The sequence below is a fragment of the Coffea arabica genome, chromosome 6e (assembly GCF_036785885.1).
Source record: "Coffea arabica cultivar ET-39 chromosome 6e, Coffea Arabica ET-39 HiFi, whole genome shotgun sequence".
Lineage (NCBI taxonomy): Eukaryota > Viridiplantae > Streptophyta > Magnoliopsida > Gentianales > Rubiaceae > Coffea > Coffea arabica.
In genome coordinates, this window is record NC_092321.1 from 43,738,017 (window position 1) to 43,810,105 (window position 72,089).

General features: G+C 39.0%; 2 protein-coding genes across 4 annotated transcripts; one reads left to right on the top strand and one right to left on the bottom strand.

Annotated features, from left to right (window-relative positions):
- The first annotated feature begins 14,947 nt into the window (after positions 1 to 14,947).
- LOC140009891 (uncharacterized) lies at positions 14,948 to 17,646 on the top strand. The gene is made up of 2 exons (XM_072056226.1): positions 14,948 to 16,294; positions 16,828 to 17,646. The coding sequence occupies exons 1-2, from the start codon at positions 14,948 to 14,950 to the stop codon at positions 17,644 to 17,646; spliced, it is 2,166 nt and encodes a 721-aa protein (XP_071912327.1).
- A 4,278-nt stretch (positions 17,647 to 21,924) lies between these two features.
- Positions 21,925 to 27,682, bottom strand: LOC113691284 (chaperone protein dnaJ 72-like). Of its 3 annotated transcripts, XR_003448656.2 has the most exons (4): positions 27,073 to 27,682; positions 25,972 to 26,041; positions 22,231 to 22,562; positions 21,925 to 22,148 (listed from the first exon to the last, which is right to left on the bottom strand). XR_003448656.2 is itself a non-coding variant. In XM_027209375.2 (3 exons), the coding sequence occupies exons 1-3, from the start codon at positions 27,474 to 27,476 to the stop codon at positions 22,416 to 22,418; spliced, it is 537 nt and encodes a 178-aa protein (XP_027065176.2). In that variant the 5' UTR covers positions 27,477 to 27,682; the 3' UTR covers positions 21,925 to 22,415. The 3 variants fall into 3 exon arrangements, 2 of the variants coding, with proteins under 2 accessions (XP_027065176.2, XP_027065175.2); XM_027209375.2 differs by having other exon boundaries at positions 21,925 to 22,478; XM_027209374.2 differs by having other exon boundaries at positions 21,925 to 22,562.
- Positions 27,683 to 72,089: the final 44,407 nt, after the last annotated feature.

A 72,089-nucleotide genomic window follows, 5' to 3' on the forward strand; every position in this document is an offset into this window, starting at 1 on the left:
ACTTGCATAGCTATCAATTAACCAAGAATATGAGTTGTGTAGCAACTTAAGCAAGATTAAGGAAAATAAAGATGATGGACAGCCAATATACCTCACTAAGATGCTTGTAAGAGATATCCACCACCTCTCCTTGTAAAGTTTTAGCACACCAAGCTTCCCAAGTGCTCAAAGAAAGGATTAACCGGTTTAGTTTCTTGATTTTTCACTCAATAAGCTAAGCTACAAGATGAAAATGGAGTTTTCTTCCCTTGGTTTTTCTCTCTCAATGTCTCGGCCACCATGCTGAAAAATGGAGAAGAATGAAGGCTAAGGAAGGTTGGTCTTAGGTTGGGTCAAAGATGCATGGATTTCTTCCACTTGTCACCACCAATTTACATCTCAATTTTTTTTTCTTTTCTCTTGGTTTTTGAAGTCAAAATTTTCGGCCACCTTGATCAGATTTAGAGCTGATATTTAGGCTCTAATAACAATGAGATTAACTTGATAAAATGTTGGTCAAATGGTATGTTCAATCGATAGTGAACGGTACACGTCGGTTCACACGGTTTTTCCATAAATCACACGTACTAGGGTTTTTTACTTATTATTATTACTTCTAATCACATATTATTTTCTCATTTAAAACTCACTTTTAATCGCCAAATTTAGTACCCCCTCCGTACCGATTACTCACACTACGAAAAGACGTAAAAATCCTAATTTATCGTAACAATGAAAGTAAAAAGGAAACCCTTGTTTCTATGATTATTTGTAGCTATTGGGGAAGTGAATGTGTATTAAAGTTATTGTAAAGTAATAAATTTCAAATTAAAGGAAATTTTAAGAAAAATATAAGGAATTTTACGAGTTCTCACAGTCTTAATTACTCGTAAATCAAGACTCAAAAGTGGGATTTAATAAATCAAGGAAAAATTGATTTCCTTCATAAAATCAAGTGTAAAACAGTCAATCAATATCGAAGGGTAGTGAAGAGTTTCTAAATCTCATTTCCCAACAAGTTGGAAAAATTCAGTTTTTAAGTGTCAACTTTGAAAAATCATATCTTGCACTCAGTAGGTCCAAAATTGGAAAACTTTGTACCGTTGGAAACTAGTTTCAAAGTACTAAAAGTCCCTAGAAGACACTTTTCCAAGATTTTAAAGGGAAGACATTCAAATTTCAGCTTAAGGTGGCTGACTTGAACTCACAAGACAGTTTCAGTCTTAGTTTTCGGTAAACTTTGGAAATTCGGCGAAATTCACAGAACGTGAACTAGCCTCCAAAATTTGTAACACAATAAGAAGTCCAATCCAGGTTTCAAACACAATGAATGGAACAAAAATCAGAGTTTTGAGTGTCAAGATATAGCAACTCAAAATTGATAAAAAAATTAGGACTGTTCGGTCCATTTTCCAGATTTGGAAGAACAACTTTGGCATCTCATGTGTATAGCATCTCATGTGTCAAGATATAGCTTTAAGAGAAACCAGAATTTTTTGATCACTAAAACTCCAAGAAAACCGCCAAGATGAAGTCTTTCTTCTAGCTTAAGTGAATTTCCAAATGATTTTGAGGTTGGATGGTGATTTGTGAAGGATTTGGAGCAAGATTTGAAGTGAAGTGGTGAAGAGCTTTTCTTCTTCTTCTCCTTGAAGAGTTTCGGCCAGCTTGAGGGGAGAGGAGAGAGAGTGTGCTGATGAATGAAGCTTCTTGGAGAAGCTTGGGTGATTTGTGGTTAAAATTTGCACAAAAGTCAACTATGAATAGCACTCGCGCGCGAGGGTTTCGTGTCCGTTTTCTCTCGGGTTTGTTTCACTTGTGCACTAAACCTCTAATGTACTTCCCTTAACATTATAATTATTCACTCTTAGTAGTCTAGAATAAATTTCTTAAATCTCCATTGGGTTGATTTGACGCGAAAATGCGAACTTCTGATTCGCGCGCGATAAGGCGAAAATTAAAAAGAATTCATGTAACGATAATATAACTAACTAATATTAGGGTAATTAATCTTAAAAATAACTATTTTAAGAATAAAATATGAGTCCTCAAATCTTCAAGATCATTGCACTCTCGGATCGAATATTACCTCGAAAAACGTGAACTCGTTATTCCTTACCAAACGAACTTCCGAAAAATAAATTTTTCTAACGAAACGTCTGAAAAATATAAAAGAGACATAAATACATATAAATGGGTTTAAAATGGTTGAAATAAATAATTCGAAGAAAATGAGTGAATAAATATTTAAATACGCCAGTAAATAAGATAAAAATAACAAAATTTTTCGGGTCCTCACATCCTTCCCTCCTTAAAAGGAATTTTGTTCTCGAAATTCACACTTAGGATAATATCGTACCCCAAAATAGTCATGCTTATCAGATCAATCAATAACTTACACTCTCCAACCCATATCTCACAATTTCTATTCACCCAATTAGCAGTCAAACTTTGATTCTATCTCATGAATCTAGGGTTTTGCAAAAGAGTGTGTCGTACTAGGGTCACTTAGAACCTTAGATAAACAATGAAAAGCAAGAATTATACCTTCAATGACCTTAGCGGGGTCGGAAACCTATTGATAGCCTAATGTATAAATCCTAGCCGGCTGTGACGCCCCGAAAAAAAAGAGTTTGAGAACCCGGAAATTTTCTAATTTTCTAGGGTTTATTTTTTTTAAACGCCTGCCTTTTCTACATTTTCTTGATTAGAAAAATTCCCCAGATCAAGTTTATGAGCAAATATAGTTTTCAAATGATTTTTCTAGTATCGGTTAGTTTTTGAGAAATTAAAAGCGTATTTTGGACGTGGGACCCGCAAGTGCGGTAAATGCATTATATTTTTGACAACTTGTTGGAATTTTGTATTAAGTGATATTAGTTTACAATGTGTTAAGATATTTGTATTGGAGAGACAAAAAGATAAGTTTTAAACCTAAAGGTGACAAGTGTCACCATTATATTGGAAATAGCTTATGACTTACTATTCATTTTCTTGACTTTTGACCAATTGCTTAAATATCTCAAAAATCACACAAAATTCATTCTTGTCTTCAACTTCTTCTCTCTAGCAAAGAAGGAAGAAAAACCTCTTCAAAGTTTGGCAATTATCTAGCTCAAATCCTCCAAAACACTTGCTTGATCTAGTTTCTACTCCATAAAATCCCTCCATTTGGTGCTAGTGAGTGATTTGGTGAAGTTTTTTGGAAAAGCTAAGGTGTCCTACAACTCTCCCTCTCTTGTTTACTAGGTGAGTGGTATATGAACTTTCCCCTACACTTAATGAAGCTTGAGTTGTGCTTAGTGGAAGCTAAAGTGTTGAATTTTGTGATTTAATTCTTGTTTTTGGATGAAATGGTGAAGTTTACAATTTATTGGTGAATTTTCTGGTTTAATGTGATCATGATGTTGTGGCCTTGTATGATGATTGGAAATGTTATGTAATGAAGTTAGAAGGTGGAAAAAGTGGACAATTGCAACCAATTTTGGGTTTGGAAGAAATTCTGGAAAATTAGGGTTCTTGAAGCTACATTCTGTCCGAAATTTTAGGTCATAGATAGAGGCCGAATTGGCCTTAGCTCAAAACATGAAAGTTGTAGGAAATGACATTTTAGAGGTGCCTACAAAATTTCAGGTCATTTGGAGTAGTGTAGAGTGAGATATGTCGATTTTACTGTTGCTGTTCTGGGTTGATCAGAATGTGCGAACTGCGCTTGTAATCGTCTGTTTTGACTGGAATTTCTTTGGATTTGGATGTTGGTATCTTCTGATGAAATGTAGCTTGATGTCTTAGCTAACATATGCCTTTGGAATCAATGCATTTGGACCTGTATAGACTGAATTGGACTGATTACAGTTTTGTGTGATTTGGGAACCTGCAATTACGATTCTGGTTTGGTATTCTGCCTTTTTGACCTAGTTGTGCTAGGATTTGGACTGAGTGACCTTCTACATTGTTGTAGCCCTGGTTCTTGGCTTCGAAACGGTGGGTCTTGGACCTTTATCCGATACTCGTAATACCTTTGGTACCATTACCGCAAAAGGACGTCAAAACTGTTTTCTGGTTTTGAACAATTGTGGTTAATTGCTATGTGATTGGGTTTGATTGTAGGATGGAAAGGATGAATTTATGGGGAAATGCTGTCCGATTTTTAATAGCGTTGGTTACCTTAAGTTTCATGTGAAAGGCTTGGACGTGAATGATGGAATTGGCTATATTGGACGAGGATTGTGAGCCGTGGAGGTGAGTGACCTCAAACTACTTCTAAAGTTATTTATGAACCGTTTCGTACATTATTTACTTTTGAACTGTTTCCAACGTTACTTTTGAAATGTTTTCTTGCATATCATGCGTGCTGGCATGTGAGTGTGCCTTGTTTGCTATATTTCTTGACTTCATGACTTGTATTTTGAGTTGATAACGTGTTAAGCGCTTATAATGATTTCCAAAACGAGTTTTCGAGGCGAGTGTGTACTTTATCGCACTCGACCTCGATAAATGTGAAATGTTCGATTGAAATGTTACTTGCGCATGAATGTAAGCCCTTTTGGGCTGAACTGGCCATTGCCCCTTGTTACCGGTCGTCTTGAGCCAGAAGCGGACTCGGTCAGGCGATTAGGAACTTGGGTGAACGTTTGGTATACTCGAGTATTACCTATGTAGGTTGGTGGAGCCTGGCCAAAAGCCAGGGACGGGGTGAATGAAATGAAATGAAGGACCAAATGAGCGAGGAAATGTCAGGAGAATGAATGTATCCTTTCATGAATGTTACTATCGCTTTCCATTGTAAATGTTTCTTGAATTATTGATAATCCATATTTACTGTTTTGCAAATGATGTAGTTGTTTCCGGATTTACCATTTAATTTATGACATCATTGCTATATGACATCATTGAAATGAACTATGGTTAAACCGATTTGATTAATGATTTTCTGATTACTCGCTGAGCTTTTAGCTCACCCCAAAACATTTTTTTCCCCCTCCACAGGGCTCAAGGCGAACGAAGGACTTGTAGTGCTTATTCACGTGAATGGATGGCCTATATTTTGTACAATTTGGATTTGGAATCATTTTATGTATAGTTGGAAATTGTTTTAGCTTCGCTTTTGACATGTAATTATTGGAGACTTGGATGTTTATTTGTGGACCATGTGATGTATATTTGATTTTTATATTGTAATTTAATTGAGGACTGTAGTGAACGACTGAGTCCCGGCGAGAGCTGGGCAGGCGGCCCGCCGAACCCTCTGGTTCGCCTTAGGGGGAGGTGGGGCCGTCACACCGGCGCTTTAGGTCGATTGCCTCCAGCACTAGATTGTTTAGATACCGACTTGTCTGGCCGTTGGGTACTACCTCCTTCCTTCGGTATACTCGGACAGTTCGCGATCTGATGTTCAGTGCTGCCACAATACAAACACTTTCCCGATTTCTTTCAGCACTCATTCTCTGTATGGTTAGGCTTACGACAATAACCACAAATAACTTGAGGAGCTACAGCCTGACCACTTGGAGGTGTCTCTCTCGGTTGCCCTCGTCCATTGTGGCCTCCTCTTGATTGAGTCCTTTTTGGTGTACTAGATGTCTCTACTCCTCCCGTTCCTTTTTAGAAGGTGGGGCACCCTTATCTGCTTGTCCAGGAGGATGACTAGAGGTACCCCTTTTCTTGGCATGAAAATCCTTAACTTGCAGCCTTGCACTTTCGACTCTCTGCGCCTTCTCTAGGGCTTCGGTGAAAGTAGAGATTTGGGCTACTGCTAACCCCTCTTGAATCTTCACGTTAAGTCCCTGTATAAATCGCCTTATCTTTCTCCTCTTAGTGGCTACCAATTCTGGGGCGTACCTAGAAAGTTTAGTGAATTTTCCCTCATACTCAGCCACGCTAGACGCCTCCTACTTCACTTTTATGAATTCGCCCTCCCGTTTCTCTTGAACCAAGGGCAGGAGAAACTCTCTTAAAAGGTTTTCCTAGGTCCAAGGGGTTTGTGCTCTTTCCCATTTTCTCCTTATCACATCCCACCAAACACGTGCTGCACCCTCAAACTGAAAGACAGCAAAAGTCACTCGTCTCTTCTCTGTATAACTAGGGCGGCAAAAATGTTGACCATTCTCTCTAGCCAATTCTCTGCTAATTCGGGGTCAGGTCCTCCAATAAACTTATGCGGATTAAATTTCAAAAATCGCTCCAAGGCTCTATCTTTCCCTCTATCCTGGGCCCCGGGTTGGTTAAGTGGCCCTGGACCCTGTCTCTCAGCTAACCGTTCAAGGATATCAGTCATCCTATTAATGGCAGTAGCCACTTGGTTACCCTCTACATTTTCTTGTCCTTGGGTCGGTCCAGTTGCCGATCCTTGTTCATCCCCTTGAGGTTGGTTTTGCCTAGTCCCTTGCCCATGACCTCGACCACTCCTACGTTTGTCCATAATCCTAGTTATGCGTAGCGTAGGAAATAAAAGTAATTACGTGAGAAAATGCTTAAAATAAGAGCCAATCATGAAAACATTGGAAATAACAATAATTAACATATATTTACACTTCAAGATGGGGTATTACAAAAATATAGCACACAGGTGCCACAAAAGTGTAATCAGTCATGCACGTCAAAAGTAGAGCCAATCAGTCAGCTGTGATTTAGATGTACTAACGAGTGCCTATTAGACACATGTTAGAAAAATCTATTTTAAATTGATCTTTCTTTAATAAAAAAAGATGCCATAAAGCTTTTGACAGATTTTGTATTTATGTAGGAAAACAACAAACTGCTTAGTTAATTACACAAGATTGGTTTGTACACAAAAAATAGGAATTTTTTGTTTAATTTAGCTCAAAAAATTGGATTTCAATCACTTTTTTGGGTCATGGAGAGAAAACCTTTTGAGATCAATTTTAATCGATTTGATATGCCTTAGACTGTACAACCTAATGAATATATGGAATACCAACCCTTTCTTCCCTTATTTGAGCTTAAGTAGTTAGTAACTGAATTGACTCTATTATAGTAGATTTTGGCCAGTTACATGGCAAGTGAGAAGTGGAAAACAGACGCTAATTGGGACTCAAGATTTTCCTGTTGCTGAGCTCTACTTTAGGGAACTTGATAATGAGTAGTAGTTTTCAGCTTAAGTATTCCTGCCAATTTGGTAATTGAGATGAATCTTGAGCTAAAGTCAGAAAGGTAGAGTCTTGAGAGTTTTGGAAGGAGCTGTGCTTACTCTTGTCAATTTTGCTATGGACATCTAAAGAAATGATTTAGTCGTTGTGTAAAGCTACAGGTTCACTCACGGCTCAATTATTGTTGCCTGTTTCTGTTGATGTTATCATCCTGTAAGTTTTTAATACTCTTTTAGTTTCATCAAATGTGTCATGCCATTTTTTTTTTTGGATTGATGTCAGTATCATTTACCAAAAGTGGCACTAAAAACTTTCACCCATTTGCATTTCATGCGCTGAACAGAATCCACCAGGTTCTCATCTTTTTGTGGGGCCAAATGTTCATTTATCAAATACAGAGATTGGCTTGGCCTGGTGTGACGGATCCAAAGCCTCTGTAGTTGCAAATGCAGCCGTAGAGGGTTTTTCATGGCTCAGATGAGGCCAAGCCTTTGGGCTGTTGATATGAAATCCAGATGAGGCCAAGTCTACATGGCCTCGTCAAGGCCATGAAAAGCTTAGTGCAGTCAAATCAACGGGTCAGATAAGGCTAAGCCTACTTGACTATTTGGCCTCATCTGAACCATGAAAAGCCTGGTGTGGTTGATCTGTAACTGTACCAATCACTCACCTGTGCATGACTGTCATGTTAGACGCGAACAAGAGAAGTGCGAGACACTTTTCCCAAAAGAGTTTGGAAATATTTGTTAAATTTTTTTAGCAGCATTAAATGTCTAACCTACTTCTACTCTTATTCTATGGGGAGGGGGGGAGACTAAGGAGGTTTGTATGGGGATTGGGGGGGTGAATCAACAGACTTAACTATCTATTTCTGCATTTTCTAAAATTTTTAAGAATAAAAAGCAATAACTTCTTGTGAGATGAACTAACTTATTCTGAGATGCATTAGGTAGGATTTGAATCTCCGACCTAATGCACGGGAGAGTTTCAAGAGACTTTTGTTATCTATTGAATCAAAACCCAATGGTTTGGAAATATTTGTTAAACTTGGGTGCCACGTATCTTATCCCTACTCCATTCGTTTTAATGATCCAACACGCCATATGGATAAGAAGTTCAAGCAACAGGGGCAGACTCAAGACCCCATGAAAAATGGGGTCGAATTTTAATACAATAAACCTTAGAACCCATTTCAATTGTTATTTTCTGGAGTTTTTATAGAAAAATGTACTATAGTGATTTGACGTATTTAAGGTAAAATGATGATTGAAAAATATCTTAATGGAGAATGTACAATTTTTTTTTTGAAGAAAATCCAAATTTTTTTGGCAGTACATTAAAACTTTTATAAGGAAAAAATTAGAATATAAAATAAAAAAGTTAAAACTACTAGTATTATATACATATTATTTTTTTAATGGAAGCAAGTCTCATTAACGGATTGGTAGAAATCATCTAGCATGATTTGATTTACATTATTGTCCTAATAACAGATTAACTATACACTAGAAATAATAGATCTACAAAATATTTATAATTCTACCCTATGAGCACTCATTTTCTGAAAACGTTGCAAAATTAATTCATTATCAATTTTGTTAAATACATCATTTCCAATGTAAGTAATTGAACTGCTTGATTTTTTTCTTTTGAATGGTTTGCAAATGGACCATCAATTTGATCTTCTACGAGTTTCTTTTAAGAAATTTATCTATAGCCCGTTATAAATAAAAAATATAATAACTTAATTTTGTATTATAAATAAAAAATTTAGCATCCAATTGAAAAATTATTGTTTTTGGAAACTTTGAAATTTGAAAGAATTGGTTTTCCCATTCCACTCAAGAAAACTCATCTTTTGTTTTGGAAACTTTGGAAGAATTTATTCTTGAAATAACTTCCATAAATAACTTGATATAAATTCAAAATTCTTGTGATGGTAACAATTATGGATTTTCAATTGATTGGGGGTCAATATATACACAAAAGAGAATCTGTTAAAATTTAATTTTAAAATTTTTTAAATTTTTTAAACCTAAAAACTAATTTTTCCAAAGTTAAGAAGGGTCAATTAACCCCACTTGCTTTCTTGTAGCTCCGCTACTATCGAGCGGGATAGTATTCGAACATAGCATTTGAAATTTTTGCATTGTTGAACATAAGAAGTGGGACTCCCGAAGTGCGATGAAAATTTCGGGATGGAGGAATGATGCAAGAGGGCAAGCTGACCAAAGCATGGCAAGTGACGTTCGAACTGAGCTAAGTGGTCCGATGACTAGAGCGCGTGCCAAGAAGCTTAAAGAGACAATGCAAGCCCTAGTTTGTGCCACGTACGATGGAGACCATGCGAGCATGTCACGAGCTTGAGCAAGACAAAACAATTCGTTATACTCTAATTCAAGCTCTTGAGTCGAGTGAAGTGGAGTTGGAAGCTTCAACCGAAGTTAAAGTGTTCAATTTCTATTTTTGTTCGTTATTATTTGAGTCGTTCTGCTTAGTGTCATTTAAACAAGGGTTTAATGTTAAATTACCTTGCTTAATTTAGTTGTTAATTGCTTTCAATAAGTCGGCCAAGGTTAGGTTTCCAAAGGGGCCGAATTTGTCATTTAAATTGTGGGTAATTAGTGAGTCCAAATCACATTAGGCCTAGAGTCTATGTAAGGCTATAAATAGCCAAACACTTTCAACGTTTCCATTAGTTTTTTTGAATAAATCAGAATTTGAGTGTTTAAAAACTTTTCTCTTATCCAAGAGAGTCCATTTTGAATACTTGAGAATTGCTCGAAAGTATTCGTCGAACTTATCAATCAAGTATACACCTTGGTTGTGGCATTCTTCTACTCGTAACATTGATTCTCTTACTCGAACAATTATGGGTTGAGATTCGGTTCAAGGTTCACAGTCTAGGGCTATAGAAGTCAAGTGTTATTCCGCAACTCCAACTTGATGTTCTTTGTCTAGATCTGGGACGACGTGGGATACGAGTTCATACCTTCGGGCGGGTTCGTATCAGCTGGTAATCAGAGCTAGTTGACGTTATCCAGTATATCTTGTCGAGTCTTGTAAATTTTCCTTGTGTTTTCCAAATCTGATCGCTTGTTCTTGTTAGTTGTGTCACTTGATTGTCTTGTCACTTAGGCTTGATTAATCCACATCGTACTTGTGTCGTTTGTTGGTGGTTGTCCGAGTTCGTTTTTATTGTATCGTGTCTTTGGTCTTGTTGGGTCTCCTAGTCATTCTTGTTTCTTGTTCTTGTAGTTGTCTAAGAGTAAAAAAAAAACAAAAGAATCTAGTTGTCGTGTCTTGAAGGAACCGTGGGTAAACTATAGGGTTTCTTCTTGTCGAAAGGGGGCTAGGGTTTTGGTATCTTGCGCTAAAAAGGCTGAAGCTATTTTGCATTATTTTTCTTGAAGTTCTTGACATATTTACTTTGTTTCTTGGAAGTTCTTGATATATCAACCTTGTTTCTTGGAGTTCTTGATATATCTTGGGGTGTTGGGTTGGTAATTTAGGGTTTTCTTGAATTCTTGATAAACCCTAGTTCTTGGTAAAAAGGTTGAACTGTTTTGCATTATTTTTCTTGAAGTTCTTGACATATTTACCTTGTTTCTTGGAAGTTCTTGATATATCTACCTTGTTTCTTGGAGTTCTTGATATATCTTGGGGTGTTGGGTTGGTAATTTAGGGTTTTCTTGAATTCTTGATAAACCCTAGTTCTTATTCTTGATAAAAAAAAAAGCGGCTGCCTTTAGCACAAGTCCCAACTGTTTCTTGTTCTTGAATTCTTGATCTGAAGTTGACAAAAAAAAAGAGGAACCAATTTGTTTTGCGTTAAAGAAAGGAAAACAAAACAAAAAAAAAAGAGGAAGGAGAAATGCAAAAAAAAAAAAAGAAAGGCAAACAGATTCGGATCAAGAAGGTGTCTTGTTTTGGGAATCCTAGTTGGCTTGGGCTTGTAGAACAAATTCTAGTCACCATCAAATACTACCAATTCCAAACTTTCCAAAACTGTTTGCAACCGTTGGAAACTGCCCAAAACAACAACCAATCCTTGCCAAAAACAATTCCAAGGAAACTTCGTAAGCACTTCCCAGAAACAAAGTAGCCAAGTGCAAGTCGGGTAGAGTACTTCTAGGTGTCCAAAATTCTGCTACATTCTTGTCCTTTTGTGCAAGTTGTCCACCCACAAACTTGTGGGTTAAAAGTGCCTTTGAGTCTCTTTCCAGGATATATTCGTGTCTAAGAGGTCCCAAAGGAAAGTCAAATCTGTCTCGGTGTCACATTTAATCTTCCTAGTTTCCTAATTTGAATCCTAAGTTTCCAAATCTCGAGTCTAATTGTTCGACCAAGTCAAGTCAAATTTTTCCAGCCTGTTTTAAGTCCTTTTTGAGCCAGCCAAAGTCAGCTATTATCCTCCAAATTTCAGCCAATTAAACGCTACATCCTTGGTGTAACTTAGAGAGAAGTTTGATTGATACTCATTGAGGAATTCTACTTCTTCAAGAGGGATAATCCGGTGATTTGAGAGAAGTTGGTGAGAGCATTAGAGTGACTTATACACTTGAGAGATACACGAGCGCGAGAGAAAACACGCAAGGGAGGGAGGAGAGGCATTTACTACTAACGTTTGTTAAGTTTTGCAGGATTTGACATGGCTCACGAAAACGACCTTACCCTTGCGCAATTAGCATTAAAAATGGATACTATGTGGACGTGTGAGAACCCGTAATTTGCATTTTCTAGGTTTTCGCATTTTTCATGGCTTGCTTTCTGCACTTTCTGTATCCGGAAAATTTTCTAGATAAATTTTATGAGCAATTATAGTTTTTAGATAATTTTTCTAGTATTGGAGAGTTTTAGAAAATTAAGAATATATATTGGACGTGGGACCCGCTAGTGCGAAAAGTTCGGAAAAATTCGGCCAATAAGTTTAAGTTTCGGATACTGTGTAAAATTTATCGGGTGTTAAGAGATAAGTAGAGAGTGAGATTGATTGATGTGAGAGGAAAAAGAAAGATAAGATTGCATTAATGTAGGTGACAAGTGTCACCACTACATTGGTTTTGACTTAAGAGTTACTATTCACTATTTTGAGTTTTGACCAAAAATTGGTTAAATATCTCAAAAATGCACAAAAAATTACCATTTCTTACCTCTTGTTGGCCGAACCTCTTGTGCAAGGAAGGAATAAGAAACTCTTCAAGTTCTAGCTACTACTTGGTGCAAATCACCCAAAAACATTTGCTTACATCCATTTCTACTCCATAAAAATCTTTCTAGTTGGTGATAGAGGTTGTTTGGTGAAGTTTTCTTGAAGAGCTAGGGTGGTCTACAACTCCTCTTCTCTTATTTCTTAGGTAAGTGATGATTAAACATTCTACTACACTTATTGATGCTTATATGGTGCTTAATGGGACCTAAAGTGATGGATTATGTGACTTGTTTCTTGATTTGAAGTGTTTTGGTGGAGTTTTCAATTTTATGATGAATTTTCTGGTTTCATATGATCTTGATGGTGTGGTTGTTTTTGATGGTTGGTAATAAGGGGCTTTAGCTCTAGTAGGTGCATATGATAGGAAATTGCAATCAATTTTGAATTTGGAAGAATTTCTGGAAAATTAGGGTTCTTGGTTGAACATTCTGTCCGAAATTTTAGGTCATAGATAGAGGCCTAATTGGACTTTGCTCAAAACATGAAAGTTGTAGGTATTGATGAGTTTGAAGTGCCTACAAAATTTCAGGGCATTTGGAGTAGTGTAGTGTGAGTTATGCCGTTTTTACTGTTGCTGTTCTGGGTGAACAGAATGTACGAACTGCGATAGTAATTGTCTATTTTGACCGGCATTGGTTTGGATTTTAAAGTTGGTGTCTTCTGATGAAATGTAGCTGGATGTCTTAGCTAGTTTATGCCTTTGGAATTTCGGCATTTGGACTTGTACAGACTGAGTTGTGTTCATTACAGTTTTGTGTGTTTTGCAAACATGTTTTGGTAATTCTGGTTTAGTATTTGGCACATTTGACCTAGTTGTGCTAGGATTTGGACTGAGAGGCCTTCTACATTGTTGTAGCCCTGTCTTTTAGCTTCGAGATGGTGGGTCTTACGCCCTCATCCGATAAGCGTAGCGCATTTTGTGCCATTACCGCATACGGAGGCCAAACCTGTTTTTGTTGATTGATCAAATGAGTTATATTTTCTGATTTTCTGGTTTGCTATTATGCTTATATATGTATATGAAACCCTATTGGGGTTGTGATTGGCATGGCTTTATGATTCGTTATCGAGTCTCATTGTACTTGTTTGCATGTTTTAAGGCTTACTCTTATTCCGGTCATTTCCTAGCTAACTTTTGTACTTGTATTGCTTTGAGCCTAGTGAACGGCTTTTGGGAAATGAGATGACTTTTGTGTGAGGTTTTGGGACTGATTTGAGGAAATCATGAAGCCTTAATGGCTGGAAAAGTAAGAAATTTGGGGGAAATGCTGTCCGATTTTCTAGGCCGTTTGGTTCTTTAAGTTGGATTTGCCTTTTGATGGAAATGAAGGGCTTTTGGGTTGTTGACCCTAGGTCTTCATGTTATCTTTTGTTTCCAAGAAAATCATGTTTTTGCACCCTTGCATTAGTATTTTTGGGCAAGGCGTACGACGTGTAGTCGAGCCTCACTTGTGCATTCCGTTTACTCGATTTTGGATATGAAACCTTCAATTGGTTTATTTTGATTATTTTAGGGTTTCTTGGCGATTAAGGCCAATCTGAAGTAAAAACTTTTGAAGTTGAGCCGGTGAGTGTACCACTCCCCTCCATTGCTATTTAACTTGATTTCTGCTTTGCAATCTGTTTATTTGTTCGAGACGAGGGTGTACTTTATCACACTCGTTCTCTAGTCTGTTCATATGCCAATTTACTATGAAAAATTTGAATCTGTTATCTGTGTCTGCATCTGTTCGGATTTCTATGACCTATGAGCTCAATCCTGTGGCTAAGTTATTCGAGTCGGGCCGGCAAGGGCCTGGACGATTAGATAACGAACCACGGTAGTCTGTTCGGGGATTTTGGGTATTGAGACCCTTGATTCCGGGTATACTCGAGTATTACCATTTTGTTCGTTTGAGGTGAGCGGGCCCGGTAAAGGGGTGTTTGGTGGACGGAATTCGGTGATAAGAGGGGTCTACGGACGCATTGGTTCTATATACGTTGACGGAAAGTCAACCGGTTTGGATCAAGTATTGCGCTGGAAATTTGGCTCATGAGAGCCACCCGTATCCTTCTGATTTGAATCATTGGTTCCTTTGCTTTACATCTGACATGTGTATCTGATTTGTTAAATGTGAAATGCCATGATTTTAATGCTATCTGTTTGGTACCTCATTGAGCGCAAGCTCACCCCTTTCCGTTCCTTTTGTTTTCCTTACAGGAAAATAAACCCTTTTGGTCTGGATTTGACAAATGGCTGCCAAATTGAGCTAGTTGTACATATCTTTTGTATAGCTCATGTATTAAAACCCTAAGTGTACTTTTGGGGCGTTTTCTCTTTTGATTTGGCAAACCGTGTGTATATATTAACTTTTGAAAACTTTTGTATGTCATTTTGATTTGTAAACGCTAAAGTTCAGATGTGAATGTTGTTGGCTATTTCGGTTGGGTTCTGACGGGTCGGTCACTATTCATGGCCGACTTCGGATTTCATTTTATTTAAATTTTGGGTTATTTTACCATTTTGACTCGTTTACGCTCGTTCGTAAGTTCCGGATCGCTATAGATAGTTCTAGTCTGCATCGTGAGTCCTGGCGAGAGCTGGGCAGGCAGTCCGCTCACCCCTTTGGTTCGCCTTAGGGGAAAGTGGGGCTGTTACAGGACGGAAATGAAAAGAAGATTCGATCGCAAACTCGAGTCCATGCAAGAGCAGATTGAACAACTGGAATCATCAAGGAAGTCCTCTAAAAAAACTAGAGGAAAACTTCCCTTGAACGAACTAAGTGACTCCAATTCGGAGGGAGAGTTTGAGGACGAAGAGCAAGGGCCGAGGGAAGAGGTACATCGATCCAAACATGGGGATGATCAACTAAAGGGAATAAAGCTGAAAATTCCAACATTCCAAGGTAAATCGGATCCTGAAACATATTTGGATTGGGAAAGGAAGATTGAGTTGATTTTCGATTGTAACCACTACACGGAGCCCCAAAAGGTGAAGTTGGCAGCCATAGAGTTCACGGACTACGCAGCTATTTGGTGGGATCAACTTCGCATCAAACAAAGGAGGAATGAGGAGCCAACCATCCGAACTTGGGAGGAGTTAAAAAGGATCATGAGGAAGCGCTTCATACCTGGTTACTGCCACAGGGATTTGCACCATAAATTGCAAACCCTCACTCAAGGTAATATGACAGTCGAAGACTACTTCAAAGAGATGGAAATGGCAATGATGAGGGCTGATGTTCGTGAAGATGAGGAGGCAACTATGGCTCGTTTCATATGGGGATTAAGGGCCGAAATTGCAGATGTTGTGGAGCTTCAACACTACCTTGACATGGGGGAACTATTGGACAAAACTGTCAAGGTGGAAAGGAGACTCAAGAGGAGGGGTGCAACCCGCCAAAACTCCAACTTCCAAACCAAAAATTGGAGAAACTTGACCATAAAGAGTGAGATCAGCCCCTCGGTTGCACAAAATTCATCAAAACCAAGTGTTGGAGTGTCGAGAGGAGCTTTGAAGCCGAATGCTTCATTTTCCAAGCCGACTCCTAGGGAAGGATTTAAGGCCAATCAAGAAGTCTTTAAGCCAAGAAATCGCGACACTAAATGTTTTAAGTGTCAAGGGTTTGGACACATTGCTTCCCAATGTCCAAACCAACAGGCCATGCTTATGTTGTCCAATGGAGAAGTGCTAACGGATGGAGAGGATGAATATGATGAAATGCCACCTTTGGTTGAGGATGACGGAGAAGAGATTGAAGAGGAGCAGCCCACAATAGAACGCGTTGGCCTAGTAGCTCGCCGAGCTCTAGCTACTCAAATTAGCATGGAGGATCTACAACGCGAAAATATATTCTACACTCGTTGTCACATCAAGGACAAGGTTTGCAGCTTGGTGGTAGACCCTGGAAGCTGTACCAATGTAGCAAGTGCACACATGATGGAGAAATTAAACTTAGCTACTACTAACCACCCCAAGCCCTACAAGCTGCAGTGGCTTAACAATAGCGGAGAGGTACGCATACTTAAACAAGTCTTAGTATATTTTCACATTGGTAGGTACATTGATGAGGTTTTATGCGATGTTGTGCCTATGCAAGCTGCTCATATCATCTTAGGCCGGCCCTGGCAATTCGATAAGAAAGTTAGTTGGGATGGATACACTAACAAATATTCATTTTCCCATTGTAATAAAAAGATTATGCTTGTGCCTCTTACACCTCAACTAGTGCATGAGGATCAAGCTACTCTTCAAAGGGAGTTTGAGTTAGAACTTGAGAAAAAGAAAAGGCAAGAAAGTGAGGGAAAAATCGATAGAATGGAGAGAAAGGGGAGTTAGCCCGAGGTAAAATTGAAGGGAAAAAGGGGGAAGGAAGCTCGGCCAAAGAGGGGAAAAAGGAGAAAAAACAAGTATTGCTAGCGAAAGCCAAGGATGTGCAAAAGGCTTTATTTTCTGACCATAGTCTATTCCTTTTGGTTTGTAAAGAAGTACATGTGACTAACACACTTGATGTTTCCTTGCCTAGTTTTATTGCTAACCTTTTGCAGGAATATCAAGATGTCTTCCCGGAGGATGTGCCTAGTGGGTTACCTCCATTGAGGGGAATTGAGCACCAAATTGATCTCATTCCTGGGGCAACCTTGCCTAACAGACCACCTTATAGGAGCAACCCTGAGGAGACTAAAGAGATGGAACATCAAGTAGGTGAGCCTCTAAACAAAGGGTGGGTACGTGAAAGCTTGAGCCCATGCGTCGTTCCCGTTCTACTTGTGCCCAAGAAGGATAGAACTTGGAGGATGTGCACCGATTGTCACGTCATAAATGCTATAACGGTAAAGTATCGCCATCCTATTTCTAGACTAGATGACATGCTAGATGAACTACATGGAGCTATAATTTTTACTAAAATTGATCCAAAAAGTGGCTATCATCAAATAAGAATGAAAGAAGGAGATGAATGGAAGACTGCCTTTAAAACTAAGCATGGTTTATATGAATGGTTGGTTATGCCGTTTGGGTTAACTAACGCACCTAGCACCTTTATGAGATTAATGAACCATGTTTTACGTGCATTTTTAGCCAAGTTTGTGGTAGTCTATTTTGATGACATTCTTATCTATAGCAAGAGTATGGATGAACATATCATGCATGTCAAAGCTGTCTTGGAGGTTTTTCGAAAGGAACACTTGTATGCCAACATTAAAAAGTGTACTTTTTGCACTGATCAAATCGTGTTCCTAGGGTATGTTGTGAGTGCACAGGGCATACATGTTGATCAAGACAAGGTGAAAGCAATAGTGGAATGGCCGACGACTACATCTCTTAGTGAAGTAAGAAGCTTCCACGAGTTGGCTAGCTTTTATTGACATTTTGTCATAGACTTTAGCACCATTGCAGCCCCACTTACTTCTATCATCAAGAAGAACCAAGCATTTCAATAAGGAGAGGAACAACCTAAGTCTTTCCAATTACTCAAGCACCAACTCACACATGCACCTGTACTTAGATTACCTAATTTTGATCAGATGTTTGAAATTAAATGTGATGCATCCGGTATAGGTGTCGGGGCTGTGTTATTGCAAGAAGGGAAGCCGGTCGCTTATTTTAGTGAAAAACTAAATGAAGCATCATTGAACTACTCTACATATGACAAAGAGCTCTACGCTCTGGTAAGGGCCTTACAAACATGGCAGCACTATCTAAGGCCTAAGGAGTTTGTTTTACACATGGATCACGAGTCGCTTAAGCACCTCAAGTCACAAAATAAATTGAGCAAGCGACACACGCCCAGCTTTCATTGATAGTTTTCCATTCATGATCAAGTATAAGGCCGGAAAGAGCAATGTGGTCGCGGATGCACTGTCTAGAAGGTACACTCTTATTACCACCCTTGATGCAAATTTACTTGGTTTCGAATTGATTAAGGATGCTTACACTAACGATCTCGATTTTTGAGCTATCTTTACTGACCTTCCACGGTTTGACCGTGAGAATTACTATCTCTCCCAAGGGTACTTGTTTTTCAAAGACAAATTGTGCATACCCTATTGCTCTATGCGAGAGCTACTTGTCAGGGAAGCGCATGGTGGAGGCCTTCTGGGACATTTTGAAGTTGCTAAGACATTGTCTATCCTCTAAGAGCACTTTTATTGGCCAAAAATAAGGCGTGATGTGGAACGTATTGCTCAACAATGTGTGACTTGCCACCATGCCAAATCAAAGGTAAACCCCTATGGACTTTACACCCTATTACCTATTCCTACTGTTCCATGGGTTTACCTTTCTATGGACTTTGTACTTGGATTACCTAGAACTAGGTATGGCCATGACTCTGTTTATGTGATTGTTGATCGATTCTCTAAGATGGCACATTTCATCCCATGCCATAAAACTGACGATGCTAAGCATATAGCTGATTTGTTCTTTAGGAAAATTGTCAAGTTGCATGGAATGCCACGCACCATTGTTAGTGATAGAGATGTCAAATTCCTTAGTTATTTTTGGAAATCCTTGTGGAGTAAATTAGGAACTAAGTTCTTGTTTTCTACTTCCAGTCACCCCCAAACTGATGGTCAAGCTGAAGTGGTTAATAGGACACTCTCTACCTTATTGCGTGTTATTATCAAAAAGAATCTTAAATCATGGGAAGATTGTTTGCCACATGTTGAATTTGCTTATAAGCGCACAGTCCATAGCACCACACACTACTCACCATTTGAAGTTGTTTATGATTTTAACCCTCTCACACCTTTGGACTTATCACCTTTACCTATGTCTAAGAGAGTTAATATGGATGGATTGAAACGAACTGAGCAAGTGCATGCCCTGCACCAAAAGGTAAGAGATAACATTGACAAAAGAACGTTTCAATTTATTCGTCATGCTAATAAGGGTCGTCGCAAGATGATATTTGAGCCAGGTGATTGGGTGTGGATTCACATGTGCAAAGAGAGGTTCTCGGTGCAACGCCGCAACAAACTCTTGCCTAGAGGAGATGGACCTTTCCAAGTGGTGGAGCGCATCAATGATAATGCTTACAAGTTGGGCCTACCAGGTGAGTACGATTTCCACGCTACCTTCAATGTGGCTGACTTAAGCCCTTATCTTGCAGATGATGAGCTTGATTTGAGGACAAATCGCCTTCAAGAGGAGGGGAATGATGCAAGAGGGCAAGCTGACCAAAGCATGGCAAGTGACGTTCGAACTGAGCTAAGTGGTTCGATAACTAGAACGCATGCCAAGAAGCTTAAAGAGACAATGCAAGCCCTAGTTTGTGCCACGTACGATGGAGTTGACCATGCGAGCATTAGTCACGAGCTTGAGCAGGACAAAACAATTCGTTATACTCTAATTCAAGCTCTTGAGTCAAGTGAAGTGGAGTTGGAAGCTTCAACCGAAGTTTAAGTGCTCAATTTCTATTTTTGTTCATTATTATTTGAGTCGTTCTACTTAGTGTCATTTAAGCAAGGGTTTAATGTTAAATTACCTTGCTTAATTTAGTTGTTAATTTCTTTCAATAAGTTGGCCAAGGTTAGGTTTCCAAAGGGGCCGAATTTGTCATTTAAATTGTGGGTAATTAGTGAGTCCAAATCACGTTAGGCCTAGAGTCTATGTAAGGCTATAAATAGCCAAACACTTCCAACGTTTCCATTAGTTTTTTTGAATAAATCAGAATTTGAGTGTCTAAACACTTTTCTCTTATCCAAGAGAGTCCCTTTTGAATACTTGAGAATTGCTCGAAAGTATTCGTCGAACTTATCAATCAAGTATACACTTTGGTTGTGGCGTTCTTCTACTGGTAACATTGATTCTCTTACTCGAACGATTGTGGGTTGAGATTCAGTTCAAGGTTCGTAGTCTAGGGCTATAGGAGTCAAGTGTTATTCTACAACTCCAACTTGATGTTCTTCGTCTAGATCCGGGACTATGTGAGATATGAGTTCATACCTTAGGGCGGGTTCGTATCAAGGAAGTTTTTGTTTGCCTTTACCATGTCAACAACACTAGATCAAGTTATTTTTCTAGGGCTTCATTATTATTAGCTTTACCAGATCTTTTCTTTTTGCACTAGATCAGGTTTATTGGAGTTTGCCCCGTTGAAATGCACAAAGAGAGCAGAGTTAGTAATAACATGCATCTAATGCATGAAACAAATGAGAAAATGAAAGCAATTCTAATTGATTGGCTGATTAAAATGCACCAAAAGTTTGAACTTAATCCAAAGACTCTGTACCTTAATAATAGCTGACAGAGTACCACGCTGCCGGCCAAAACAGAGGAAGGAAGTAGAATTATAAATAAAGTAGAAAATAAAATTTAAGGCCAAGGTAGTCTTGATCAACGTTGTAATTTAAGGCCAAAGTGATCTGATGAACATTGTGATGAATAAAGTAACTTGATTTCTTGGATCCAAAATAAGGGTAATAGTAAGATTTCTATCTTTTTTTTCTTTTTTTTTTTTTCCTTCAGTAGATCTCTGCGTCATATATTTATTATGTTAAGCATTAAGAAAAAATATCACCATGCCATTTTTTGAATACACGATGCATCAAATATCATATAATTTTCTTTCCAATACACTCTGATTTCTATTCAATTCTTCAAGCTTTACACAAATTTTACCAAAGAACCTACTTATTCATACAAACATAACATTGCATAAATTGATCCAACTGGGCAGTACACCCTTGCCAGAATATAGAACTAAAATAATTTGTAATTGTGAATTTAGGTACTTTATCAACTTGCTTTGATATTTTTGACAAGAAGCAATGGTGAGGTTCTGAACCTAAAATCTCCATCAATGTTTAAAAAAAAAACGTAAAATCACTCAATTACATTTAAGTTGAATCTTTCCGGAGGAAGAATGGGTTGGATGACACTAGTAAAGAGAGTGTAAATGAGCGGTTTTGAATTCGAAACTTCCCACTTATAGTAAAAACAAATGGTACAAACTTCCCTTACTTACCCAATTAAAAAAAAAGAAATACATAGAAACTTCACTCATCATTTTCTTTTCGACGAAATTCATGAAAAATGAAACAATTAGAAGAAACAGATCAAACATATTTTTGAAATAAACAGCTTTTCTATGTACCTGCGTTATTATTATTTTTTCTAAGAACTATATGATATGATACCCGAAGTTGAGATTGAGCAGGCAGGAATTGTCCCCATCACTAATCTAAAACATGAGCAACATAACCACTAGTTTATTAACCCTTAGAATTTTATCACTTTCCAACGCTTCATCCCTCGTTTTTTAGCTATTATGATAAGATATTTGCAAGGTTTTCATTCATCTACTCAACTGCAATTTGCTCAAAGGGGTAGAATATCCAAGCTATCTAATCATTTTGTTCTGCAAAAATGCGACAATTATTACACATAGCCTTTACCGAAAACGAAGGGATAACGAAAAGGAATGTTAAAAGTACATCCCAAATAGAGAACTGAAGATAAAAAAATATTAGGGTAATCAAGCCAGAATAATCATATTCACCTACCATATCGGAGCAATGCATAGTAAACAACAGCGTTATCTGAATTCTAGTAAATTTTCACATAAATCCTTTTGTCGGACCAGAACAACGTCTTAATATTGTTAGCCAATGCAATCATCGACTATAAGATTGGAGACACAGTGCATTGTAAATATCTCGTATTGACCTTTCCCATGCAAGATACGTTGTTCCACTAACTGAATTTTGTCAACAAGAAAAGGGCAATAGGTAGAAAAATTGGCTCTATTACAAGTACATTTTAGTCTAGCAAAATATTCTGCAATGTAGAACTGAAACCAGAAACTCAAGAGTAATCTGAGAGGACACCTTTTCTGGGCTTCCTCAGCATCCAAGGATGCTCAAAGCTACACAAATCACATGCAATACTTACTATTACAGAATTATACCACAAATTAGACGAGAATATGAACGCTGAAGCATCTCTACCTGTACATACAGCAGCTCCGACCCATTTGACAAAAAGGCAAAGAGTATACTTGAAGCAAATAAGCTTGGAGGAACATTCCCAGATCTTAACTTGTTTGCTTCAATCTATGCTCGACTATCTTTGGGAGCTCGAGCTTTTCCAAGCAATGGAGTTCCAGACAGACGAATGCAATAGATGAAGTTCTCTAACTTTTATCTTTAACTGCTTTGGCTTCCTTTATGGATTCCAGAGCATCTTCCAAAGATTTCTGGGGGTTCATTAAATTAACGAAAGCAAAGGGCACGTTAGAATGAATATTTCCTTCAGGCGCTACAAATCCCATCCCATTTACCTAAAAGCCTTGTGTGAGAAAAACCAACTTCAAAATTTTCAGAAAACTTTATGCAACCAAAAAATCAACAAGAATTTAATGAGAAAAATTACAAAAAGGATGACTTCAATTCAATTTAAAAAAACCTGGTGCACAAGCTTTACAGCAACATATCTATTATCTGTAGTTAGCAGCTGGATTTTGCCCAAATGAATCACTGAACAATAGCAGCTACTATAGTTCTATATTCTCACATTAAGCTAGCCCTTAATTTCATTAATGTGAACATTTGAAGTAAAAGAGTATATCAAGGGATACACTCGCAAGTCATATACTAAACCAACAGTAGAATTACCTGTATTTTTCTGCTTAGCATGCCAAAAAAGCCAAAGGAACAATATGCTTAAAAGTCCAAATATCTATTATTGTTGTTTTAAGCTGGATATTGCCCAAGTGCATCGTAGAGTAAAAGCAGCATTTATACTTCTATACTATCACATCAAGCTAGCATTTACAGTCATTGATATGGAATCCTATTGTGTAACATTATAACAAGTTACAAATCATATGCTAAATCCAGTAGCAGAGTTACGTAAGGCATCTACACTAATATGTTTAAAAGGCTTCTGAACCCTTTTCTTTCAGTTGCTTGTATTACAAAATAATTAACAAGGTTCCTTGGTAGGCAAGGAGCCAGAGAAGGTGCAAGTATTCTAAACTAGTACTATATCATTAATATTTTCTGCACATATCCTTCATTTGTTCTTTGTCTGATAAGCAAATAAAATTGGAGGTCATGAAAACCAAAAGATGGGGAAATGGTACAAAAACTTTATTACTTAAATCAGTGAAAACTAAAAACATTTATCCACTTCGATGTTATTATGAAGCTATTAACAACAAACTACGCTATTTTGGATAAAAGTTGATTGAAGTGTTAGGTAAATTCATTGACCTGGTTTGAATGTAATAAGAAATGCAAATGCAAGGAAGATATCAACACTGACTGAGAGCATTTCTGGCTTCAAATAAAAAAAGGTGAAAATTTATGATATATTTCTACCCCACATCCCTAAAGATTAAACTATGGTTGACTTCCAATGATTGTGGATACCATCCTACTTTTTGAAAGAAGAAAAAATACTCATCAGAATCAAGTAAAGTCATAACTAGACAAAAAATGTATTTAGTAGTGATGGAAGATGCAAAGACATCAATTGAAATTCATCCAGATCCTATAAAACAGTACCTGGAAATTTGGGAAGATATGAAGAATGTTCGACAAAGATATCTGTAGTACTTGCTGGAGGATAACAACAAAGTTGTTGACTATATTCCCAAAAAGAAGACTTATTGCTTGGGTGTGGACTGCGCTAGCAAGTAGTATATGGTGGTCCTCGGTTTTCTTTCATATGTACAAAAAAATGACAATATATGCAGAACAATTTGAAAGATATAAGAAAAGTTTCCACAAAAAAATGTGGCGATACTGGACAACATTACAGCAAATCAGAACAATTTTAAATTTATCCTTGAGCTAAATATCCGGAGAAACTAAAATTGTTCACTTGCATGATAGACTTAGGTGGTATTTCAAAACAGAAAAAGAGGTTTAAGTGTTAAAGTACTTTCAGATGACTATATAACTCTAAAAAGTGAAGTTCACTAGTCAACAAAATTATTAAGCTAAGCAATGCTTTAGGTCTCGCATGAGAAAGAATATTCTACAAAAGAAGAGGCTACACTTGTTTTAGAGATTATAATACATCAAATTAGGTCTAACAAGATGGATGTCTAGCCGATCAAAAACAGATCATGCGAATGACATCAATCTAACAGGAACGGATACCATTTATGAGAAAGAAACATAGGAAGCCATTGTGGTATAGGGTATGAATAACATAAATTAGAATAAGATTATCCATGCTGAGGAAGACAAAGAATTGTACTCAACTGATGCAGTTAATATATGTGGAATCACTGGGAAATCAAGACTAAAGGATTGCTTGTAACACACCTGTCAGGAAACTATTACTTCTGTAGCCTGAAATATCTTTAATTTGACAGAAGAAATGAAATGATTTGAACCAAACACAAATTGTGCATTTAGTTGAACAGAATTACAAGCTCTAGAAGATGAATAGTAGCTTTTTCGAGTGAGTTAACATGGTTTAAAACTTGCTAAGAATATTAATGTAGACACAAAAATTAAAGGGAAACTAATTGCACCAAAAAATATTTGTCATATGTTACAAAATTTCATGTCAAATATAACAACATTTCATGTCAAACATAACAACCTTTTCAGGCCAACACAACCACATACTTTTTCCTCTAATATTAGTTTATGCTTCCAAACTAATCAGAGCCAAAGGAACATTTGAAGAAGCAGCATTGTACAAGATTCAATTCATAGTAACAATAATAGAGTTTCCATTCACAAAAAACAGAACATAATGAATGAAAGCAGATAAGACAAGGGAAGGGAGGTTGACCAAACAAAACTCAAGTTTCTCAATTTCTCTATTTAGTATGAGATTTTCTATGGTGCCTTACATTTCAAATTAGCTCAAACTGAAACTTGTGCTATGCATGGTCTATTAACAACTTGTTCGGCATGATTGAACACTCAGATTAATCAGCAATGAATTCAAACAACAATTGCTCAAACACAATAGAGTTGTGAAGTTTTTGCACTACATTGTGCCTTCCTGTAGAATTTACCTTTCAATGAAAAACTACACTTGAAGTCATTGCAACTGAATAAAACTCTTAGGTTGATTGACTAAAAATTTTTTAATAGTTTAACAACTTGATTCTTTTCGTTACAGGAACTTAAGGACTGGAATAAGTTATTAATATCAAGTTCAACTGTTTCATATCAGCATAGCTCTCTGTCTTTTGTCGTCCCTGATCTGTCATTCCTACGAGCACTTTTGGCTCATTAAACTTGCTCAACCAAATGGCTTTTCAGAAAGAGACTTCTGCAGTTCAATTTTTGTGCAAGGTATCTAAAATTTTTTAATAGTTTAACAACTTCATTCTTTTCATTACAGGAACTTAAGGACTTGAATAAGTTACTAATATCAAGTTCAACTGTTTCGTATCAGCATATCCTTTAGTCTTTTGTTGTCCCTGATCTGTCATTCTTATGAGCACATTTGGCTAATTGAACTTGCTCAACCAAATGGCTTTTCAGAAAGGGGCTTCTTCAGTTCAATTTTTGTATAAGGTATCTAACTGCACTTCTTATAATCATTTATTTCCATTTTTGAACTATAGTCTTGAGACCCCACCCATGGTTGTACACTTCAAAGTGCATCCCTTTATGCTATCTCAAGATATATCATAATTGCATTTCCTTTTATTCACTTTTTCACAGTCAGAACAGCACTGTACAAGTAAACAAGGATAGTTGTAAACAACATACCCCAGAATTTTTTGTGTTCCACAGGGCATCTACACCATCATCAATGAGATATATCGCACCTATTAAAACACTGCAAAATATTTCCGTCACATCGCAAAGCAAAGATAGAAAATAATTAACAGAAGAGATCATGTATTGGCAGAATTAAATCATTTGGTAACTAAAATAGACAGCATATAGATGTCAAATCATTTTGGTTCAGTGGATCCAAAACAAAAACAAAAAACTTAAGAATTCTCCTTTGCCTAGCCAAAGAGAATTGACTTTCCCACAGATGCACAGGATGTGGTAGCTACAATTTTGACTACTGAACTCACTAGAACCTGATATTAACTTTTTAAATTACAAGAAATGCCACATCCAAACAATGGGTAAGAACCACAGCAGCCAATCGCAGGAACAAATCAATGGGCTTAGGCTTGCATAAAATCCCACGGGACCATAGCAGCAGGACAACAGACCATCAGAAATGCTCACTGGTTACTAAACTACAGTTACGGTCTATCCCCTGGAAAATTTCATACTGACTTGAGTAACTAAAACATATATCTTCTTAATCTGCATTATTGGAAACCTGATTGAAAATCAAAAGCAAATCATAGGGTACCTCCCTTCCTCCCTCCCCCCTGTACCATCAAGTTCTTCATTCCAAACTAGTACTTCATTGCATCTAGGATGCCTTATAACCAGCTTTTCCAGCCAAACACCAAACCTAATTTGTCAATTAAACTACACTACTTCTGTCCTGGATATCAATCCGCTTTATTCAATTTGACAATGGCAAATTTATAAAATCCACCAACAACTATCTAAAAAGAAATAAAATCTAAGGAAGCAATAGCAGATTTTAGTGTAGGATAAGCAAAATTTACATAATAAAAAACTATTTCAATCCTAGATGCAAAAACCTTCCTTTTTCAATTCCCTTTTACAATGCGGCAAATACGAAACCATCCGCAATTATCAAATATCATACGAAAATATTGTCTAATCTCACATAGATTGACAAAATTAGCCTATTCAGCATCAACATAACACCAGATTATCAATAAAAATAACTGATTCATAATTGGAAAAAGAAAATAAAAAAGAAAAGATTACCCAGCTATAGTCGCAGTTCGAACAAAAGTCCGCGCATTGAGAAACCGAAAAAGCAACTCAAACTGGAGACTCGGACCAGCCCTTTTGCCCCTACTAGCCATATAATCATGGGTATAATTTCCTCCATACCCGTACCCATAATTCTTGGCGTACCCATGATTCTGATTACAACCAGTATTCCAGGAGGAGGCGGAGATATTGTAGTCGGCACGCTTGCGATCATCGGTGAGTATCTCGTAGGCTTCGGAAAGCTGCTTGAATTTGGCGGTGGCTGTGTCCCTAAGATGTTTGGGGGAATCGGCATGCTTATCTGGGTGAAATTGCATTGCCAAGCTTCGAAAGGCTTGCTTGATTTCTTCTTTGCTCGCGTTCCTCTGGACTCCCAGAATCTTGTAGTGATCCATTATCCACCAGTATAGTATGTGTTCTTCCTATATATATATATGATGATGATGATGATGATGAATTGAAGAATGTGATTTTGGGATTTGGGGGGATTTTTGGTCGTTTGCAGGTTGGAGGTGAATTCTTCGCTGGGCGACTTTCCGGGGAGGGAAACACCGAGCGACCGTGGCGCTACAGGAGCCTCTTTTTTTTTTTTTTTTTTTAATTTAGGGGGAACTGCACAAATAACCCCTCACATATTGCAAATAATTTAATCCCTCAAAACGAAAATGATCATTTTTAATTCTTAACAAATAAAAAAAAATCAATTTAAGTCCCTTTGCACTTTTCCGAGCGATTTTTGATTGGAATGTGTCACGCGCATATCATGTGCCCAACTTTTAAAGGGTAAAAAAGACAAACCACTTATGTGTTGATCAAAATGTAAGGGACAAATGGTCCCCAAAATTCTCCTTCTCTCTTTCATCTCAAGTAAACCCTAAATGTGAGTTTCATCTCCATGGCAGAACCACCGATTTGTAATTGTGGTGTACCAGTGAGAGTGAAGACATTGTGGACAGCTGAAAACCCAGGAAAGAGGTACTATGACTGTGCTTACTACGAAGTAAGTGTCTGCTAATTTCTATTCCTTTTTTATTTCAAAAAATGTAAAATTTGAAGAGGTAATAATTGAGCTTCAACAGCATAATGGCGGCTATGGCTATGGCTATTTCAAGTGGTACGATACAAGTAGTTGTGAGAGGTGCAATAAATTAGTCAGGCACAGAAGAAGATTGATGAAGAGGATAAGAGAATTGGAGGCAAAGGTAGAAGAAACAAGCCCCAAGGAGAAAATGATGAAAATGTTGCTGCTTGTGGCCTTTGTATACATAGTGCAGAAATTGTTGTGGAAAGATTGAGTTATAACTACCATTTGTTGGTGCAGGTGGTGAACTAGGTGGCTCTTATTTGCTGTATTTCAGTTGGGTTACGGTTTAGTGGCACTATTGATTGTACAAATGGGATTTGGAATACACTTCTCATGCTGAAGTCCTATCTGCTATTGTGCAATTCTTCTTGAATATGAGCTTACAGCATAATATGGAATAAAAGTCTGTAAAGGCGCAAAGCAATCGAAGAGGGGGGGGGGAATTAGGTTGATTAAAAAAACTTAACTTAGTTTATAACAAATAAGGCACAATTTAAATTTACCAAAATTTTCTAGGTGATCACCGCTTGTGTGAATGAAAAACAATAAGGAGTAAGTAAAAAATAATAACATAAGGTCAAGTAAAGTAAAGAAAATTAAGCAAGAGTAAGCAAACCGAATAGACTACCAGATTGCACCTGATTTGAAGTCCAATCCTTCAATATAATACTTCTTCAATTTGATGGAGTGATACGAACATCGCCAACTTGTGACGAAACCCGTAAGAGATAAGCCTCAAGATCTAAGGAAGCAAATAGCACGCTTGGATGGATGAACCTTGACCCGTTAATCACGTGGCTAACGAACCTTGGTATGAGATAGTTGACGCCACAATCTAGTGTGTTTCTAGATTGATAAGTCTAGTTGAAGATCCTAGAGATTAATTTAAGATATTCAAGGAAAGCTCGCAAGAAGCCAAAGAGAGAACTCTCAAATTCTTAATATTGAATAATAATCTGCTTTAACAAAAGAGTATCCTATTTATACTACTACTAAACACGTAATCAATTATTTACATGGCTTCAAGATTGATTTCCTTCCTCGAGCATGGCTTGTAGCACGGTAATTTGCCTTTCATTCTCCGAGGCAAGGCCGTCTATTAGCTTGGGTCTTCCCACTTGTTCTTGCACCGTTTTGACCAATAGTTGGAGAGCATCCTTCATCCTCTTGGCGCGTGCTCAGGTGACTGGGCCTAGGGGCACTTTCACTTGCTTTGTGAGGACCCATAAAATTTTCCTTATTTTATATCGTTTAATTCTATTCCTTTTCATGGATTTTTTTTATTTTATTTTACTACCTTAATTTTCTAGACATTTTATAAGTGAATATAGTTTTCAAAATGTTTTTCTAGTATAAGTTAGTTCGGGTTAATTTGGAAGTAGAGCTGTTAATCGAATCGGGCAGCTCGCGAGCCGAGCTCGACCCGGCTCGATAAGAGCTCGGCTCGGCTCGTTTAGAGAGACAAACGATCCGAGCTCGAGCTCTATTCAGTACTCGTTTAATACATGAGCCGAGCATCGTTTAAGCTCGTTAGGCTCGAAGGGTAGGGGCATTTTCATCATTTCAATGTATATGTGGTACTCTAACCTAAGTCATCTCCCGTCTCCGTCTGTAGCCCTAATTTTCTTTCCTCTTTTGGTCTTACGTTTTCCCGTCCCACAGCCGTCACCCTCCAGCCGCACCCCGCACCCCGTAGCCTCCATTCTCACGCCGCACCCCCGCAGCCTCCATTCTCACCGCCAGGCGCCATCCTGAATTTTTTCTTTCCTCTTTCTGTCATGGTGGGTCGGTGTGGAACTACCTCAGAACGGTGTTCGGGTTTGGAATTGGGTGCAGCGTTGGATTTGGTGTTGGGTATGGACAAGGGATTGGATTTGGCCGCACACTGCAATCGCTAAGATCTCAGTTTTTCCAGCCTAAGAGGAAGTCCAAGAGACCAATCCTTGTTCAGATTTGATTTCCTATATTCTCGCCTTGATTCTGTTTGTTTCTTGTTTCCTGTCAAGACAAGTAGAATTTGAATTTCTGCTGTTCTTTTGTTTGACAAAACATCAGTGTAGACGAACCCGGATGGTGTGATTTTGGCTAATAGCATTTTCTTTTTCCCTTTGCAATCTTCGGCATTTGTAGGCAGTTTTACTACCGAAGTCTTCACTGGTGGTGGACGCACTTAACACATCCTTTTATGACTATGAATTTACAGCTGAATCTGGATTGTAGACTACAACCCTTTCATGATAAAGTTACGTGAACACTCGAGCACGAGTTCGAGTTTCGAGCTCGATGAGCTCGGCTCGATTTCAAACTCGAGTTCGAGCCCGAGCTCGAGTTTTCTACTAGTGCATCGAGTCGATCTCGAACGCCTTGTGAAGCTCGAATTACTAATCGAGCGAGCTCGATCTAGCTCGATTAGAGATTCAAGTCGAGCTCGAATGTCCTATGCTCGAGCGCGACTTGGCTCGTTTAACAGCACTATTTGGAAGTGTATTAAGGACGTGGGACCCGCTACTGCGGTAAGTGCGATAAAATTTTGACTACTAGGTTAAGTTTCGTTTTGAGGGATATTATTTTACAAGGTGTTAGGAGACAATTAGAGGTTAGCTAGATAGCTTAACCATTGGAAGATAAGAGGATTAAATCAAACCCTAATAGGGCCAAGTGTCATGAAACCAATGGAGGGTATACTTTGACTTACTATTCATCACCTTTACCAAATACCAAAATTGACTAAAATCATCTCCATTTCTTTTGCATGTTGGCCGCCCATTGTGAGAAGAAAAACCAAGAGAGAGCCTTCACTTTGTCCTTCCATTTCTTGACAAAATTTGGAGTTTCAACCGATAAAATCGCAAACCCTTCCATAAGAGTGTTATCTAAGGAGGAACAAAGGTCTTGGTGGAGTGATTCTTGTAGAAGAAACCCTAAGCTATCATCTTTCCTCTAGTTTCAAGGTAAATTCCCTAGAACTTTCCTTTTTATTCTTAATAATTGTTAATTAGTGGTTTGGAGAGATTAAATATGCTATTTTGTGGATGATTTCATGGTTTAGGGTAAAGCTTAGCCAATTTTGAATTTTATTGGTGATTTTTCTGATTTTATATGATAATTATTGCTTGGCCATGAATGATGGCTTGATATGGTCTAAAGTGGAGCTTTTGTGTGTTAGTTGTAGTTGTTTGCGGAAATTTCAGAATTTGTGCGAAAATTGCAGTTTTAGGGTTTCTTGGCGATTAAAGCCACTATGGGTGAAAACTTTTGAAGTATTTGTACTTGAACTGGTGAGTGTACCACCCCCCTGAATTATTGCTAAACTGGTTATCTGTCCTTGCAAATTGCTATTTGAATGTCTTTACCGACTGTTTATTTTGTACGAGACGAGTGTGTACTTTATCACACTCGTTCTCTGGCCTGTGTGACTTGTTTCCTATATATACTTGAATCTGTTACTTGTGCCTGATATGATGTCGTTTGGAAGTGTATCCAATGACCTTCCTGTTAAATTTGAGCTCAACCTCATGGGGAGTCAATTGAATCGAGCCAGCAAGGACTTGGTCGAGGAAAATTGACAATCCATGGGTGCCTGTTCTTGGGAAATCTTTGGGTATTGGAGACTCCGGATTTTCGGTATAATCGAGTATTACCATTCCTGTTCTTGTTTGGCGTTCGGGCTCGGTAAGGGGTATGTTTGGTGATCGGGATTTTGGCGTACGAGGGGTCTACGGACATGTATATTTCCTTAAACGTTGACGGAGGGTCAACGAGGTTGGATCAAATATTGCAACAGGGATTTGACTCCTGAGCGCCACCTGTATCCTTTAAATTGTGGTGTTCCTTCATTTCTCTTAGTTGATGTGTATATGTGCCCTAAAAGTGATTTCTCATGATTTCTACTGTTTATACGTTTGGGTACCTCATTGAGTTTCTAGCTCACCCCGTTCTGTTATTCTTGTTTTCCTTATAGGGAACAATCTTTTGGAACTTCGATGTTTTGAAGAATGAGTTGAGCTAGTTAGAAATTCTTTTGTTCTTTTGGTATAGCTCCTCGACAATTTGGAAACCCTAAATGTATCTTAATACAATGTTTCCTTTTGGTATGTAAACTTACTAATATGTATATTGTAAAGTGTTTTCTCATGGTTATGTGGCATATGTCTTTGGGAATGTACATTCTCTCATATTAAACAAAGTTTACTTGTACTTGGTTGGATTGTGGACGAGTGCAGAAGTTGAACAACGAAGCCAAAAAATTTTGGAGGTTACTGTTCACGGAATTCGGCCAAGTATCTGGCCGGATATGTAGGGAAAATTTTAAAATTTTGGGTTGAGCTACTGCCTCCAATCCGGCCAGAAATCGATCAGATTGTGACGTGGCGGTCACTGTTCATCCGCGGCTTGTTTTCGTTCTTCGTTTCATTTTTTTTTATTAGTCGTTGTAGCGCTCGAGCACTGTATTATCTTTCGGAACAAGTATTTCAGGGTGTGATTAGTTTATTGTATCTTTTAGTTCGGCTCAATTGGGTTTTGAATATTATCTTCTCGAAATTCTTTTGAGCGTTTGGTAGGGTTTCCGTTTGTTCCGGATCCGTAGTCCCGGCGAGAGTTGGGCAGGTGACCCGCCGAACCCTGGGGTACGCCCTAAGGGGAGATGGGGCCGTCACAGTTGGTATCAGAGCTGCTTCGCGTGGTCTCTGCGCGGAGTGAGCTTGGGGCCAAGTGGTGTTGTGGTCTCGCTCATGTGAATGAGTGTAAGGGACTAAGTACTCTTTTGAGCATAAGCTATGAATCACGGTGTATTATAGGTTTCAAAACATTATTCTGGTACTTGGAGACTATAAATACGTATGTCAGGTAGGAATTACAAATGTAGATGATTTACTCTTGGGACTGGCCAGCTCGAGTGGTGAATTATCTTATTTTGGATTCTTGTACCCGAATACGAAAAGGGATGAAAGCCTAGGTTAGAAATAACTTGGGCGAATTAGAAATCTGATTCTACGGAACTTTATATGATGTGTGGATGATTAACCCTGCCTAGGAGATAAATTGTGATTTCTTGTAGATTACGGATGGAACCCTAGGGGGGGGAAAAGCTTTTCGTTAGTTACTTTTGTACTCTTGGTCTAGTTCGTAGTATGTACTATTGAATGACCCCCTTACTTTCATAGGATTTCCTTTGCTTGTATCTGACTGACTGTTACTGTGTGATTTGTTTGATATAGTCGTGTTATGTGTATATTTGCTTTTGAATTGATGTGGACGTATTATATATTTCTGACTGACTGACCTCGCTAGTTTGTATATTGTATTCATACTTCGAGTCTAGATTAGTTAATCCAATGGAAGGAACTCGTAGTGGACGAGGCCGGGGCTGTGGACGTAGGCAACCCTTGAATGAAGGGGAAAATCGGGAACCAATGCCTGAACCCAATCTTGAACCAGAAGTGGATCCTAATGTTCAGGTAGTTGCGGCTATCCAGCGCATGACTGATCGTTTAGCTCACGTAGTAGAGCATCAGGGCCAAAACCGTATTCCTCAACCTGGAAACCCTGGTAACCATATAGAGGGGGAGGATAAGGCCCTCGAACGATTTCAGAAGTTCTCCCCACCGAAATTCCTTGGAGGACCAGACCCTGATGTGGCCGAGCGGTAGCTAGAGAAGATGATTGATTTTTTGCGGCGTTGCACTATACTGAGGAGAGACAGGTGACATTTGCTGTCTTTTAACTAGAGGGAGCAGCCCGTTCTTGGTGGAATGTAATAAGATTGAAATGGGAAAGAGCACAAACACCGAGGACGTGTGCGAGCTTCATGATAGAGTTCAACGCGAAGTATTTCCCACCCCTAATTCAAGAAAAGAAAGAAGACGTGTTCATTAGGTTTCGCCAGGGAGCTCAGACTGTTGCCGAACATGAGAGCCAGTTCACTAGGTTGTCTAAGTTCGCTCCCGAGCTAATTGTGACTGAGCAAAGGAGGATAAGGCGTTTTGTCCAGGGCTTAAATGTTGAAATTCAGAAGGATCTGGCTGTAGCCAAATGAATGCCTTTAGTGACGCAGTGGAAAAAGCTCAACGAGTTGAAAGCGCAAGATTACAAGTTAGAACCTTTCAGGCGAGAAAAAGAGCTATTCCTGAAAGTAGCATGGGACAAGAAGATACGAGTACACCTCCCAAGCTCAGAAAGGGAACTGGAGGGTTAAGATTTCCTAGAATGTCAAGTGATACTTCACAGAGAGGCTCGGGCTCTGCTTCCCATGGTCCTTGCGGGTACTGTGGAAAGCCAAATCACACGGAGGATGTCTGCTGGAAGAAAGGAAGAAAATATCTACGTTGCGGGAGTGCAGATCATGAAATCGCTAATTGCCCAGGCCTATCTCGAGAAGGAAGTGGAAATCGACAATCAACCAAGATTAACTCTTACCAGTCAAGGGGGAAGGGACTGGACCGAAGGTGTCAACTCGGGTGTATTCCCTAGAGTCACATCAAGCCCCTGACTCATCTGAGGACGTAGAAGGTACGATCTGCCGTTTACGTTAGATTTTATAGATCCTGGTTGTGAGGACCCGTAATTTTCTTAATTTCTAGGTTTTAATTTCTTTTAATTATACGGTTTTCCACCTTTTCTTTATTCGAAAAATTGTGCAAATAAATTTTATGAGTAAATATAGCTTTTAAATGATTTTTCTAGTATCGGTTAGTTTTTGAGAAACTAAGAGTATATAATGGACGTGAGACCCACTAGTGCGAAAAGTTCGGGAAAATTCGGTCAATTAGGTTAAATTCCGGATACTGTGTGAAATTTATCGGGTGTTAAGAGATAAGTAGAGGATGTGAAGTGATTGATGTGAGAGGAAAAAGAAAAGATAGGATTGCATTAATGGAGGTGACAAGTGTCACCATTGTATTGGAAATAGCTTATGACTTATTATTCATTTTCTTGACTTTTGACCAATTGCTTAAATATCTCAAAAAAAGTCACACAAAATTCATTCTTGTCTTCAACCTCTTGGCCGATTCTCTCTCTAGCAAAGAAGGAAGAAAAACCTCTTCAAAGTTTGGCAATTATCTAGCTCAAATCCTCCAAAACACTTGCTTGATCTAGTTTCTACTCCATAAAATCCCTCCATTTGGTGCTAGTGAGTGATTTGGTGAAGTTTTTTGGAAAAGCTAAGGTGTCCTACAACTCTCCCTCTCTTGTTTACTAGGTGAGTGGTATATGAACTTTCCCCTACACTTAATGAAGCTAGAGTTGTGCTTAGTGGAAGCTAAAATGTTGAATTTTGTGATTTAATTCTTGTTTTTGGATGAAATGGTGAAGTTTACAATTTATTGGTGATTTTTCTGGTTTAATATGATCATGATGTTGTGGCCTTGTATGATGATTGGCAATGGCCTATAATGACTCTAGTAGGTGTGAATTATTGATAATTGCAACCAATTTTGGGTTTGGAAGGAATTTGAGGAAGTTAGGGTTTCATAACCCCCTTTTCTGTCCGGTTTTGTATCATATGGTTAGAGGCCGAATTGGCCTTTGCTTAAAACATGAAAGTTTTAGGTATTGATGTGTTTGAGGTGCCTGTAAAATTTCTGGTCATTTTGAGTAGTGTAGAGTGAGATATCTCGATTTTACTATTGCTGTTCTGGGTTGATCAGAATGTGCGAACTGCGTCTGAAATGGGTTGTTTTGGCTGGGATTTTTTTGGATTTTGTTGTTGGTATCTTCTGATGAAATGTAGCTTGATCTCCTATCTATCATATGCCTTTGGAATTTCTGCATTTGGACCTGTATAGACTGAGTTGTACTGATTACAGCATAGTGTGATTTGTAAACCTGCAATTACGGTTCTGGTTTGGTATTCTGCATATTTGACCTAGTTGTGCTAGGATTTGGACTGAGTGGCCTTCTACATTGTTGTAGCCCTGTCTTTTACGTTCGAGATGGTGGGTCTTACACCCTCATCCGATAAGCATAGTGCAATTTGTGCCATTACCGCATAATGAAGGTAAAACTGTTTTTGTTGTTATGGCCAAGATGGCTACATTTCCTGATTTTCTGGCTTGCTATAATGCTTATATATGCATATGAAACCTTATTGGGGTTGTGGTTGGCATGGCTTTATGACGCGTTATCGAGTCTCATTGTACTTGTTTGTGTGTTTGAAGGCTTACTTTTATTCCGGTCATTTCCTAGTTAACTTTTACTTTGGGCCTAGTGAATGGCTTTTGGAAATGAGGTGAATTTTGTGTGAGATGTTGGGACTGATTCGAGGGAATAATGAAGCCTTAATGGCTGGAAAAGTAAGAAATTTAGGGGAAGTGCTGCCCGATTTTCTAGGCCGTTTGGTTCTTTTAAGTTGGATTTGCCTTTTGGTAGAAATAAAAGGGCTTTTGGGTTATTGAACCTAGGTCTTTATGCTATCTTTTTGTTCCCAAAAATCATGTTTTGTACCCTTGCATTAGTAATTATTTGGCGAGGCATACGACTAGTAGTCGAGCCTCATGTGCATTGTGTTTACTCGATTACGGATGTGAAACCTTCAATTGGTTTATTTTGGTTATTTTAGGGTTTCTTGGCGATTAAGGCCAATCTGAAGTAAAAACTTTTGAAGTTGAGCCGGTGAGTGTACCACTCCCCTCCATTGCTGTCTAACTTGATTTCTGCTCTGCAATCTGTTAAATTTGTTTGAGACGAGGGTGTACTTTATCACACTCGTTCTTCTATCTGTTCATATGCCAATTTTGAGTGCCTATCTGAATCTGCCGTCTGAATCTGCTATCTGAATCTGCTATTTTGTATCTGTATCTGAATCCGTTATCTGTGTCTGCATCTGTTCGGATTTCTATGACCTATGAGCTCAATCCTGTGGCTAAGTTATTCGAGTCGGGCCGGCAAGGGCCTGGACGATTAGATAACGAACCACGGTAGTCTGTTCGGGGATTTTTGGGTATTGAGACCCTTGATTCCGGTATACTCGAGTATTACCATTTCTGTTCGGTTACGGTGAGCGGGCCCGGTAAAGGGGTGTTTGGTGGACGGAATTCGGTGTAAAGAGGGGTCTACGGACGTTTTGGTTCTATATACGTTGACGGAGAGTCAACCGGTTTGGATCAAGTACTGCGCTGGAAATTTGGCTCCTGAGAGCTACCCGTATCCTTCTGATTTGAATCATTGGTTCCTTTGCTTTACATCTGGCATGTGTATCTGATTTGTTAAATGTGAAATGCCATGATTTTTCTGCTATATGTTTGGTACCTCATTGAGCGCAAGCTCACCCCTTTCTGTTCCTTTTTGTTTTCCTTACAGGAAAATAAACCCTTTTGGTCTGGATTTGACAAATGGCTGCCAAATTGAGCTAGTTGAACATATCTTTTGTATAGCTCGCTAACCCCTTTGGTTTGCCTTAGGGGAAAGTGGGGCTGTTACAAGTGGTATCAGAGCCACTTCGCGTGGTCTCTGCGCGGAGTGAGACTGGGCCAAGTGGTGTTGTGGTCCTAATTTCATGAATATGTCTAAGTGCTCGTTTGAGCATAAGTTATGAACCGGGCATGTGATAAGTGTATGAATCATTATCATGGGACTCGAGGAAGCTAGGTATGTATGTCGGGTAGGAATCTTTAATAAGGATGGTTTGCTCTTGGGATCGGCCGGCTCGAGTTGTGAATTATCTTAGATGGGATTCTTGCGCCCGGATACGAAAGATATGAGGTCCTAGGTTAGAAAGGATTTGGTGAACTAGAAAGGCCATTCCTCGGTGGATCGTTTATGTTTGTACTTGACTTAACTGGCTGTATATATGATAAGGAATTTCGAGGACGAAATTCTTTTAAGGGGGAGAGAGTGTGAGGACCCGTAATTTTCTTAATTTCTAGGTTTTAATTTCTTTTAATTATACGTTTTTCCACCTTTTCTTTATTCAAAAAATTGTGCAAATAAATTTTATGAGTAAATATAGCTTTTAAATGATTTTTCTAGTATCGGTTAGTTTTTGAGAAACTAAGAGTATATAATGGACGTGGGACCCACTAGTGCGAAAAGTTCGGGAAAATTCGGTCAATTAGGTTAAATTCCGGATACTGTGTGAAATTTATCGGGTGTTAAGAGATAAGTAGAGGATGTGAAGTGATTGATGTGAGAGGAAAAAGAAAAGATAGGATTGCATTAATGGAGGTGACAAGTGTCACCATTGTATTGGAAATAGCTTATGACTTATTATTCATTTTCTTGACTTTTGACCAATTGCTTAAATATCTCAAAAAAAATCACACAAAATTCATTCTTGTCTTCAACCTCTTGGCCGATTCTCTCTCTAGCAAAGAAGGAAGAAAAACCTCTTCAAAGTTTGGCAATTATCTAGCTCAAATCCTCCAAAACACTTGCTTGATCTAGTTTCTACTGTGACGCCCCACATCTCCCTAAGGCGGACCAAAGGGTATCCGCGGACGCCTGCCCAGCTCACGCCAGGACTCAAGCAATTCCATTCAATTTCAAACCGAACTAAACACTTCGAAGAGAGCAACATAAATACAATAATACGGAAGCGTTCAAGCTTAACAAGTCACTTAACGCGTAACCAGTACATCGGGTAATCATAAAACGACTTAAATTCAAAATACGGGTCAGGGCCCAAACTTTCAAGATTACAATTTCCAAACATACAACCCAAACCAGGGCCTAGTAAAAATATATCACAGGAGTCTTAACAAAAGTACAACGGATGGTTTCTCCATATTTCTCCAAGATTCGGTCCTGTTAAGGAAAACAAAACTATAGGGTGAGCTAAACGCTCGTGAGGCCAAGAACACACATGCAAGCACTTAGTCAAATAACAATCCCAAATTTAATAAATAAAGCCATGTCTTTTCAATACTCAATCAATCAAACATGAAAGGTAATCAGAAACAATTCAAGGATATAGTAGCTCTCAGGAGCTAAGTTCCACTCGATCTGCCGTTGTCATTCGTATACCTTCCCGCATTGACCCTCCTGTCAACCGGGTCGGTATTTCCATTTCCGTAGATCACCACTTACTTCCCTCCGTCCACCGTACACCCCAAGGGCCCACAAGTCTATTATTGGGCGATACTCTACGAGTATGCCAAGCAAGACCTCTTATTAGGTCGAGCTTATGTGTATCTCATGGCTCGCCCCAGTCCCCGACCAAGCCCATTACCGGCTCGAGTCTAAGGTTGGCCTATGAGTTTGGGCGTCCCCCATTCATTTGAAGGTCGAGGAGGTTCACTCCAACGACACAAGCATTCATGACATAACATTGCATTTCATTCATTCATTCAATACATTCCATTCATTCATTCGAAATTAGAACGAGTGCGATAAAGTACGCACCCGCCCTTATCTTTAAAACTTTCAACAAATATCACAATTAAACAAGTATCAAAATTCACACACTTGACACTCACCGAGCAATTCAATAAGAATTATTTTCTGGGAGTTCAAGTTTCCGCGGTGAGATCCTCTTGAAGGTCTCCTTGCGCGCCTGGCAATTTAATAGCGAATAATCATACAATTAACCCACTTATCAAGAAGATTGTACATTAGTACAATCTAAGGATTATTTCGCAAAAAAAAAAAGGAACCTCAATTACACGTAAATCGAGGTTCAACTTGCCTTTTATTATGTACAATAATATTTGAGTTTTTATCTTGAAAATCGTAAGCAAAACGTTTAAGAATATCAAAAGAACAAAGAGTTTTTGAAAAACTCTATTTCTTTGGAATTGGAAAATTTTTGAGTTTTATGATGAATCTTTGAAAAATCATAACTCGCTCGGTATAAGTCGAGAATTGGAAAACTTTATACCGTTGGAAACCTCTTAGAGAGTACTATAAGTTCCTAGAAGACACTTTTCCATGAATCGAAGTGAAAAGTGGTCAAAAATGAGCTTGAAGACGCAGGGTCGGTTTTCATGGCAGAATTAAGTTGGATTTCGGCCAACTTTGAAAATTCGACACGATTCACACGTTGCAAACCGGCCTCTGAAATTTTCAGCTCAATTAGGGTTGCAAGTGAGGTGTATGACAAAATAAGCGGATCAAGAATCGGAGTTTCGAGCACCGAGATACGGTAGCTCAAAGTTGGGCAAATTCAAGACTGGAGAAAAATTTCCATATTTGAACCTCTAACTTTAGTAATTCAATTGGGTATTGAAACGAACTTGAATTGGCACCAAAATTGGCAGTATTTCAATACTATATGGAAAGTATCTCTCTATCGAATTTCGAGGAAAAATACCTTCGGCAAGGTAGTTAATTAGCCCACCAAAGTTCAAGAAAAATCCTAAGGCAATCTGCCTTTGACTTGCATTTCCCAATTTCCAATCGTCTAACCAAGAAAGTTATCCAACCATGGTTCATTTGTGAAATAAGGGTCTAAGATACACCCATAATATCTTTGGTAAGTGTTTAATATCAAAAACATCAACTAACAAGTTCACTCCAAGATTTGGTTCCAAACCAGTCCAAACATTAGGGTTTTCCAAAACAGAGCAGTCCACTTGTTTCAGTCACAAATCAGTCAATATAGCTCGAAATCGAGCATGGCTTATGCCGTTGGAAAATACATTCATAGGACTAAAATATCACAGAAGAAATCATTTCCAAATTCGGCACCCAACTGGTTCAAAATCGGGCATCAAGTTGCTGCCTGACCACTTCATTCCAGACGAACAGAGCAACAGGACAGCGAACTTAAAACATTTGGTTCGGCTTGCTCACAAAGAATCAGAACGTAAATTTTATACCAAATTAAAGCTAGGAATGTCTAGTTTCAAACGCCACCAACGGCACATGATTTCGACATCCGAGGACAGAGTTATAGCCAAAATACTACTGCTGGTCGGAGTCATACGCGAATCAGTTTCCAGATTTGCTGGTTTCTAAAAAAAATTCATTTGCCCATTCAAACCTCGTTATTTTTCAATGAAATTTTCCACACCTCTAATACATCATATAGGCATCCAGTTCAAGCCATTAGTTCATTAAAAACTGGCCTTAAAATGGCCGAATAAAACAGGGGTAGAATCGGAAGTTTTTGCTTCTCACACCCAATGAAGTTTCTACTAATTACCCACCACTAATGCATCATTATAATCACTAAACCAACAATATAATCACCATTAATTATCACATCAGCAACAACAACCCAAGTGTGGGAATTCCAAGAGCCCACAATCACATTTTTACACCATAATCAAGTAACTAAGTGCATGCATGAGCTTAATCTTGCCATATAATCTCCAAAAGATAAGAATCCATGGGTTGATCATTACCTACTCCTTTGGTTTGCAAGGTCAGAATTTTCGGCCCTCTTGAAGCTCCAAGAAACCGTGAAAGCTCCCCTCTTCCTTAGCTAGATATAGTCTCCAAGTGGTTTGCTAAGTGGTCTCCAAGTTTGGTGTGATTTGGATGAATTTTGGTGCATGAATTGAAGATGAAAAATGAAGAACAATGGAGAGCTCTTCTCCTTTCTTGTTGCACGGCCAATTGAAGTGAGGAGAGAGAAGGTGTTGGTTCAATTGTGGCTTCCTAAGTAAGATTCATTGTGTGGTGCAAAACCCATCTCAAAGTCAACTTGAAATAGTGCAATTAGGATGCGTTTGGACTCGATTTTTCTCGCGCGTTTGGTTCGCTAGTGCACTAAACCTCCAATGCATATATATTCATGTAAATATTATTCACTCTTAATTGTCTCGAAATAAGGGTCTAAAGTCCCTCAAATGAAGTCGCGCGTGTGAAAACGCGTACCGTCAATTTTACCGCTATAACGCGAAACTTTCGAAAATTCTTATAACGATTGCACTACTAACTATCACTTGAATATTTATTCATAAAATTACCTATTTTAGGACCATAGTACAAGTCTCCAATATTCCAAGCTTATTGTGCTACTACGCGGATAAAATCTCCAAGCACTATTCACTATTTTTACGAAACGCGCTCTAGGAAATTAATTTTTGAAACGAATCATTTTAAAAATATAACGAAGTTACATTACCATGTATTTAGGTCTAATAAGACTAGAAAATATTCCTTGGAAATAAAATCCAATTAAATAATTTATTAAGCCATAAATTGGGTATAAAATAATAGTTTTTGCGAGTCCTCACATCCTCTCCCCCTTAAGAAAATTTCGTCCTCGAAATTTACCTTGGTTGATGAACAAGTCTGGGTACTTCTCTCTGATTGTCTCTTCAACTTCCCATGTTGCTTCCTCTACTCCATGGTTCTTCCATAGAACTTTCACTAGTGATAGCTGCTTGTTCCTCAGTTCCTTCACCTTTCGATCCAAAACTTTTACCGGTCTCTCCTCATAGGTCAGGGTTTCATCGATCTCAATATTCTCCGGTTGTAAAACATGAGAGGGGTCTGTATGATATTTCTTAAGCATGGACACGTGAAACACGTTATGAATACGAGATAAGCTCGGTGGTAATTCCAGCTTATAGGCTACATTCCCAACTCGCTGAATAATCTTATAAGGCCCTACAAACCTTGGTTGTAGTTTCTTCCCTTTTCCGGACATCAAACTTGCTTTTAAAGGCGTAATCTTGAGAAATACCATATTTCCAACAGTGAACTCCAAATCCTTCCTCCGATTGTCGGCATAACTCTTTTGTCTACTCTGAGCGGTTTGAATTCTTTGCCGTACCAATTTCACCTTTTCATTAGCCTCCTCAATCCATGATACAGTAGTCGTGTCTAAGATTTTCCGTTCATCTACTTCATCCCAACAAATTGGGGATCTACACTTCCGACCATAAAGTGCTTCGTATGGAGCCATTTGAATAGAAGAGTGAAAACTATTATTGTAGGCAAATTCCACTAACGTCAAAAACTTACTCCAATTCTCTCCAAAATCCAGTACACAAGTCCTCAACATGTCCTCAAGAGTTTGAATTGTTCTTTCAGATTGTCCATCAGTCTGGGGATGATAGGTGGTACTAAAGTTCAACTTAGTCCCCAACACTTCTTGCATCTTTTGCCAAAACCTCGAAACAAATCTTGGATCCCTATCCGACACAATACTCACAGGTATACCATGTAGTCTAATAATCTCATCTAAGTACAACTTGGCCAGCTTTTCTAACGGGTATTTCATGTTAATCGGTAGGAAATGAGCCGATTTAGTCAATCTATCCACTATCACCCAAATAGCATCATGGCCTCTCTGTGTCCTTGGTAAGCCTGATACAAAATCCATGGTAATATTTTCCCATTTCCACTCAGGTATTTCTAGAGGTTGCAAAAGTCCTGAGGATTTTTGATGCTCGGCTTTAACCTGTTGACAAACCAAGCATGTCTGAACAAATTGGGCAATTTCTTTCTTCATATTTTTCCACCAATATAGACTTTTCAAGTCTTGGTACATTTTATTCCCTCCTGGATGTACTGTAAACTTTGATCGGTGTGCCTCTTCCAAAATTTCTTTTCTAAGCCCTTCATCCTTTGGCATAACCACCCGATTTCGAAATCTCAATATTCCATCTGATCCGAAATTGAAATCCGTCTGGTCTCCCATCTTAGCTTTCTCCACCAACTTTTTCACTTCAGGATCCTTTTCCTAAGATTCCTTAATGCGTTCCATTAAAGTGGAGGTTATCACAATATTCCCCAAAATTACTTTCCTTGGTTCTAATCGAGGATTCCAATAGCTAACTTCCTCCAACAACTGAAATTCCTTAACCATCAATCCAGCCATTTGTACCTGACGGCTCAAAGCATCGGCCACTACATTGGCCTTTCCAGGATGGTACTTAATCGTACAATCATAATCTTCTAGAAATTCCATCCATCTGCGTTGCCTTAAATTCAGCTCTTTCTGAGAAAATAAGTACTTAAGGCTTTTGTGATCGGTAAAAACCTCAAATGTTACTCCGTACAAATAATGTCTCCATTTCTTCAAAGCAAAGACCACAGCCGCTAACTCCAAATCATGGGTCGGATAATTTCCTTCATGCGGTTTCAATTTTCTAGAGGCATAAGCTATCACTTTATCATTTTGCATCAAAACACATCCCAAACCTTCCTTAGAAGCATCTGTGTAAACCACAAAACTATCCTTTCCATTTGGTAGAGTTAGAACAGGCGCTCTAGTCAACCGTCTTTTCAACTCCTGAAAACTTCCTTCACACTTAGGACTCCAAATAAATTTTCCATTTTTCTTGGTCAACTCAGTCATAGGTCCAGCAATTTTAGAAAAATCTTGGATGAATCTCCGGTAATACCCTGCCAATCCTATAAAACTCCGAACTTCCGTTGGGTTTTCCGGTCGTTTTCATTTCGAAACAGCTTCCACTTTAGCTGGATCCACTTTAATCCCATCCTTAGAAATTATATGCCCTAGGAAAGTCACCTCCTTTAGCCAGAATTCACACTTGCTAAACTTAGCATATAACTGATGTTCGCTCAAGATTTGTAAAACAATTCTCAAATGTTTCTCATGATCTTTCACATTCTTGGAATACACCAAAATGTCATCAATGAAGATCACCACAAATTGATCCAAGTAAGGCTTAAAAACCCTATGCATTAAATCCATGAAAGCGGCAGGTGCATTGGTTAACCCAAAAGGCATTACTGCAAACTCGAAGTGCCCATACCTCGAGTTAAAAGCAGTCTTAGGTATGTCCTTCTCTAAAATCCTCAATTGATAGTAACCTTGCCTTAGATCCAACTTTGAAAACACTACTGCCCCTTGCAGTTGGTCAAACAGTTCATCAATATGGGGTAGTGGGTATTTATTCTTAATCGTAACATCATTTAAGCCTCGATAATCTATACATAACCTCAAACTCCCATCTTTCTTCTTTACAAACAAAACTGGGGCTCCCCACGGGGAATCACTCTCTCGAATAAAACCCCGTTCCAACAAATCCTGTAATTGTAACTTCAACTCCTTCAACTCAGCTGGAGCCATCCTGTATGGTGTCCTTGATATAGGTGCTGTTCCCGGAGCTAAATCAATTTTAAAAGCTATTTCCCGTTCCGGGGGTAGAGACTCCAGTTCTTCAGGAAAAATATCGGAAAATTCTTTCACTATCGGTGTGTCCTCCAGATTCACCTTATCGCTAAGGGTATTAATAAGAAAAGCCAAATATCCTTGAGCTCCCTTATTCAACAATTTTCTAGCCCGAATTCCCGAAATAAGTGCAGATGAGGCTAACTTACCCCTCACGTCCAATTTCAGGGTTGTCTCCCCTGGAATATACAATTCTACAATTTTCGTCCTACAATTCAGTTGGGCATTATAACGGGCTAACCAATCCATCCCTAGGATCACATCATATCCTTTAATCGCTAGGCCTATCAAATCGGCCAGCTATTTTCTTTCGTTCACGCAGATTTCACTATTCTTATACACCAGATTAGCAATTAAACTTTTGTCCCCAGTGGGTGTTTTAACCTCCAAGTCATATGGTAACTTAATTGGCTTCAAGTCTATTCCACTCCTTAATCCTTCCATTAGTCTAAATGTGCCTAGTGCAAGAAATAGATTAATTTAAGCAAGAACGAAGAATTATACCAAAATTAGAACCAACCAAGAAAGCATTGGAATTAACAATAATTTACATTCATAAGCATGTCAAGTTTGTACAATTAGCAAGTTAGGGACAATTCACAAAATATAGCACACAGGTGCTCAAAAGTATACTTTTAGTCACAGAAGACTAAAGTAAGAACAAGTGCCCAAGAGTAGGCCACACAAGCATGCAAAATACCATGGCCTCAGCACTCGCGTCACCCTAACTAGTCCTAACTGTACCAGTCAAAAGTCAAAAGGGGTCAACGACCAAGATCCTAGTCCATAGCAGGGCTATCAAGAGGAACCTCCTCCTCGGGATCCTCCTCCGGATCCTCCTCCTCCTCATCAGGAATCACCTCAGTAGCGTCCTCAACCAATCTAGTAGCATCAGCCAAGATCTCGAAAGCCCGGTTACGGACATCCCGTCCTAGCCTAGTGAGTCGAGCCCTAGTATCCCGAAGCTCCTCATTAACCACTGCAGATGTGGCTACCTCACCCTCCAGCACCTCCTCGAGCTCGGCAATCCGCTCACCCTGAGCGCCGACCATCTGCCTAAGCTCGTCTACCACAGCCTGTAAAGCGCGGTTGGTATCCACCAACTGACGACGCTCGTCGTCCATAGCATGCACTACATGGCTCGGGTAGGCGTAAGTCAACCTACACGGACATCGAGGGTATCTATCATATGGTGAGTAGCGTACTCGAGCTCCTCCTACTCGAGCTCGGTAGAAGATAGTCCTAAGAGGCTCATAATGACCATTCGCATGGCCATTCCCGTTAGCTGCCGGGGCTCCGTTTCCGTCAGCCATCCCTGCAAAATAATAACAATAATAATATTTTTCAGGTTAGAAACTTAAATCACTACTCAGTTCCAATATCCTGCAATGCATGCCTATCTTAATCGTTGGTTCATCCCATTCGTCACCTGAGGTAGGACTAACTTAGTTGCTAGCTCGCCTCAAGTATCACTTAGGGTAGGATTAAGTCATCCCATATCGAGTCTTAAAGGTAGAGTATCTAATATGTCTCCCATATAGACCTCTAACCTAGTGCTCTGATACCAACTGTGACGCCCCACATCTCCCTAAGGCGGACCAAAGGGTATCCGCGGACGCCTGCCCAGCTCACGCCAGGACTCAAGCAATTCCATTCAATTTCAAACCGAACTAAACACTTCGAAGAGAGCAACATAAATACAATAATACGGAAGCGTTCAAGCTTAACAAGTCACTTAACGCGTAACCAGTACATCGGGTAATCATAAAACGACTTAAATTCAAAATACGGGTCAGGGCCCAAACTTTCAAGATTACAATTTCCAAACATACAACCCAAACCAGGGCCTAGTAAAAATATATCACAGGAGTCTTAACAAAAGTACAACGGATGGTTTCTCCATATTTCTCCAAGATTCGATCCTGTTAAGGAAAACAAAACTATAGGGTGAGCTAAACGCTCGTGAGGCCAAGAACACACATGCAAGCACTTAGTCAAATAACAATCCCAAATTTAATAAATAAAGCCATGTCTTTTCAATACTCAATCAATCAAACATGAAAGGTAATCAGAAACAATTCAAGGATATAGTAGCTCTCAGGAGCTAAGTTCCACTCGATCTGCCGTTGTCATTCGTATACCTTCCCGCATTGACCCTCCTGTCAACCGGGTCGGTATTTCCATTTCCGTAGATCACCACTTACTTCCCTCCGTCCACCGTACACCCCAAGGGCCCACAAGTCTATTATTGGGCGATACTCTACGAGTATGCCAAGCAAGACCTCTTATTAGGTCGAGCTTATGTGTATCTCATGGCTCGCCCCAGTCCCCGACCAAGCCCATTACCGGCTCGAGTCTAAGGTTGGCCTATGAGTTTGGGCGTCCCCCATTCATTTGAAGGTCGAGGAGGTTCACTCCAACGACACAAGCATTCATGACATAACATTGCATTTCATTCATTCATTCAATACATTCCATTCATTCATTCGAAATTAGAACGAGTGCGATAAAGTACGCACCCGCCCTTATCTTTAAAACTTTCAACAAATATCACAATTAAACAAGTATCAAAATTCACACACTTGACACTCACCGAGCAATTCAATAAGAATTATTTTCTGGGAGTTCAAGTTTCCGCGGTGAGATCCTCTTGAAGGTCTCCTTGCGCGCCTGGCAATTTAATAGCGAATAATCATACAATTAACCCACTTATCAAGAAGATTATACATTAGTACAATCTAAGGATTATTTCGCAAAAAAAAAAAGGAACCTCAATTACACGTAAATCGAGGTTCAACTTGCCTTTTATTATGTACAATAATATTTGAGTTTTTATCTTGAAAATCGTAAGCAAAACGTTTAAGAATATCAAAAGAACAAAGAGTTTTTGAAAAACTCTATTTCTTTGGAATTGGAAAATTTTTTAGTTTTATGATGAATCTTTGAAAAATCATAACTCGCTCGGTATAAGTCGAGAATTGGAAAACTTTATACCGTTGGAAACCTCTTAGAGAGTACTATAAGTTCCTAGAAGACACTTTTCCATGAATCGAAGTGAAAAGTGGTCAAAAATGAGCTTGAAGACGCAGGGTCGGTTTTCATGGCAGAATTAAGTTGGATTTCGGCCAACTTTGAAAATTCGACACGATTCACACGTTGCAAACCGGCCTCTGAAATTTGCAGCTCAATTAGGGTTACAAGTGAGGTGTATGACAAAATAAGCGGATCAAGAATCGGAGTTTCGAGCACCGAGATACGGTAGCTCAAAGTTGGGCAAATTCAAGACTGGAGAAAAATTTCCATATTTGAACCTCTAACTTTAGTAATTCAATTGGGTATTGAAACGAACTTGAATTGGCACCAAAATTGGCAGTATTTCAATACTATATGGAAAGTATCTCTCTATCGAATTTCGAGGAAAAATACCTTCGGCAAGGTAGTTAATTAGCCCACCAAAGTTCAAGAAAAATCCTAAGGCAATCTGCCTTTGACTTGCATTTCCCAATTTCCAATCGTCTAACCAAGAAAGTTATCCAACCATGGTTCATTTGTGAAATAAGGGTCTAAGATACACCCATAATATCTTTGGTAAGTGTTTAATATCAAAAACATCAACTAACAAGTTCACTCCAAGATTTGGTTCCAAACCAGTCCAAACATTAGGGTTTTCCAAAACAGAGCAGTCCACTTGTTTCAGTCACAAATCAGTCAATATAGCTCGAAATCGAGCATGGCTTATGCCGTTGGAAAATACATTCATAGGACTAAAATATCACAGAAGAAATCATTTCCAAATTCGGCACCCAACTGGTTCAAATTCGGGCATCAAGTTGCTGCCTGACCACTTCATTCCAGACGAACAGAGCAACAGGACAGCGAACTTAAAACATTTGGTTCGGCTTGCTCACAAAGAATCAGAACGTGCATTTTATACCAAATTAAAGCTAGGAATGTCTAGTTTCAAACGCCACCGACGGCACATGATTTCGACATCCGAGGACAGAGTTATAGCCAAAATACTACTGCTGGTCGGAGTCATACGCGAATCAGTTTCCAGATTTGCTGGTTTCTAAAAAAAATTCATTTGCCCATTCAAACCTCGTTATTTTTCAATGAAATTTTCCACACCTCTAATACATCATATAGGCATCCAGTTCAAGCCATTAGTTCATTAAAAACTGGCCTTAAAATGGCCGAATAAAACAGGGGTAGAATCGGAAGTTTTTGCTTCTCACACCCAATGAAGTTTCTACTAATTACCCACCACTAATGCATCATTATAATCACTAAACCAACAATATAATCACCATTAATTATCACATCAGCAACAACAACCCAAGTGTGGGAATTCCAAGAGCCCACAATCACATTTTTACACCATAATCAAGTAACTAAGTGCATGCATGAGCTTAATCTTGCCATATAATCTCCAAAAGATAAGAATCCATGGGTTGATCATTACCTACTCCTTTGGTTTGCAAGGTCAGAATTTTCGGCCCTCTTGAAGCTCCAAGAAACCGTGAAAGCTCCCCTCTTCCTTAGCTAGATATAGTCTCCAAGTGGTTTGCTAAGTGGTCTCCAAGTTTGGTGTGATTTGGATGAATTTTGGTGCATGAATTGAAGATGAAAAATGAAGAACAATGGAGAGCTCTTCTCCTTTCTTGTTGCACGGCCAATTGAAGTGAGGAGAGAGAAGGTGTTGGTTCAATTGTGGCTTCCTAAGTAAGATTCATTGTGTGGTGCAAAACCCATCTCAAAGTCAACTTGAAATAGTGCAATTAGGATGCGTTTGGACTCGATTTTTCTCGCGCGTTTGGTTCGCTAGTGCACTAAACCTCCAATGCATATATATTCATGTAAATATTATTCACTCTTAATTGTCTCGAAATAAGGGTCTAAAGTCCCTCAAATGAAGTCGCGCGTGTGAAAACGCGTACCGTCAATTTTACCGCTATAACGCGAAACTTTCGAAAATTCTTATAACGATTGCACTACTAACTATCACTTGAATATTTATTCATAAAATTACCTATTTTAGGACCATAGTACAAGTCTCCAATATTCCAAGCTTATTGTGCTACTACGCGGATAAAATCTCCAAGCACTATTCACTATTTTTACGAAACGCGCTCTAGGAAATTAATTTTTGAAACGAATCATTTTAAAAATATAACGAAGTTACATTACCATGTATTTAGGTCTAATAAGACTAGAAAATATTCCTTGGAAATAAAATCCAATTAAATAATTTATTAAGCCATAAATTGGGCATAAAATAATAGTTTTTGCGAGTCCTCACATTCTCTCCCCCGCAATTGGTCACAATGACGCGTTATCGAGTCTCATTGTACTTGTTTGTGTGTTTTAAGGCTTACTTTTATTCCGGTCATTTCCTAGTTAACTTTTACTTTGGGCCTAGTGAATGGCTTTTGGAAATGAGGTGAATTTTGTGTGAGATGTTGGGACTGATTCGAGGGAATAATGAAGCCTTAATGGCTGGAAAAGTAAGAAATTTAGGGGAAGTGCTGCCCGATTTTCTAGGCCGTTTGGTTCTTTTAAGTTGGATTTGCCTTTTGGTAGAAATAAAAGGGCTTTTGGGTTATTGAACCTAGGTCTTTATGCTATCTTTTTGTTCCCAAAAATCATGTTTTGTACCCTTGCATTAGTAATTATTTGGCGAGGCATACGACTAGTAGTCGAGCCTCATGTGCATTGTGTTTACTCGATTACGGATGTGAAACCTTCAATTGGTTTATTTTGGTTATTTTAGGGTTTCTTGGCGATTAAGGCCAATCTGAAGTAAAAACTTTTGAAGTTGAGCCGGTGAGTGTACCACTCCCCTCCATTGCTGTCAAACTTGATTTCTGCTCTGCAATCTGTTAAATTTGTTTGAGACGAGGGTGTACTTTATCACACTCGTTCTTCTATCTGTTCATATGCCAATTTTGAGTGCCTATCTGAATCTGCCGTCTGAATCTGCTATCTGAATCTGCTATTTTGTATCTGTATCTGAATCCGTTATCTGTGTCTGCATCTGTTCGGATTTCTATGACCTATGAGCTCAATCCTGTGGCTAAGTTATTCTAGTCGGGCCGGCAAGGGCCTGGACGATTAGATAACGAACCACGGTAGTCTGTTCGGGGATTTTTGGGTATTGAGACCCTTGATTCCGGTATACTCGAGTATTACCATTTCTGTTCGGTTACGGTGAGCGGGCCCGGTAAAGGGGTGTTTGGTGGACGGAATTCGGTGTAAAGAGGGGTCTACGGACGTTTTGGTTCTATATACGTTGACGGAGAGTCAACCGGTTTGGATCAAGTACTGCGCTGGAAATTTGGCTCCTGAGAGCTACCCGTATCCTTCTGATTTGAATCATTGGTTCCTTTGCTTTACATCTGGCATGTGTATCTGATTTGTTAAATGTGAAATGCCATGATTTTTCTGCTATATGTTTGGTACCTCATTGAGCGCAAGCTCACCCCTTTCTGTTCCTTTTTGTTTTCGTTACAGGAAAATAAACCCTTTTGGTCTGGATTTGACAAATGGCTGCCAAATTGAGCTAGTTGAACATATCTTTTGTATAGCTCATGTATTAAAACCCTAAGTGTACTTTTGGGGCGTTTTCTCTTTTGATTTGGCAAACCGTGTATATGTATTAACTTTTGAAAACTTTTGTATGTCATTTTGGATTGAAATTTTGGATTGTAATCGCTAAAGTTCAGATGTGAATGTTTGCGTGCTTTTCGGTTGGGTTCTGACGGGTCGGTTACTATCATGGCCGACTCCGGATTTCATTTTTCTTATTTTGGGTTATTTTTCCATTTTGACTTGTTTACGCTCGTTTGTAAGTTCCGGATCGCAATAGATAGTTCTAGTCTGCATCGTTAGTCCTGGCGAGAGCAAGGCAGGCAGCCCGCTAACCCCTTTGGTTCGCCTTAGGGGAAAGTGGGGCTGTTACACTGGTGGTAAGAAAATTTCGAGAACGGAATTTCTTTAAGGGGAGAGAGTGTGAGGACCCGTAAAATTTTCCTTTTTTTATATCGTTTAATTCTATTACTTTTCATGCATTTTCTTTATTTTATTTTACTACCTTAATTTTCTAGACATTTTATAAGTGAATATAGTTTTCAAAACATTTTTCTAGTATAAGTTAGTTCGGGTTAATTTGGAAGTGTACTAAGGACGTGGGACCCGCTAGTGCAGTAAGTGCGATAAAATTTTGACGACTAGATTAAGTTTCATATTGAGGGATATTATTTCACAAGGTGCTAGGAGACAATTAGAGATTAGCTAGATAGCTTAACCATTGGAAGATAAGAGGATTAGATCAAGCCCTAATAGGGCCAAGTGTCATGAAACCAATGGAGGGTGGACTTTGACTTACTATTCATCACCTTTACCAAATATCAAAATTGACTAAAATCATCTCCATTTCTTTTGCATGTTGGCCAGCCATTGTGAGAAGAAAAACCAAGAGAGAGCCTTCACTTTGTCCTTCCATTTCTTGACAAAATTTGGAGTTTCAACCGATAAAATCGCAACCCTTCCATAAGAGTGTTATCTAAGGAGGAACAAAGGTCTTGGTGGAGTGATTCTTGTAGAAGAAACCCTAAGCTATCATCTTTCCTCTAGTTTCAAGGTAAATTCCCTAGAACTTTCATTTTTACTCTTAATAATTGTTAATTAGTGGTTTGGAGAGATTAAATACGCTATTTTGTGGATGATTTCATGGTTTAGGGTAAAGCTTAGCCAATTTTGAATTTTATTGGTGATTTTTCTGATTTTATATGATAATTATTGCTTGGCCATGAATGATGGCTTGATATGGTCTAAAGTGGAGCTTTTGTGTGTTAGTTGTAGTTGTTCGCGGAAATTTCAGAATTTGTGCGAAAATTGCAGTTTTAGGGTTTCTTGGCGATTAAAGCCACTATGGGTGAAAACTTTTGAAGTATCTGTACTTGAACTGGTGAGTGTACCACCCCCCTGAATTATTGCTAAACTGGTTATCTGTCCTTGCAAATTGCTATTTGAATGTCTTTACCGACTGTTTATTTTGTACGAGACGAGTGTGTACTTTATCACACTCGTTCTCTGGCCTGTGTGACTTGTTTCCTATATATACTTGAATCTGTTACTTGTGCCTGATATGATGTCGTTTGGAAGTGTATCCAATGACCTTCCTGTTAAATTTGAGCTCAACCTCATGGGGAGTCAATTGAATCGAGCCAGCAAGGACTTGGTCGAGGAAAATTGACAATCCATGGGTGCCTGTTCTTGGGAAATCTTTGGGTATTGGAGACTCCGGATTTTCGGTATACTCGAGTATTACCATTCCTGTTCTTGTTTGGCGTTCGGGCTCGGTAAGGGGTATGTTTGGTGATCGGGATTTCGGCGTACGCGGGGTCTACGGAGATGTATATTTCCTTAAACGTTGACGGAGGGTCAACGAGGTTGGATCAAATATTGCAACAGGGATTTGACTCCTGAGCGCCACCTGTATCCTTTAAATTGTGGTGTTCCTTCATTTCTCTTAGTTGATGTGTATATGTGCCCTAAAAGTGATTTCTCATGATTTCTACTGTTTATTAATCGTTGTAGCGCTCGAGCACTGTATTATCTTTCGGAACAAGTATTTCAGGGTGTGATTAGCTTATTGTATCTTTTAGTTCGGCTCAATTGGGTTTTGAATATTATCTTCTCGAAGTTCTTTTGAGCGTTTGGTAGGGTTTCCGTTTGTTCCGGATCCGTAGTCCCGGCGAGAGTTGGGCAGGTGACCCGCCGAACCCTGGGGTACGCCCTAAGGGGAGATGGGGCCGTCACAATTGGTGTCAGAGCTGCTTCGCGTGGTCTCTGCGCGGAGTGAGCTTGGGGCCAAGTGGTGTTGTGGTCTCGCTCATGTGAATGAGTGTAAGGGACTAAGTACTCTTTTGAGTATAAGCTATGAATCACGGTGTATTATAGGTTTCATAACATTATTCTGGTACTTGGAGACTATAGATACATATGTCAGGTAGGAATTACAAATGTAGATGATTTACTCTTGGGACTGGCCAGCTCGAGTGGTGAATTATCTTATTTTGGATTCTTGTACCCGAATACGAAAAGGGATGAAAGCCTAGGTTAGAAATAACTTGGGCAAATTAGAAATCTGATTCTACGGAACTTTATATGATGTGTGGATGATTAACCCTGCCTAGGAGATAAATTGTGATTTCTTGTAGATTACGGATGGAACCCTAGGGGGGGGAAAAGCTTTTCGTTAGTTACTTTTGTACTCTTGGTCTAGTTCGTAGTATGTACTATTGAATGACCCCCTTACTTTCATAGGATTTCCTTTGCTTGTATCTGACTGACTGTTACTGTGTGATTTGTTTGATATAGTCGTGTTATGTGTATATTTGCTTTTGAATTGATGCGGACGTATTATATATTTCTGACTGACTGACCTCGCTAGTTTGTATATTGTATTCATACTTCGAGTCTAGATTAGTTAATCCAATGGAAGGAACTCGTAGTGGACGAGGCCGGGGCTGTGGACGTAGGCAACCCTTGAATGAAGGGGGAAATCGGGAACCAATGCCTGAACCCAATCTTGAACCAGGAGTGGATCCTAATGTTCAGGAAGTTGCGGCTATCTAGCGCATGACTGATCGTTTAGCTCACGTAGTAGAGCATCAGGGCCAAAACCCTATTCCTCAACCTGGAAACCCTGGTAACCATATAGAGGGGGAGGATAGGGCCCTCGAACGATTTCAGAAGTTCTCCCCACCGAAATTCCTTGGAGGACCAGACCCTGATGTGGCCGAGCGGTGGCTAGAGAAGATGATTGATTTTTTGCGGCGTTGCACTATACTGAGGAGAGACAGGTGACATTTGCTGTCTTCTAACTAGAGGGAGCAGCCCGTTCTTGGTGGAATGTAATAAGATTGAAATGGGAAAGAGCACAAACACCGAGGACGTGTGCGAGCTTCATGATAGAGTTCAACGCGAAGTATTTCCCACCCCTAATTCAAGAAAAGAAAGAAGACGTGTTCATTAGGTTTCGCCAGGGAGCTCAGACTGTTGCCGAACATGAGAGCCAGTTCACTAGGTTGTCTAAGTTCGCTCCCGAGCTAATTGTGACTGAGCAAAGGAGGATAAGGCGTTTTGTCCAGGGCTTAAATGTTGAAATTCAGAAGGATCTGGCTGTAGCCAAATGAATGCCTTTAGTGACGCAGTGGAAAAAGCTCAACGAGTTGAAAGCGCAAGATTACAAGTTAGAACCTTTCAGGCGAGGAAAAGAGCTATTCCTGAAAGTAGCATGGGACAAGAAGATACGAGTACACCTCCCAAGCTCAGAAAGGGAACTGGAGGGTTAAGATTTCCTAGAATGTCAAGTGATGCTTCACAGAGAGGCTCGGGCTCTGCTTCCCATGGTCCTTGCGGGTACTGTGGAAAGCCAAATCACACGGAGGATGTCTGCTGGAAGAAAGGAAGAAAATATCTACGTTGCGGGAGTGCAGATCATGCAATCGCTAATTGCCCAGGCCTATCTCGAGAAGGAAGTGGAAATCGACAATCAACCAAGATTAACTCTTACCAGTCAAAGGGGGAAGGGACTGGACCGAAGGTGTCAACTCGGGTGTATTCCCTAGAGTCACATCAAGCCCCTGACTCATCTGAGGACGTAGAAGGTACGATCCGCCGTTTACGTTAGATTTTATAGATCCTGGTGGTAAGAAAATTTCGAGAACGGAATTTCTTTAAGGGGAGAGAGTGTGAGGACCCGTAAAATTTTCCTTTTTTTATATCTTTTAATTCTATTACTTTTCATGCATTTTCTTTATTTTATTTTACTACCTTAATTTTCTAGACATTTTATAAGTGAATATAGTTTTCAAAACATTTTTCTAGTATAAGTTAGTTCGGGTTAATTTGGAAGTGTACTAAGGACGTGGGACCCGCTAGTGCAGTAAGTGCGATAAAATTTTGACGACTAGATTAAGTTTCATATTGAGGGATATTATTTCACAAGGTGCTAGGAGACAATTAGAGATTAGCTAGATAGCTTAACCATTGGAAGATAAGAGGATTAGATCAAGCCCTAATAGGGCCAAGTGTCATGAAACCAATGGAGGGTGGACTTTGACTTACTATTCATCACCTTTACCAAATATCAAAATTGACTAAAATCATCTCCATTTCTTTTGCATGTTGGCCAGCCATTGTGAGAAGAAAAACCAAGAGAGAGCCTTCACTTTGTCCTTCCATTTCTTGACAAAATTTGGAGTTTCAACCGATAAAATCGCAACCCTTCCATAAGAGTGTTATCTAAGGAGGAACAAAGGTCTTGGTGGAGTGATTCTTGTAGAAGAAACCCTAAGCTATCATCTTTCCTCTAGTTTCAAGGTAAATTCCCTAGAACTTTCATTTTTACTCTTAATAATTGTTAATTAGTGGTTTGGAGAGATTAAATATGCTATTTTGTGGATGATTTCATGGTTTAGGGTAAAGCTTAGCCAATTTTGAATTTTATTGGTGATTTTTCTGATTTTATATGATAATTATTGCTTGGCCATGAATGATGGCTTGATATGGTCTAAAGTGGAGCTTTTGTGTGTTAGTTGTAGTTGTTCGCGGAAATTTCAGAATTTGTACGAAAATTGCAGTTTTAGGGTTTCTTGGCGATTAAAGCCACTATGGGTGAAAACTTTTGAAGTATCTGTACTTGAACTGGTGAGTGTACCACCCCCCTGAATTATTGCTAAACTGGTTATCTGTCCTTGCAAATTGCTATTTGAATGTCTTTACCGACTGTTTATTTTGTACGAGACGAGTGTGTACTTTATCACACTCGTTCTCTGGCCTGTGTGACTTGTTTCCTATATATACTTGAATCTGTTACTTGTGCCTGATATGATGTCATTTGGAAGTGTATCCAATGACCTTCCTGTTAAATTTGAGCTCAACCTCATGGGGAGTCAATTGAATCGAGCCAGCAAGGACTTGGTCGAGGAAAATTGACAATCCATGGGTGCCTGTTCTTGGGAAATCTTTGGGTATTGGAGACTCCGGATTTTCGGTATACTCGAGTATTACCATTCCTGTTCTTGTTTGGCGTTCGGGCTCGGTAAGGGGTATGTTTGGTGATCGGGATTTCGGCGTACGCGGGGTCTACTGAAATGTATATTTCCTTAAACGTTGACGGAGGGTCAACGAGGTTGGATCAAATATTGCAACAGGGATTTGACTCCTGAGCGCCACCTGTATCCTTTAAATTGTGGTGTTCCTTCATTTCTCTTAGTTGATGTGTATATGTGCCCTAAAAGTGATTTCTCATGATTTCTACTGTTTATAAGTTTGGGTACCTCATTGAGTTTCTAGCTCACCCCGTTCTGTTATTCTTGTTTTCCTTATAGGGAACAATCTTTTGGAACTTCGATGTTTTGAAGAATGAGTTGAGCTAGTTAGAAATTCTTTTGTTCTTTTGGTATAGCTCCTCGACAATTTGGAAACCCTAAATGTATCTTAATACAATGTTTCCTTTTGGTATGTAAACTTACTAATATGTATATTTGTAAAGTGTTTTCTCATGGTTATGTGGCATATGTCTTTGGGAATGTACATTCTCTCATATTAAACAAAGTTTACTTGTACTTGGTTGGATTGTGGACGAGTGCAGAAGTTGAACAACGAAGCGAAAAAATTTTGGAGGTTACTGTTCACGGAATTCGGCCAAGTATCTGGCCGGATATGTAGGGAAAATTTTGAAATTTTGGGTTGAGCTACTGCCTCCAATCCGGCCAGAAATCGATCAGATTGTGACGTGGCGGTCACTGTTCATCCGCGGCTTGTTTTCGTTCTTCGTTTCATTTTTTTTTATTAATCGTTGTAGCGCTCGAGCACTGTATTATCTTTCGGAACAAGTATTTCAGGGTGTGATTAGCTTATTGTATCTTTTAGTTCGGCTCAATTGGGTTTTGAATATTATCTTCTCGAAGTTCTTTTGAGCGTTTGGTAGGGTTTCCGTTTGTTCCGGATCCATAGTCCCGGCGAGAGTTGGGCAGGTGACCCGCCGAACCCTGGGGTACGCCCTAAGGGGAGATGGGGCAGTCACAATTGGTGTCAGAGCTGCTTCGCGTGGTCTCTGCGCGGAGTGAGCTTGGGGCCAAGTGGTGTTGTGGTCTCGCTCATGTGAATGAGTGTAAGGGACTAAGTACTCTTTTGAGTATAAGCTATGAATCACGGTGTATAATAGGTTTCATAACATTATTCTGGTACTTGGAGACTATAGATACATATGTCAGGTAGGAATTACAAATGTAGATGATTTACTCTTGGGACTGGCCAGCTCGAGTGGTGAATTATCTTATTTTGGATTCTTGTACCCGAATACGAAAAGGGATGAAAGCCTAGGTTAGAAATAACTTGGGCAAATTAGAAATCTGATTCTACGGAACTTTATATGATGTGTGGATGATTAACCCTGCCTAGGAGATAAATTGTGATTTCTTGTAGATTACGGATGGAACCCTAGGGGGGGAAAAGCTTTTCGTTAGTTACTTTTGTACTCTTGGTCTAGTTCGTAGTATGTACTATTGAATGACCCCCTTACTTTCATAGGATTTCCTTTGCTTGTATCTGACTGACTGTTACTGTGTGATTTGTTTGATATAGTCGTGTTATGTGTATATTTGCTTTTGAATTGATGCGGACGTATTATATATTTCTGACTGACTGACCTCGCTAGTTTGTATATTGTATTCATACTTCGAGTCTAGATTAGTTAATCCAATGGAAGGAACTCGTAGTGGACGAGGCCGGGGCTGTGGACGTAGGCAACCCTTGAATGAAGGGGGAAATCGGGAACCAATGCCTGAACCCAATCTTGAACCAGGAGTGGATCCTAATGTTCAGGTAGTTGCGGCTATCCAGCGCATGACTGATCGTTTAGCTCACGTAGTAGAGCATCAGGGCCAAAACCCTATTCCTCAACCTGGAAACCCTGGTAACCATATAGAGGGGGAGGATAGGGCCCTCGAACGATTTCAGAAGTTCTCCCCACCGAAATTCCTTGGAGGACCAGACCCTGATGTGGCCGAGCGGTGGCTAGAGAAGATGATTGATTTTTTGCGGCGTTGCACTATACTGAGGAGAGACAGGTGACATTTGCTGTCTTCTAACTAGAGGGAGCAGCCCGTTCTTGGTGGAATGTAATAAGATTGAAATGGAAAAGAGCACAAACACCGAGGACGTGTGCGAGCTTCATGATAGAGTTCAACGCGAAGTATTTCCCACCCCTAATTCAAGAAAAGAAAGAAGACGTGTTCATTAGGTTTCGCCAGGGAGCTCAGACTGTTGCCGAACATGAGAGCCAGTTCACTAGGTTGTCTAAGTTCGCTCCCGAGCTAATTGTGACTGAGCAAAGGAGGATAAAGCGTTTTGTCCAGGGCTTAAATGTTGAAATTCAGAAGGATCTGGCTGTAGCCAAATGAATGCCTTTAGTGACGCAGTGGAAAAAGCTCAACGAGTTGAAAGCGCAAGATTACAAGTTAGAACCTTTCAGGCGAGGAAAAGAGCTATTCCTGAAAGTAGCATGGGACAAGAAGATACGAGTACACCTCCCAAGCTCAGAAAGGGAACTGGAGGGTTAAGATTTCCTAGAATGTCAAGTGATGCTTCACAGAGAGGCTCGGGCTCTGCTTCCCATGGTCCTTGCGGGTACTGTGGAAAGCCAAATCACACGGAGGATGTCTGCTGGAAGAAAGGAAGAAAATATCTACGTTGCGGGAGTGCAGATCATGAAATCGCTAATCGCCCAGGCCTATCTTGAGAAGGAAGTGGAAATCGACAATCAACCAAGATTAACTCTTACCAGTCAAAGGGGGAAGGGACTGGACCGAAGGTGTCAACTCGGGTGTATTCCCTAGAGTCACATCAAGCCCCTAACTCATCTGAGGACGTAGAAGGTACGATCCGCCATTTACGTTAGATTTTATAGATCCTGGTGGTAAGAAAATTTCGAGAACGGAATTTCTTTAAGGGGAGAGAGTGTGAGGACCCGTAAAATTTTCCTTATTTTATATCGTTTAATTCTATTACTTTTCATGCATTTTCTTTATTTTATTTTACTACCTTAATTTTCTAGACATTTTATAAGGGAATATAGTTTTCAAAACATTTTTCTAGTATAAGTTAGTTCGGGTTAATTTGGAAGTGTACTAAGGACGTGGGACCCGCTAGTGCAGTAAGTGCGATAAAATTTTGACGACTAGATTAAGTTTCATATTGAGGGATATTATTTCACAAGGTGCTAGGAGACAATTAGAGATTAGCTAGATAGCTTAACCATTGGAAGATAAGAGGATTAGATCAAGCCCTAATAGGGCCAAGTGTCATGAAACCAATGGAGGGTGGACTTTGACTTACTATTCATCACCTTTACCAAATATCAAAATTGACTAAAATCATCTCCATTTCTTTTGCATGTTGGCCAGCCATTGTGAGAAGAAAAACCAAGAGAGAGCCTTCACTTTGTCCTTCCATTTCTTGACAAAATTTGGAGTTTCAACCGATAAAATCGCAACCCTTCCATAAGAGTGTTATCTAAGGAGGAACAAAGGTCTTGGTGGAGTAATTCTTGTAGAAGAAACCCTAAGCTATCATCTTTCCTCTAGTTTCAAGGTAAATTCCCTAGAACTTTCCTTTTTACTCTTAATAATTGTTAATTAGTGGTTTGGAGAGATTAAATATGCTATTTTGTGGATGATTTCATGGTTTAGGGTAAAGCTTAGCCAATTTTGAATTTTATTGGTGATTTTTCTGATTTTATATGATAATTATTGCTTGGCCATGAATGATGGCTTGATATGGTCTAAAGTGGAGCTTTTGTGTGTTAGTTGCAGTTGTTCGCGAAAATTTCAGAATTTGTGCGAAAATTGCAATTTTAGGGTTTCTTGGCGATTAAAGCCACTATGGGTGAAAACTTTTGAAGTATCTGTACTTGAACTGGTGAGTGTACCACCCCCCTGAATTATTGCTAAACTGGTTATCTGTCCTTGCAAATTGCTATTTGAATGTCTTTACCGACTGTTTATTTTGTACGAGACGAGTGTGTGTGTACTTTATCATACTCGTTCTCTGGCCTGTGTGACTTGTTTCCTATATATACTTGAATCTATTACTTGTGCCTGATATGATGTTGTTTGGAAGTGTATCCAACGACCTTCCTGTTAAACTTGAGCTCAACCTCATGGGGAGTCAATTGAATCGAGCCAGCAAGGACTTGGCAAAGGAAAATTGACAATCCATGGGTGCCTGTTCTTGGAAAATCTTTGGGTATTGGAGACTCTGGATTTCTGATATTCGAGTATTACCATTCCTATTCCTATTTGGCGTTCGGGCCCGGTAAGAGGTTTGTTTGGTGATCGAAATTTTGGCGTAAGCGGGGTCTACGGACATGTGTGTTTCCTTAAACGTTGACGGAGGGTCAACGAGGCTGGATCAAATATTGCAACGGAGATTTGGCTCTTGACAGCCACCTGTATCCTTTAAATTGTGATGTTCGTTCATTTCTCTTATTTGATGTGTATATGTGCCCTAAAAGTGATTTCTCATGATTTCTACTGTTTATACGTTTGGGTACCTCATTGAGCTTCGAACTCACCCCGTTCTGTTATCCTTGTTTTCCTTACAGGGAACAATCTTTTGGAACTTCGATGTTTTGAAGAATGAGTTGAGCTAGTTAGAAATTCTTTCGTTCTTTTGGTATAGTTCCTCGACAATTTGGAAACCCTAAATGTATCTTACTACAATGTTTCCTTTTGGTATGTAAACTTACTAATATGTATATTGTAAAGTGTTTCCTCATGGTTATATGGCATATGTTTTTGGGAATGTACATTCTCTCATGTTAAACAAAGTTTACTTGTACTTGGTTGGATTGTGGACGAGTGCGGAAGTTGAACGACGAAAGCAAAAAATTTTGAAGGTTGCTGTTCACGGAATCCTGCCAAGTATCCGGCCAGTTCTTGGCCAGATATCTGGCTGGATATGTAGGGGAAATTTTGAAATTTTGGGTTGAGCTATTGCCTCCAATCCGGCCAGGAATCCGGCCGGATTGTGACGTGGCAGTCACTATTCATCCGCGGCTTGTTTTTGTTCTTCATTTCATTTTTTTATTGGTCATTGTAGCGCTCGAGCACTGTATTATCTTTCAGAACAAGTATTTCAAGGTGTGATTGTGAGGACTTGCAAATTCCTTATATTTTTCTTAAAAATTCCTTTTTATTTGGAAATTACTATTTTATAATAGCCCTACTACCCAATCAATCCACAATAAGTGCAAATGAACCTAGAAAGTAGGGTTTCACTTTTCGTTTTTTAAGTTAGCGTAAATTAGGGTTTTTACGCCTTTTTGTCGTGTGACTAATCGGTACGGAGTGTGGATCAAATTTGGTGATTAAGAGTGAGTTTTAGATGATATTAAGTGTGTGAATAGAGGTGATAATAATAAGTTAGTGAATTATAAGTTAAAATCCAAGTATACGCGATTTAAGAAAAAACGGGTTGAACCGACGGGTACCGTTTGTTACGGAGTGAGTGCACCACTTGAACACTACTTTATTACCTTAATCTCCTTGCTATTAAGTGATTAATATCACCCCATTTTTCAGCTAAGCTTGGCCAAAATATTTGACCAAAAAACAAGGAAAAAGGACAAAATTTGAAGGTTAATCTTAAAGCAACAAGTGGCGGCCATCTATTGGTTTGTTGACTAATTAATTTCCACCATCTTTATCACTAAAAACTACTCAATTTACCCCTCATTTTTAGTACACCAGCCGAGAGAGATAGGAAGAAAAGCCAAGAGAAAGAAACCACAATCCATCTTGAGTTTGATCCACTTAAGTGAGAAAACAAGAAATCTAAACCGATTAATCAATAGTTTGAGAGCTTTGGAAGCTTAAGGAACCAAAAATTTCAAAGAGAGATGGAGGATATCCTTTGAAAGCTTGTTCTTGAGGTATATTGTATGTCCCTTATCTTTGGTTCTTTTACTTTTGTTTAAGTTGTTATATAACTCATGATTTGGTTAAATTGGTAGCTATGGAAGTAGTTGTGGTAATTTTGGGAGAATTGGTGAGTTAGGGTTTGTATTGATCAGCCATATTTCTTCTTGTTTAGATGGATTATGATGGGAATAAGTGTAGATAAGGAGGTGAGGTAGTGTTTTAAGCTAGAATTATGAAAATTAGCACTTGTAGGCATAAATTCCAGATTTTCGGTTTTGCACCTCCCTTGTTCTGACCGGCACTGTTTGACCATGATAGAGGCCGAATTAGGCTTAGCCTAAAACATCAAAGTTGTAGAAAATGATGTTTTAAATTTTACTACAAAATTTCAGCCCAATCCAAACATTTTATCTCTTGAAAAGACAAAAATACCCCTAAGACTACCCTAGGTAGAGTCCAGCAGACAGTTTTGACATTTCCTCAGGTTGGCTGCGTTTTTCACCTTGATCCATACCAAACCAGTCTTTGGCCAAAACATGAAACTTTTATCCCTATGTTTCATATTTCCAATACAATTGAAAACACCTCAATCGGACTTCGGTAGCCTGAGTTATTATCGTTTACGCATAATGCGGTTAACTAGCCCGAATGTGAGATTTTGGTTCTGTAATCCGGACTTTTGACCTAGATACACTATGAACTGGACTGAGTAGTCTTCATCAAAGTTGTAGCACTCTGTCGTAGCTTCGAAACGGTATAAATTTTACTCTACTCTGATAAGCGTAGCTTCGGTTGTGTCCGATACGCTAAGTGACGTCAAATCTTCCTTTGATTTTAGGCCTTCAACTTCATTTCCAGTCAATTTTTCTAGCTTGGCTTGGTAATCATATGACATTGAGCCTATTGAACGGCTATTTATGTTGTGTGTAATGTTGGGACTGATTGAGGAAAATAATGAAGCCATAAATGGCTGAAAAATAGGTAAATACAAAGGGCGTGCTGCCCAAATTTACGCCCGAGGACTAGAAAGAGATACTTACGACTTGAATAAGGCTTGAGAGCGGATACCACGTGAACCATCTACGATATTTGCGTCTTGTTTATCGAGGTCTATAAGTTAGAATTCGGCCAAACCTTGTACCCTTTGGAAAATGGAAATAATGACTAATTGAAATATGTTTTCCTCATTTTTTCGACTCCAATGAGAGCTTTAAAGTTTTAACCGCTTCCTTACTGAAACTAAACGAGCGAGTATGAATTTTTCGGGATTTGATAAGTATCTTGAATACTACCTAACGAGTTGCATTTACTTAATTTTCTTGAAGCGAAACTCTTATGTTTCGAACTCTAGAAACGTTTACATTCGTAAATGATATTTTATCGCAGATTTGGACTCCAACCAAGGAGTTGAACCGGAACGTGATTTTTAGAGGCACTAGACTTTTGGTGAGTGCTTCCAAATATCTGATTGAACTGGACACTTGTTTTCAATTCTTGACCAATGTGATATAATGATATGTAATTTGTTGATCGGGCAAGAGTGTACTTTATCGCACTTGCCATAATATGATATATACTTGTTTATTGTTGCAATTGATTTGAAATACTTGTACTTGATTTGTAAGTGTGGAGCGGCAGTATGTATCACACTCAATCGAGTGGGAGGTGCCTCTCATTCCCGTCTCCATACTTTTATTTTAATTCAGTCGATTGGAGTGTTACCTCATCGACTTTTTGGGGACCCCAAACCCCATTGACTAGTTAATCGAGTCGAGCCGGCAAGGACTTGGTCGATTAGATAACGAACCATGGGTAGTTAGTGATGTCGAGTGGAGTGTTATCTCCTCGACTAATCGGTATACTCGAGTACTACCACCAGTGTTTAGTAAGGATTTTGGGCCCAGTAGGGGGTGTGAATGGTGGACGGAGAGTAGTGTAAGTGGTGCTCTACTGGATTGGTTACTTATTTGAAGATTGACGGAGTGTCAACTATTACTTGATCAAGCTCTGGTGATGCAAATGGGAATTTGGCTCCTGAGAGCCATCCGTATCCTTATACTTTGGAATGATTATTGCTTATTGAATTATTGTTTCTTCTGAAAAACTTTTACACTCGCTCACTTTGAGATTTGCTACTTGAAGTATTATTGTTCACTTTTATGCACTTTTGATGCTCATTAATTTGCTACGTTGATATTCGTACTTTTAACAATGGTCAATTTGTTATTTGAAACCTCACTGGGCTTTTAGCTCATTCCACGCCATTTGTTTTCCTTACAGGGGGTACGCGGGTACGAGCGAGGCGTGAGACGTGTACAGGCTAGCGTAGTCTAGTTATTTTGAGTTTTGAATTTGTACTCGCGCCATATCTCGACTAGGGTGATTTGTACTCGAATTGTAAACACTTTGAAGACTTTTGGTGTGTAGAAGCTTTGTATCTGGATTTGTGCATCGATGTATATTATAAGTTTGAATTGTGATGTTATTTATTGTATATGGATGTATGTGTGAGATGCGAGTGAGTGAGTCCTGGCGAGAGTTGGTCAGGCGACCCTTCGAACCCTTTGGTACGCCTTAGGGGGAGGTGGGGCCGTCACAGTGATTAGCTTATTGTATCTTTTAGTTCGGCTCAATTGGGTTCTGAATGTTATCTTCTCGAAGTTCTTTTGAGCGTTTGGTAGGGTTTCGTTTGTTCCGGATCCGTAGTCCCGGCGAGAGTTGGGCAGGCGACCTGCCGAACCCTGGGGTACGCCCTAAGGGGAGGTGGGGCCGTCACATGCTCCACTTCCATGGTTTGAGCTACATCTCCTTTTGCATCATTGCTCTCCTCTTGAAAAGGATTTGCCCTCAAATCTGATGCATCATTTGCGAGGAACGGACTAAGGTCAGTAACATTAAATGTAGCACTCACAGACCCATACTCACTTGGGAGATCCAGTTTGTAAGCATTGTCATTAACACGTTCAAGGATTTGGAATGGGCCGTCGCCCCTTGGAAGCGACTTGCTAAGCCTTTGAATCGGAAACCTTTCCTTTCTAAGGTGCAACCAAACCCAATCTCCAGGTTCAAAAATCATTTGTCGCCTTCTCTTATTGGTTTGTGCGTTGCTCAATGTTGAGGTGTACTTTCTCATGAAGTGCTTTCACAAAATCTGCATTTTTCTTACCATCAAGATTGACACGCTCAGACAAAGGCAAGGGTGTTAGATCTAAAGGAGTTAAAAGATTGAAACCATACACAACCTCAAAAGGTGAGTATTGTGTAGCCCAGTTCGGTTATATGCAAACTCTACATGAGAAAGACAGTCCTCTCATGACCTAATATTCTTTTTAATGATGGCACACAACAAAGTAGATAGAGTGCGATTAACAACTTCTGTTTGCCATCAGTTTGGGGGTGACTGGAAGTAGAAAATAACAATTTATTACCCAACTTCCCTCACAAGGTCTTCCAAAAATAGCTAAGAAACTTAACATCCCTATCAGACACAATTGTTTTAGGCATGCCATGTAACCTAACTATCTCATGAAAGAACAAATCAGTAATATAAGAAGCATCATCCGTTTTATGACAAGTAATAAAATGAGCCATTTTGAAAAATCTGTCAACAACAACAAATAGCTATCATGACCTCTCCTAGACCTAGGCAAGCCAAGTACAAAATCCATAGAAATATCAATCCATGGTGCAATAGGAATAGGTAAAGGCGTATACAAACCAAATGGTTGAGTTTTGGATTTAGCTTTATGGCATACAATGCATTTCGCAACCACTCGTTCCACATCTCTCTTCATCTTTGGCCAATAAAAATGCTCCTGCAAAACAGCAAAAGTTTTTGTGACACCAAAGTGTCCCATTAATCCCCCTTCATGTGATTCTTTGGTCAAGAGTATTCGAATAGAGGATTGGGGAATACACAATTTATCAATTTGAAATAGAAAGCCATCATGCACATAGAAGTGATCCAATTTTGAATTCAAACACTACGCATAACATTCTCCAAAATATGGATCATTAGCATACAATTCTTTGATGACTTCAAAACCAAATAGTTTAGCATCTAATAAAGCAAGTAAAGAATACCTGCGTGACAAGGCGTCGGCTACTACATTGGTCTTACCAGTCTTGTATTTGATCACATAGGGAAAGGTCTCAACAAATGCAATCCAACGCACATGCCTCTTGTTCAACTTTTGTTGTGACTTTAGGTGCTTAAGAGATTCGTGATCATGTAAATAATGAACTCTCTCGGTCTCAAATAATGCTGCCATGTTTCGAGAGCCCTGATCAAGGAATACAACTCCTTGTCATAGGTTGAGTAGTTCAAGGTAGCTCCATTGAGCTTTTCGCTAAAGTAGGCAATAGAGAGCCCTTCTTGTATCAGCACAGCTCCTATACCAACTGATACGAACGTCACCAACTTGTGACGAAGCCCATACGAGATAAGCCTCAGGATCTAGGGAAGCAAATAGCACGCTTGGATGGATGAACCTTGTGACATGGTTCATTAATCTCATGAAGGTACTAGATGCATTAGTTAATCCAAATGGCATAACCAACCATTCATATAAACCATACTTAGTTTTGAAGGCAGTCTTCCATTCAAACTCGACCCCTCTAACCCACGAAATTGTGAACTTTAAATTTAATCGTGACCCACAACTCAACAAGACAGCGAACCAATCAAGGTTCCAATGTGAAAATCCATCACCAAAGACTGATTAGAGAGCTGTGGAGTGCAACCTGGAATTTCCACAAGATATACACAAGCTGGTTCTTGTCTTGGCGAATGTCTTTGTTTGAAAGCAACCTAAGGGTGACCGAACAGCATATAGCTTGGCTCGTGATCCTTCACCTGTGAGACCCCGAAAATTCAATTGTCTTTATAACCCTTATGTGAACTCATTTGCCTTTGATTCTTGTTTGCTTTAATGGTTGAATTTGAGCCAAGGAAGTGAATTTTGTTAAGAAAAGATTCATAATCTCAAACTATTAGGAAATCCAGAAATTTTCGCAAGAGGCCCTGCGCAGCTTTGGGAAATTTGCTATAACTTCGTATAGAAAAGTCGAAATTTAGTTCCATTTGTTGTGTTTGAAACTAGACTCATAGGGCTTCCTACAATATAAAATTCAGAGTTTGATTCAATCTCTATAAATTCCAAAAAATTGGCAAAGTTGACTGAAAATTTTGCCCTGCACAAGTAAACATAGGAATGTTGTAGTAGCTTATGGCTCAATTTGGACCAACTTATGAACTAAATCTCTTTGAGATGTCTTCTAAAGATTCTTAGTATTTGAAGTCTAGTTTTTAACAAGCCAAGTTGTATGAATTTTTTATATTTATAACTCAAGTTATGATTTTTCTAAAGGAAGGGCACCAGTTAGGGTTTTTGTGCATACTAGGGTTTTGGTGTGCATTTTGGTAGTGTGATTGTGAGGACTTGTAAAATCCCTCATATTTTCTTAAATTCCCTTTTATTTGAAATTTATTACTTTACAATAGCTTTACTACTCATTTACTGCCTCAATAGTTGTAATGAATAAGAGATTTAAGAGTTTTACCCTTAGTTTTATAGTTCGGGTAAATTAGGGTCTTTACGTCTTTCGGTAGTGTGAGTAATCGGTACGGAGCGTGTACCAAATTTGGTGGTTAAGAGTGAGTTTTAAATAAGAAAAAGTGTGTGATTAGAAGTGTTAATAATAAGTGAGTGAACCATAAGTAAAAACACAAGTACGCGCGAGTTAGAGAAAAACGGCTCGAACAGACGTCCACCGTTTGTTACCTAATGAGTGCTCCACTTGAACACTACTGTATTATAATAATCTCCTTGTTATTAATTGAGCAAAATCAGCCCTAAATATCTCCTTAAACCAACCGAAATTATTGACCAAAATAAGAGAGAGAAAGCAAATTTTGAGATTTCATCTTGGAGTGACAAGTGGCAACCATCCAATGGTTGTTTGACCAAGCAATTTTCTTTCCTTCTTATCTTCCTCTTGGCTCCATTTTCTTCATTTCTTTACCTTGTTGGCCAAAATTCATGGAGAGAGGAAAAACAAGAGAGCAAAGTTCATCTTCAACTCCAACTTCATGCTTGAATCTTGAGTTTTAACCAACCAAATTTCAAACCACTCCATAAAGTGCTAACTAAGGGAGATTCCAAGGTTTTGGTGGAGTGATTTGGGAAGAGAAAGGTCTTGGCAGCCCTTTTTCATAGGGTTTAAGGTAACCTTGGCTAGCAACTTTCTTCTACTTCAACTGCGTGCAAACTAGTAGTTTAAGATTTCAATTTTTGGTAGCTTTGTGAGAAAATTTCATGGGTTGAAATAGTATTGTGGTAAATTTCAGTTTTATGATGAATTTTCTGCCTTTATATGATGCTTAGTGATTGGCCATGGTTTAATAACTTTTACATGTGTAATATTGAGGAATTATATGCTAGTTTGACTTACCTAAGGAATTTCCAGTTTATGTGCACAAATTTCAGTTTTAAGGATTGAAACTGCCCTGTTCTGACCAGCTTCATTTGTCTATGTTAGAGGCTGAATTAAGCTTAGATTAAAACATGAAAGTTGTAGGAAATGATGTTATATAGTTACCTGTAAATTTTCAAATCAATCCGAGCACTGTAGCATGTGAAATGAAAAAAATACCCTTGACTGCCAAATGTATAGTTTTTCAGACAGTTTTGAGATTACACAATTCTGGCTTCGTTTTCACTTTGATCCATATCAAATCAGCATTTGGCAAAAACAAGAAAGTTTTATCCCCATGTTTCAGCTTTCCAACGCATCTAAAAATGTCTAAATCGGAATTGTGTAGCTTGAGTTATTACCGTTTGAATCCAGTGCTGACAACCAGACTGACCATGAACTTCTGATTCTGTAATCTACAAATTCGACCACGATAAACTATGAACTGGGTTGAGTTATATTCATAAAAGTTGTAACCCTTTGTCTTAGCTTCAAAACAGTATAAAGTTTACCCCAATCCGATAAACATAGCTCCAGTTGTGACCAAAATGCTATAAGATGTCAAATCTGCTGTTTAGCTTTTGTCTTCAAAACTGATTTCCAATTATCTTATTCGACTTGTGTTGTAATTGAATGATGTTGGAGCCTATTGAAGGGCTATGTTGGTAACATTACTTGGTGTGATTGTGGGACTGAATTGAGAAAAACAATGAAGCCATAAATGGCTGGAAAATAGGTAAACACAAAGGGCGTGCTGCCCAAATTTTCATTCTAGAGTTAGGCATATGTACCTGCGACTTGAGCGACGATTTGAGGTCAAGTTGGACTTGGATCACCTATGATATTCGAGTTTTCTTTAGTCAGGGCATATAAGCTAAAATTTGCTGGAACTCGTACCCTTGACAAGTGAAAGTAGCGACCCTTTCAAAATATGATTTTTCCGGTTTTTGATACCAAGTGTAACTTCTAAAGTCGAAACCACTTCTTGATCATAACTAAACGAGCAAGCACGAATTTTTCGAAATTTGTTAAGTATCTTGAATACTACTTAAACGAGTTGCATTTACTTGATTTTCTTGAAGCGAAACTCCTATGTTTCGAACTCTAGAGAGTTTTACATTCGTAAATGATATTTTATCGCAGATTTGGACTCCAACCAAGGAGTTGGACCTGAACGTGATTTTTGAGAGGCACTAAACCTTGGGTGAGTGCTTCCAAATACCTGATTGAACTGGACACTTGTTTTCAATACTTGACCAATGTGATCGAATGATATGTGATTGGTATGATCGGGCAAGGGTGTACTTTATCACACTTGCCCTAATGTAATATGTACTCGTTTATTGTTGCAATTGACTCGATATACTTGTGCGTGACTTGTAAGTACTGAGCGGCAGTATGTACCACACTCGACCCGAGTGGGAGGTACCTCTCATTCCCGTCTCCGTACTTTTATCTTGATTTAGTCGATTGGAGATGTTATCTCATTGAATTCTTGGGAGCCCAAACCCCACTGGCTAGTTAATCGAGTTGAGCCGGTAAGGGCTTGGTCGATTAGATAACGAACCATGGGTATCTAGTGTTGTCGAGTGGAGTGTTATCTCCTCGACTAATGGGTATACTCGAGTATTACCACTAGTGTCTATCGTGGTGGAGTTCGGGCCCGGTAAGGGGCTTGGTTGGTGGACGGAGATTGGAGTTAAGTGGTGTACTACTGGACTAGTTACTTTACTTGAAAGTTGACGGAGTGTCAACTAATACTTGATCAAGCTCTGGTGAAGAAATGGGAATTTGGCTCCTGAGAGCCATCTGTATCCTTATACATTGATTGTTATTCAAAGTGTTATTGTTCTTTTGGAAAACAAAAGAGTTTTCACTCGCTCATTTTGACATTTGCTATTTGAAGTGTTATTGCTCACTTTCATGAACTTGTTATGCTCGCTATTTTGCTACGTGATATTTGTACTTTTCAATAATGGTCAACTTGCTATTTGGAACCTCACTGGGCTTTTAGCTCATTCCACGCCATTTGTTTTCCTTACAGGGGGTACGAGCGAGATGTGAGACTGGTACAGGCTAGCGTAGTCTAGTAGTTTTTGAATTTTTTGATTGTACTCGCACTAGCGCTTGATTAGGACTGAATGTATCTGAAACTCATATCTTTTGATATATTTAGGATTGTACGAATGTTTGAAAAAGAAATGAATGTACATGTATGTTCCAAGTTTGGGAACTGTTATTTCCTTTACTCTTGAGGTTGTAACCTATTTTATTTGAAGTGAGTGAGTGAGTCCTGGCAAGAGCTTGACAAGCGGTCTGCTAAACCCTGGGGTACGCCCTAGGGGGAGGTGGGGTCGTCACATCACCTATTTCTAACATTGCTATCTTCTAAGCGGACCGTCAATTTGTGGGCAAATTACTTTCA

Coding starts and splice junctions, on each gene's coding strand:
- LOC140009891 (XM_072056226.1), top strand. CDS start 14,948: ATGAAAAGAAGATTCGATCGCAAACTCGAGTCCATGCAAGAGCAGATT. Junction 16,295..16,827: donor GGCTTAACAATAGCGGAGAG/GTACGCATACTT, acceptor AACCTTTTGCAG/GAATATCAAGATGTCTTCCC.
- LOC113691284 (XM_027209374.2), bottom strand. CDS start 27,476: ATGGATCACTACAAGATTCTGGGAGTCCAGAGGAACGCGAGCAAAGAA. Junction 26,042..27,072: donor CGAACTGCGACTATAGCTGG/GTAATCTTTTCT, acceptor AATATTTTGCAG/TGTTTTAATAGGTGCGATAT. Junction 22,563..25,971: donor GGAACACAAAAAATTCTGGG/GTATGTTGTTTA, acceptor CAAGGCTTTTAG/GTAAATGGGATGGGATTTGT.